Consider the following 72,089-nt stretch of genomic DNA (forward strand, 5'->3'; position numbering starts at 1 on the left):
TGAGCCGAAGGTGGACGCTTTAACCCACTGAGCCACCCAGGCGTCCCTACTCTTTGTATTTTGATAGGCATTGCATTAAATGTGTAGATCGCTTTGGGTAATATAGACATTTTGGCAATATTTGCTTTTCCTATCCTGAGCAGTGGATGTCTTTCCATTTCTTTGTGTCTTCTTCAGTTTCTTTCTTTTTTTAAAAAGATATTATTTATTTATTTGAGAGAGGACATAGAGAGAGAGAGAGAGGGAGAAACACACTCCCTGCTGAGCAGAGAGCCTGATGTAGAGCTCAGTCCCAGGACCCCAGGATCATGACTTGAGTCAAAGGCAGATGCTTAACTGACTGAGCTATCCAGGTGCCCCTCCTCTTCAATTTCTTTCAGTGTTTTACAGTTTTCATAGTACAGGTCTTTCAGGTCTTTGGTTAGGTTTATTTCTAAGTATCTGCTTGTTTTGGTGCAATTGTAAATGGAGTTGATTTCTTAATTTCTGTTTCTACTGCTTCATTATTGATGTATAGAAATGTAACAGATTTCTGTACATTGATTTTTTATCCTGTACTGCTGAATTCTTTTATCAGTTCTAGCAGTTTATTGGTGGAGTCTTTTGGCTTTTCCATATAAAGTATCTTCATCTGCAAATAATGAAAGTTTGGCTTGCAAGTTAAAGACTTCTATTGTCTTGTTGCTTTTAAGATTTTTAGTTTATCATTATATTTTGCAAATTTAATTACAATATGTCTTGGTGTTGGTTTGCTTTTGTTGATTTTGTTGGGAATTCTCTGTGCCTCCTGGATTTTGATGTCTGTTTTCTTTCCCAGATTAGGGAAATTTTCAGCTATTGTTTCTTCAAACAAATTTTCTTCTCCCTTTCTTTCCTCTTCTACTTCTGGGGCTCCTATAATGAAAGTAATTACAGTTGATGGAATCAGTGAGTACTCTATTATTGTTTTGCATAATTTTTCTCTCTTTTGTTCAGTTTCATTGCTTCCCATTGATTTATCTTCTAGATAACGAATTTGTTCCTCTGTTTCTTCTAGCCTGTTGTTCATTGCATCAAACCTGTTTCCAATCTCATTTATTGTACACATCATCTCTGATTTTTTTTTAACTCTTTTTTCTCTGTGGTAAGGATCACTGATGTCTTCTATTCTTTCCTCAAACCCAGTGAGTATCATTATTGTTGCTTTAAATTCCCCTACAAGGAAAGTTTATATGAAATAGGCCAGTGAAAGGAAACAATTTGATGGAGAGCCACTAGCCAGAGCTGAGTGTGTCACTCATGTCAAAGGAAATGCAGGTAAGCGGTCTTCAGCAGTGGAGAGTTCCTAAAAAGCCATTAAAGTACCCTCAAAATAGAGAGATTTAAACACTTCTGGGCCCATAGGTTGCAAGGGGATGTGGAAATAGTGCTTGCTAAAAGTAATTTTTATGCTTCTCCTAACTCTCTTTCTGCAGACCAACCTCAATGTGGTCAGAAACCACACTTGGCAAGCTAACAGAGGAGATTGGGTAAAAAGAAAAGGCTGACCACATCCCTGTCCTTAACCACAGATGATCCAAAAGGAACAGGCTAACACTTGCAAGAGAGTGGGCATTCCAATGATCAAAGTAAACACATTTAATGACTTAAGGTAAATATAGGAAACTTCATTACATAAAAGTGACTGGAAAAGTCATGAAACTCACCTGAATTTTCTTCTGAGAACAGAATAAAATACTTTCTAATGAATACATTTTAAACAAGTTAGGCAAATAAAGTTACTAATAAATGCATGTCATGAGCCTTGTCAGATACAAATACATAGTTTTCATATAGAATAAAAGGAAATAGCTATAAATTATTATAATTAATAAAAATACTTTTTGTCAGGTTACTAACATTATCTAGTCTTATTTTGTTGTCTTCTATTATTTGTCATTGTTTAGAAGTATGAGTTGCCAATTCAAATTTTCTGAGTTTAAATCTTAATCTCTTGTTTTCCTTTCTTTTTTTTTTAAGATTTTATTTATTTATTGACAGAGATCACAAGTAGGCAGAGAGGTGGGCGGAGAGAGAGTGAGAGAGGAAGGGAAGCAGGCTCCCTGCTGAGCAGAGAACCAAATGCAGCTCCATCCCAGAACCCTCGGATCATGACCTGAGCTGAAGGCAGAGTCTTTAACCTACTGAGCCACCCAAGTGCCCCTAATCTCTTTTTTTCTTAGATGTGTGGTTATTAGAAACTTACAAATTGTATAAGTCTTATTTTCATTATATCTAAAATGTATATAAAATAGTACTTATTCCATTACAGAATTTTGGAGGTGATTAAATGACTCAGAACATTTTGTATATAATGATATATACTATATATAATATAATTATATATGGTTAGTATAATAATCTTTCAGTTAATATTGTTACTATTATTTATGTATTACTTATAACCTAAAGGCTCTGTCCTTTGTTAATGCTTTCCTTTGAGCTCTTATCAAGAAAGATTTCAATCACTTCCCCTCAAGTAAATCCATGAGCAATTTGCAATATCATAAAGACATCAGTAGTCTTATATCAAAAAATTATAGTACTGGTTAAATGTGTAGAGTGGCAATTTCTTAGACATTTTAAAGATGTCCAAAGATATAAATAAACACAGTATTTCTGTACTTATCATTTATGTCAGTCCTCTGTCCTTGTTGATAACCTACATAAGGATTTGGTCCATATTCAGTGTTTCAAATTTAAATCTTAAAGTAAAATTCAAGTATAAAGCTCATATATTAAGCTAGAAAGCTAAGGATATTATTATGGGATTGGCTGACCACCTCCTTCAATGCTGCTGAAACTGGGCCTTGCTCTTAAATTTTATTCCCAGGGAGTATCTATGGGGTCTTGACCATAGACAAGATGTCCAAAGGCAGACCTAAAAATATATATTCATCAGACTCCATGATTTTCCCTACTGTGGAGGGGTAAACACGTTTTTGAAATTTTGTCTCTGGGCTTGTGCTTTGTAAGTAGGAAGCAAGTTATACAGTGTTCTGTGTTTTTTCCTCTTAGAACTTCTATTTTAAAGCCTGAGAACAACATAGTGATTAAGTTAATTAACACTATGTAAGTTAAAGAATTTTAAAAATTGAGAAGTTGGATTTGTTGTCTTTTTTCTGTAGCCAGACCTCACCTGAGATATTCAGAAATATATATAAATAAATACACATGATAACACATCCTATAAAATGTATCATTTCAATACTTCCAAAATTTCTTTACAGATGTATTTTCTTTTCCATACTTTACATCTTGTCATATGCTATTTTATAAAATTATTAAGTAAGCTTTTGTAACCATAAACAAAAGTGGGAATAAAAGCTTTGAAATAAAATAATATGAGTAATTTTTTATGAATTGTTAGAAAGCAACTCCTTAAAGCAAATTTTGTCAATGATGATTTCTTATGGAGAGCCAAAAACTATTTTACATACACAACACAGGATCTCCAAAATACTCTATTCTCCACACATCCATATGCTGTAAAGAAACATGCTCTTTATACTCCCTTTTCTGTGAGAGGGTCAATAAAGCTCAAAGGTCACTGCCCTCAATTACATAATTTATTTTTCATATTATCAAAAGTTGAAGATATATGGCAAATATTTTTCTTATTTAATTGAGTGATACAAAATAGAATTTCTTCAGAATAGTAATTTTAGTGAAACAATATTAAATAATTATATATTTTATGTAGTTTTATTTCAACTTAAATTTTTTTTAAAATTTTATTTATTTATTTGACAGACAGAGATCACAGGCAGGCAGAGAGGCAGCCAGGCAGAGAGAAAGGGAAGCAGGCTACCTGCTGAGCAGAGAGCCTGATGCGGGGCTCGATCCTAGGACCCTGGGATGATGACCTGAGCCAAAGGCAGAGGCTTTAACCCACTGAGCCACCCAGGTGCCCCTCAACTTAAATATTTTAAGTATAAGAAGACAAGCAAATTATATTTTAATAAAAGTGGGCTATCTCCATATGTGGCTATTTCCAAAGTGTGACAACAAATTGTGCAGTTCAAAAGCAATTTTAATGAAAATGTATGAAAACAAGTTTACAAATTTATATTAGGACATTATTGAGTACAATAACTATAATTTTATACTAAATAAAATAATCAGCTAAAATTAACACATAAAGTTTATTCTCCAAGAATCAAAAACTACTTGTGCATGAATAAATGTTATACAAAACTATTTTCAAAAAGTACAACCTATTTTTTTAAGATTTTTTTTTTTAATTTGACAGAGAAAACTAAAGAGCACAAGCAGGGAGAGCAGCAGAGGGAGAGGGAGAAACAGGCTTCCTGCCAAGCTGGGAGCTTGACACTGGGCTCAATCCCAGGACCCCAGGATCACGACCTGAGCAGAAAGCAGAGCCACCCAGGCACCCCAAGTATAACCTATTTTAAAAGTATAATATTCACCTAGTTAGCCTAGTTTCAAATTTTAGTGATTCTTAGAAACAAATACATTTTGATTATTCTATTTTCAGGTATATATTATTTCCTAATAATGTGAAGTGGTTATAAATACTTTTCATCATTTCTTTTGAATATAATATATATAAGCCATTTTAATGTGAGCCATCATTTTCATATAAGAAATATTCATGACATACAATACTTTCCATTTTTTAACACTACATAATATATTGCCTTAAAGAAAATGTTACATTATCACTATAAGACTTCATAGAATCTCATTTACTGAAGGAAAAGATAAGCTGTACCAATAAACTGAAGTTAACATAAATAACATAAAATTACTAAGTATATGTAGAATTTAGTAATTAACAAAATCTCACTTTTTGATCCTTTTAAATGCCAACAGATTTTTTTTTCTTTTTTCTATTCATTGCATCTTTCAAGAACATAGGAAACTTTTTTTTTTTCTGTTTGAAATCTGAGTACTCATAAAATGTGCAAATTTAATGTGTTCTTGGGCGACACTGGTACAATAAGCTTTTTGACAAATCTATGTTATAGAGGAAAACTAAGTATCTAATGGTATTAAAATGTGTTATTTATTTAAATAACAGTACACTATATTTTACTTGATAACAAAGTTCAACTGTAAATACTTATGCTATATATGTACTTACACATACATAGAAACTTTAAAACAATAAGCATACTTGTTCTCCATTTGTCTTTTTATATAGATTTTTATATTTCATTTTAATGAAAGTTAAGTGCATCTATGATATAACAGATTTGATATCCTTAGAGCCAGCTGCCTATATCCACTGCCAGAAATGATACCTTCTTGTGCACAGCTAACAGGCACAAGTGATTTACAGGCCACCATCAGGCTGTGAGATAAATGAGAACACTACACAATTAAAAATTCACCAAATACAAAACACATTAAAAGCACAAAATTATTTTTCTAACTGTTTTTAAAATAATTCTAAATGCTATGGAATTTATTATATAAGAAACATTTCCTTACTTTTGTATGACTGAACAACATCTCAAAAAAAATCGTCTTTAGTAAACTAATGTTTTTTGTGTCATATTTGTGTTTATCTTGAATGTTCTGAAACTCAGATTTTACTCACATTCATGCTAAAAGAAAAATATCCAATGATAACTACATGGGAATATCAGAAAAGAATGAATTATCACAATAAAAAATCAACTAATTTTTAAGAGAAATTAAGGAAAAGCTTAAGTATACCTTTGTCTACTTTTAAGGGAAAGCATTCTCTCATCATGAGGATTATGAGTTACAGAGTTAATAATAGTAAAGGTTACTATTTTACTGGCTTTATTTTAACAACAAAAATGCCTTTGAGAAAATGTTTCCTTTTCTGGATCTTAACCTAATTGGACAATTTTATGTGAGCTAATATTTGTGGTCTGATCAGGCTTTCAAGGGAGCCAATTATGTGCTTTCCCACCATCAATACTGCAGTATTATATCTTTTTCTGGGGCCTTTTGTACCTTTTTTGTTGTAAATATTGAGTTAAGTTTTGCTCTTTGGGACAAAACATTGTTTCTATGACTGTTATTGCTGCTGATAGCTAGGGAAGATTACCAGTAGAACCTCTGTTTTAGAGAAAAAGGTAAACCTTTTTCCCAGAAATGATTACATTTTATTTCATAATCCATTAAACTAAGTTTAACTAACACTAGCGAATTGTAGGTAGCTGACTAGAGAAGAAATGGAAAAATCCTTTCTATCACAAATGAAAAACTTCTGCAAATCATTACTATAAGTCTTAACTACAGATCCTAGATGATAAGGGAAGCCATTATTTCTAAAGTTGCTCTGGGTTGTTCATTAGTGTGCCTGATGAAAACAGAACAAATAACCACCTGAGAAAATCCCATCTACAGTATAATCCTTTAGAATATTCAGAGTGCCAGAAAAACTGCAAAGCTGCTGTCTAAGACAAGACAAGAATGAACTTTCTTTGCTCACCTTTCATTCTCAGTAGGATTTAGGGACCTAGGGCTGAAATGTAGACCTGGCCTCCCTCAAAGGTGAAATGTGCAAAATGTTTGCATTCATTCAGATCTTTTGAGAATAATGAGTCAAAGTAATGGGAACTTTTGGTTTGGCAAAAATAAGGGAATTCTTCAAGTTTAGATAATTATGCATTATGCTCAAATTGGAAAAAAACAAAACAAAAAACAAAAAACATAAAACAAAAATTTGTCTTACCAAACATTCTGGGTTGAAACTTTCAGATGTCTTTTTCTAGGGCTTTTTAATACAATACATTTTTAAGTATAATAAAGTGAAATGATTCTCAGAAGGAAAGTGATTTATTTAAAAATTTAAGAATATAATTAGTAATTTAAAAAAAGTAACAATTCCTAACTTACTCCTTTTACATGAAAATGGATGAAATTATCAGTTTCTGGAAAAACAGTACAAACAAATTATTAATAATTTTTGAGTTTCATGAAATAATGTTGGTCTGACAAAAGCATACAAAATATTCTCTACACTCTGGTTTTTCAGTAATTTGTACTACATTATAATTACCATTTATAACAAGATTTATGGTACTTTTTCACAAAAGTACAAAATATTAACTGACATGAATCAAAGGTAGAAGTGGTTTATAGCCCACTGTTTACTACAAGGTAAAAGTGCTCTAGAGTTTTCAAACCTCTAGATTTAACATCTTGTTATTTTTGGTAATTATCTATTAAGAGTTTGTATTTTGAAAAAAAATTTTTAGTTGTTAATATTTTTGATTCATAATAGCTTTGTTCAAACAAAAATCTTTCTTAGAACTCACAAAGCAAACCAAGATGCTGCTATTGAAATTGGGTGAGGGTTCCCCTCTCCAGCTGGTAACACCCTCATTTACCCATCTGTCTTTCACCTACCTAGTTTCCTTCATTAGCATCTCTGGGGTTTGGGAAAGCTCAAGAAACTCTCAAGTACCAAATACTAGCCTATGTTCCTAATCACTAAAATATTTTAGTTCTAAAATTGTGATTTTTGACCTTGGCCCTCATGTTTACCTGAGATACATCTCCATAAGTATGAGATGGAATATAGCCAATTATACAATGTCACTATTATCCATACTGTTATTTTCTAATCTAAAGAACTCCTCAAACTTAATACCCACAAAATAGATAATCATGTCAAAAATGGGCAGAAGACATGAACTGACACTTCTCCAAAGAAAACATACAAACTGCTAACAGACACATGAAAAAATGTTCATCATCACTAGCCATCAGGGAAATTAAAATCAAAACCACATCAAGATACCTCCTTATACCAGTTAAAATGGCCAAAATCAACAGGACAGGAAACCACAAGTGTTGGAGAGGATGTGGAGAAAGGGGAACCCTCTTACACTGTTGGGAATGCAAGTTGGTGCAGCTGCTCTGGAAAACAGTGTGGAGATTCCTTAGGAAATTAAAAATAGAACTATCTTATGGCCCTAGAATTGGGTATTTACCCCAAAGATACAGACGTAATGTATTTATTCCAAAGATGCAGATGTAATGAAAAGACAGGCCATATGTACCCCAATGTTCATAGCAACAATGGTCACAGTCACCAAACTGTGGAAAGAGTTGAGATGCCCTTTAACAGATGAATGGATAAAGAAGATGTGGTCTATATGTACAATGGAATATTGTATAGCCATGAGAAAGGATGAATACCAAACTTTTACATTAACATGGATGGGATTGAAGGAGATTATGCTGAATGAAATAAGTCAAGCAGAGAGAGTCAATTATCATATGATTTCACTTACTTGTGGAGCATAAGGAATAACATGAAGACTTAAAGAGAAGGAAAGGAAAAGTGAGTTGGGGGAAATTGTAGGGGGAGATGAACATGAGATACTGTGGACTCTGAGAAAAAAAACTGAGGATTTTGGAGGTGAGGGGGTTGGGAGTTGGGTGAGCCTGGTGGTGGGTACTAAGAAAGGCACATACTGCATGGAACACTGGATGTGGTGCATAAACAATAAATCTGGGATCATGAAAAAATAAAGTAAACGTAAGATGTTAAAAAAAAGGTAAAAGTGAGAGCATAGTCAATCATTACTCTCTTAATTTTGAATATTCTTCAAAGTATATGAAATTTATTAGGTGAATCAATTTGATTCCTGGGGCACCTGGGTGGCTTGGTTGGTTAAACACCTAACTCTTGGCTTTGGCTCAAGTTATAACCTCACTTTTGTGGGATAGAACCTGAGAGGGGCTTTTCACTTAGCACAGCATCTGCTTGAGAGTCCCTCTCCCTCTCTTTTTCCCCTCCCTCTCTTTTTCTCCTCCTCCCTCTCTCCAAAATAAATAAAAATAACTAAGCAAATAAATAAATAAACTCTTTGAAAAATAAATTTGATTCCTTCCTCAATGATTATCCTTCCTCAATGATTTCTTCCTGGTAATGTGTGCACCCCTATCTCTGAAAGGAGAGTGTCACTTCATTTATTTATCATTTTTCTCTGAATTTAGCTTCTGCTCAAGAGCACACAAAGAGCAATTGGTATGCTTTTGTATAAAATAAAGTTGCTGAGCTCAGACATCTTACTAAAGGCTTCCGGAAACGTAGAAAATTAACAACACAAAACAATGTCCATTTCCTTAGTTAAAGACTAACCCTGTCTTTATTGTACAATGTAGTGGTAAATGTGTTTGGAATTTGGTTGCCTGAGTGCTCTCTGAAATAAACTATATACAGATTCTATATCTTTTGTACAATAAATGAACTTTCCTGAATATCAGTTTCAAACTATTCCTGAAACTGTGAATAATAATGGTATACTTGTTAAAGTGATGCTATAAAAATCAGTAAAATAATCCAAAAATGGGAATTCGCAGAGTGTCTGGAACATTGTAAATGCCAATAATTATCATTAATATTATCATCACTATCTTTATTACTATATGTTCTCCATGCCAGTCATACATTAGAGTCATAATGTAGAATTTTCTAATTAGAATTGATCCATTCAATTTAAATTTTCAATATTCAGTGAAAATCACTCTATGATCATATTTGAAAATATATTCCTCTGTCTGGAAAACTTACGGCCAGAAAACCCTGGATTACACTAATCTGAGCTCTTTTTCATTTTTCAATTAATTAATTAATTAATTGATTTTAGATTTTATTTATTTATTTGACAGAGAGAGACAGTGAGAGAGGGAACACAAGCAGGAGATATGGGAAAGGGAGCAGGAGGCTTCCTGCCAAGCAGGGAGCCCAATGCAGAGCTCAGTCCCAGGGCCCTGGGATCATGACCTGAACCAAAGGCAGACAATTAATAACTGATCCATCCAGGCACAACCAGTATGAGCTCTTGCCTTAAATTAAAAGCTGGAGAAGGGAGGTGAAAATTTTTCAAATGAGTAGAAATAATAATGTATCAACTCAGCATTGATTAGAATCTGCTCTATACTCTGCACTTTTACATGCATTTTGCTTCTGGGTGGGATGGAATATCTGGCCACAGCTGAATGTCCCACCTAGAAAAACTGAAAGTTAGATAAAACATAGAATCCTCCATTCAAACATAACAGAGCTCTGCTTAAAAAGATCTAGAGTGGCTAAAATGCTGGAGAATGAGAAAACCCAGAAAAAAAGGCTGAGACTCTAGAGTTACTTTTACTACCAGAAAAAATTGCCAGTTCTGAACTGGGGCAGGTGACTGGGGATCTTTGTAAAACTTAACACAAAATAGGCAGAGGGGGTTGTTATAGAGGGACAGAAGTATAGAGAGAGCTTTTGATGAAGATTTGAGTGGCCCAAGTACATGATTATTTTTCCTGAGAATGTTTGATATATCCTGGGGCTATATGGGGAAGGTGAGAAAAAATACACAGAAGGTTTCTAAAAAGCAGAGCAGGATTTTCTGTGTCAGGTTGAAATAACAATGAAGAAGACCCATCAGATAAAAGAGTCCTTATGCTGAGTGAAATAAGTCAAGCAGAGAGAGTCAATTATCAAATGGTTTCACTTATTTGTGGAGCATAACAAATAGCATGGAGGACATGGGGAGTTAGAGAGGAGAAGGGAGTTGGGGGAAATTGGAAGGGGAGGTGAATCATGAGACACTATGGACTCTGAAAAACAATCTGAGGGGTTTGAAGTGGCAGGGGGGTGGGAGGTTGGGGGAACCATGTGGTGGGTATTAGGGAGGGCACAGATTGCATGGAGCACTGGGTGTGATGCAAAAATAATGAATACTGTTATGCTGAAAATAAATAAAAATAAATTTAAAAAAAGAGTCCTAATGAATATAACAGAGTCAGTCATTGGGGAAAACTCTGGGGACCAGGGTGAACAGGAGAAAGAGTGAGTTTTAATAGGGTCTTTTTTTTTTTTTTTTTTAATCCAAGATAGCCTGTCTTACTGGATTATGTTAAGCATTTATTACTGTACCCAGGAGCAGAGCATCATGCGTCCCCTGGAGCACCACATTTTTTTACAACATCTAATGCCTGGCAGTGGATAAAATATTTATGTGAACAACAAAATACAGGACAACATATCCAATAATCAAGGAAAAAAAAAAGTAATAGAACAGACCTACAGTTGATCCAGATTTTGGAGTTACCTAAAAAATAATTTCAAAATCTTTGAATATTAAGCTCCCAAACATAAAAGCAAACATAGAAGAAAACAGAATAGATGATGAAAGATTTTAACAGAAGATTGCAATTAAAAAATATGGTTGAATAGCAATACTAAGACTGATTAATAATTATTTTATATATAATTAAAAAGTTAATGTTAGCAGTTTTTTTTTCTTTTTCACATCTTAATTTAAATTCCAATGTTAACTAACGTTAACATACATTGTAAAATTAGTTTCAGGTGTAGAATTTAGTAATTGATCATTTACATACAACACCCACTCTTCATCACAAGTACCCATCTTAACCCATTACCCATTTAACCCACCCTCTCCCACCTCCCCTCCCGCAAACCTGTTTGCTCTCTACAGTTAAAAGTTTCTTTTATGGTTTCTCTCTCTTTTTTATTTCCCGTGTGTTCATTTGTTTTGTTTTTATATATGAGTGAAATAATATGGTATTTGTCTTTCTCTGACTGACTTATTTTACTTAGTATAATATACTCTAGCTCCACCCACATTATTGCAAATGGCAAGATTTCATTCTTTTTGATGGCTGACTAATATTGTTATATATACTAGAAATTATTATTATAAATTATATTATAAATTATAAATACATATGCAATCATATATAATTTTTTATATTTATATATATATGCATGTATAGTGTATATATGTGTATATATATACATATATATTATATAGCACCTCTTCCTTACCCATTCATCAGTCAATGGACACTTGAGCTGTTTCCATAATCTGGCTATTGTTAATAATACTGCTACAAAAACCTGGGTTCATGTGCCCTTTCTATTAGTATTTCTGTATTCTTTGGGCAAATACCTACTTAATGCAATTGCTGGATCATAAGGTAGTTCTATTTTTAACTTTTGAGGAAGCCCATATTGTTTTCCACAGTGGCTCTAATCCCACCAACAGTGTACGAGGTTCATTTTTCTCCAGATCTATACCAACACTTTTTGTTTCTTGTATTTTGTATTTATCTATTTTGACAGGTTTAAGGTGATATCTCATTGTAATTTTGGTTTGCATTTCCCTGATAATGAATGATGTTGAGCATCTTTTCTTTTCTATGTTAGTTATTTGTACTCTCGAGAAAAATGTCTATTCAAGTATTCTGTCCATTTTTTAACCAGATTGTTTTTTTGGCTGTTGAATTTGAGGTTTTTTGTTTCTTTGTTTTGTTTGTTTTTGGTAAAATAAGGTTCTTCTTTTTTTGGAGTAAAAACTTTTTGAAGATTTCATTTATTTATTTGAGAGATTGAGAGCACAGGAGTGTAGAGAGGGAAAACAGGCTCCCTACTGGGCAGGTAGCCCAAAGCAGGGCTTGATGCAGGGCTCCATCCCAGGACCTGAGATCATGACCTGAGCCACACAGGCATCCCTGATAAGTTCTTTATAGATTTTGGATACTAGCCCTTCATCAGGTATATTATTTGCAAATGAAACCTGCCTTTCAGTTTTGTTGATTTTTTCCTTCACTGTGCAGATCCTTTTTATTTCATGAAGTCCCAATTACTCATTTTTGCTTTTGTTTGCCTAACCTCTGGTGACAGTCTAGTAAGAATTTACTATGGTTGAGGTCAAAGAGGTTGCTGCCTGTGTTCTTGTCTAGGATTTTGATAGTTTCCTGTCTCACATTTAGGTATTTTATCCATTTTGAATTTAGTTTTTTTTTTTAACTTTTTTTTTTTTTTAAGATTTTATTTATTTGACAAAGAGAGATCACGAGTAGGCAGAGAGGCAGGCAGAGAGAGAGAGAGAGGAGGAAGCAGGCTCCTGTTGAGCAGAGAGCCCGATGTGGGACTCGATCCCAGGACCCTGAGATCATGACCTGAGCCGAAGGCAGCGGCTTAACCCACTGAGCCACCCAGGCGCCCTGAATTTAGTTTTATGTATGATATAATGTAAGAAATTGGTCCACTTTTATTCTTCTGCATGTTTCTGTCCAGATTTCCAACAACATTTTTTGAAGAGACTCTATTTTCTTCCATTGTATATTCTCTCTTGCTTTTTCCAAGATTAATTGACAAAAGAGTTGAGGTTCCATTTCTGAGTCTTCTATTCTGTTCCATATATATATATATATATATATATATATATGTATATATACACACACACAATATAGCATAAAGTATATACATATATACATATATATATACATAGTATATATATATATATATATATATAGCATAAAGTATATATATATATACTTTATGCTGGTAACATACTGTCTTGATGACTACAGCTTTGTAGTATAGCTTAAAGTCTGGAATTGTGATGCCTCCAGGTTCCCTTTTCTTTATCATGGTTACTTTGGCTGTTCAGTTTCTTTTGTGGTTCCATACAAATTTTAGGATTGTTTGTTCTAGTTCTGCAAAATGAGCTGTTGGTATTTTAATAGGGATTACATTAAATATGTAGACTTATTTGAGAAGTATAAACATTTTAACAATATTTGTTTTTCCAATCCATGAGCATGGAATGTTTTTCCATTTCTTTTCTTCTTCAATTTCTTTCAAAAGTGTTTTATACATTTTGGAGTGTAGATCTCTTACCTCTTTTGTTAGGCTTATTCCTAGGTAACTTATAATTTTTGGTGTGACTGTAAATGGGATCAATTGTTGATATATATATTTTTTTCTGTTGCTTCATTATTGGTGTAGAGAAATGCAACAGATTTCTGTATGTTGATTTTGTATACTACAACTGTATTGAATTCATGTATCAGTTCTAACAGTTTATTGGTGGAATCTTTTGGGTTTTCTTTATAAAGTATCATGTCATCTGCAAATAGTGAAAGTTTGACTCCTTTCTTGTTGATTGGGATGACTTTTATTCCTTTTTGCTCTGTGATTGCTGAGGCTAGGACTTGCAGTAGTATGTTAATTAACAGTGGTGAGAGTGGACATCCTTATCTTATTCCTCATCTTAGTGGAAAAGTTCTCAGTTTTGGTTTTTTTGTTTTGTTTTGTTTTGTTTTTCAATTAAGGATGATATTAGCTGTGGGTTTTTCAGATATGTCCTTTATGATGTAGGTATGTTCCCTCTAACCCTACTTTGTTGAGGGTTTTTATCAAGAATGGTTGTTTTAGTTTGTCAAATGCTTTTTCTCATCTATTGTAAGGATTATTTGGTTCTTTTTAGCAGGTTTTAATAGCAGATGACAAAGAGTACACCACATGAGTAGTAGATTAAAAAGTGTTTTGATAGTAAAGAACCAAATTGAAACAACCAGAAAGAAGAAAATAAGATAAATAATAATAAAAGCATGGTAGACACTAATGGGAAGACCTAAGAGATGTATACTTTGTGCCTTAGGGGGAAAAAAGAGGAGAGAATGTTACTAAAGTAATAAATATGATAATCGTAAAGTTCACCCAATTTAGTTGACATCCCTTCAGATATGCAATAAGTTCCATCAAATCTAAGGAAAACATTTTAAGAAATTAAAGAAATTAAAAGAAAAAAACATGGGGCATATCTTAAAAAAGCCTTTGACTTGTTGAAAAAAAAAAATACAAAGATAAAGGGAGAATCTTAAAACCAAAGTGGAAGGCAGTGGGTAGAATGAGTAAGAATGAAGATACACCAACTTAAAAGGACTCACAGACTGAGGTCTGATCTTTAAGTGAAAAGAAAGGAAATTAAATAAGTGAAGTGACAAATACAAAGCTGAAAACCAAGTACAAATATCAAAAAAATTGGTTACATACTATTTACAACAGACATATCATTAAACATACAAACCCATATGAAACTCTATAAAAACATACCATAAAAGTGTAATTAAAAGAAAGTTGATGTTTCTAATACAAAACAAAACAATATAAAGCAATGAGACACAAAGTACTATATGGGATAGTTCACAATGGTGTGGGGTTTACTACACTAGAAAAAATTATTTGGTGTGTACACATTTTAAATTTCAATATCTTTTCAGTGTTCAATGGGTATATTAGGAAAACTGAGAAAAGCTAAAAATAAATGATCTATTACTCAATCAATAGAGCAAGGAAAGGGCAATAAAACCCAAGGAAATGAGAAGTAAGAGAAGACAGAACATGCACAATAAAGAAAACCAGAAAGACCAATTCTTTAAAAATGTGAATAAAAATAATATTCTCATAGCAAGGCTGATCTAATTTAAAAACTAATTCCCAAAGTATGTAAAGAAAGTGGTCACCACTATAGGTCCTACAATATTAAACAGACATAAAATATTAAAAACATTATATGAATAATTTGACAATAATAAGAATAGAGACAAGTTCTTTGGGAAGATTATTAAAGCAAAAAGGAAAAAAAAAACAGATGAAGAGACCATTGTACTTAAAATCCATGCATAATATAAAATACTCTTACAAAGTAAACTAAAAAACTCACATAGATTCACTATTGAATGCTTTTACACTTAAAAAATGCAACATGGAGGCTTAAGTGGGTAGAAGAATAAATGAAACAAGATGGGATTGGGAGGGAGACAAACCATAAGTGACTCTTAATCTCACAACAAACTGAGGGTTGCCGGGGGGAGGGGGTTTGGGAGAAGGGGGTGGGATTATGGACATTGGGGAGGGTATGTGATTTGGTGAGTGCTGTGAAGTGTGTAAACCTGGTGATTCACAGACCTGTACCCCTGGGGATAAAAATATATGTTTATAAAAAATAAAAAATTAAAAAAAAAAAAAAATGCATAAGTAAACATAAACTCATATAAACAAACAGGATGGTTTGCAATTTATTTTGTGAAGTCAATATAAACTTGTTTTCAACACTAGACAAGAATGTTGAAGAAAACAGCATCTGAACATTTTTTTTTTCTAAGACTTATTTATTTATTTATTTATTTATTTGAGAGAGCACATGAGAGTGGAGAAGGTCAGAGGGACAAGTTGACTCCCCATGGAGCAGAGTACCTAATGCGGGACTAGATCCCAGGACTCTGAGATCATGACCTGAGCCGAAGGCAGTTGCTTAACCAACTGAGCCACCCAGGCACCCCCATGTGAAATTCCTATGAAAATAAATGACAGTTTTAAAAGTATTAGCAAATGAATTGCAGTGGTGTATAAAATAATGTATCATAACAAATATGATCTGTTCCACGAATGCACATGTAATTCATTGCAGGAAAAAGTTTTCTGAAAAAATGGAGTAGTTCCTGATAGCTAGAATCTGTTCTGGCACTGTCAGTTAGTTCTCATTGTGAGAAGATGGCCTGCTAGACATACCTATACTTTGGTATTCTCCTGTTTAGCACAAACATTTTCACAGAAAGCTAACATCAGACAAGTCTTCTCTGTGGCCATGAAGATGAAGAAAAATATCAGATTATTTCTCACTCAGTGCTAAACACAGACAACATCATGAATGTTGTCCAAATCACAATATGACCAACTCTTCCTATATGCTTGTTAGTATGAATGACAGCTGCTCCCTTTTCCAATCACAAGCAGTAGCCTTGCTTCATAACTCTTAAACGTTCTGCCATCTTAATCCTCCAATTGCTAGAAATTCTAATTCATTGCCATAGAAGGGTTGTTCTTATGTTTATAAGGATCTATAATTATCTGTCATATAGGATAATGTGTCAAAACCATCTTGTAATGTTTCATTATTCAAAAATAAAGCTATTCTTCTACGGACACTTTATGATGCATTTTAATATCTCTAAGTAAAATTATTTTCTTGTAAGGCAGAATGACTTAGTTCATGGCATTCTCTGCTGCTTAAGAAGTTGTTCTATCTGGTTCTGCTAGAGATGCTGATAAACTTAATCTTTTTGACATAGATTCTCCAGCTTAAATACAACTCGAATAACACTTGTTCCTTACAAGGTTGCCAAGGATAATATGAAGGATAATTAAATTTAAAAATGTGGTTTTCTTGCCTGAAAGTCACTTCAGTCGCATATTTGGCATCATTGACATTTTTGTGCTAGTGAGTATTAGTCTTAGCCGCAGTTACTTTAAATGATTTATCTCTATGTGCCCATTTGCAATTCTGGTATAACTTGGACAGCAGGACTGATAATATAAGACATTAAAGCATTTGGAAGTAGACCAAACTGTGAGGAAAGGAAATTGTCTATTCTTATGGATGGTATTTTATGCATTTTTTTAACATAAGTAAAGCACTCAAGAAGCACTGACACAGTCCTAAAATATTTTTAAAGTATAGATTAATCTATAAAATACCACTTCTGGGTTAAAAATCCTAGGACAAACAAAACTATACTTTAGGTTTCCATTTTTAACCTGTAATAGAAAAAGAAGAGAGACTTTTAAAATAATGGACACAAATAAAACTGTACTTTTAAGTACTTATCTCTTAAGCCTGCAACACATATCATCATTCCCAGGAAAAAGGCCATTTTAAACCAAGAATGAGTCACTCACTCAACACTCCTTCCACTCTTTTGAGCCTGGAGATATAAAGCAATATCCATTTGTCCTAAAGATCTGTGTTAACCACAGGATATTGTACATTCTTTTCATAACCAAGAAGAAGGAAAACAGATACTATCATAAATAGACTAAATCAAAGAGCACTTTGGAATTCTAATTATTTTCTGTTGAAAGCATCTTCTTCTGATATTGCATTGATCAGTGAGTATGAGTTTATTTTTTGTGAGCACTAAATACAAGAAACATAAAGTACAGTTGGTTCCATAATTCTGCTTTTGTCCTTCAATTGTATCTTCTAAGTTTTTATTTAAATTCCAGTTAGTTAACATACAATGTAAGAGTCTCCCAAATAGGATTTAGTGATTCATCACTTATGTACAACACCCACTGCTCATCCCCAGATCTCTCCTGAATACCAATCACCCATTTGGCCCATCCCCTGCCTTCCACCTCTCTGGTAACCATCAGTGTGTTATCTACAGTTGAGCTGACTTTATGGTTTGCCTCTTTCTTTTTCCTCTATGCTCATGTTTTGTTTATTAAATTCTACATATGAGTGAAATCATGTAGCATTTGTCTTTTTCTAACTTATATCACTTAGCATGATACTATCTGGCTTTATCTATGTCATTGTAAATGGCAAGATTTCATTCTTTTGTTATAGTTGAGTAATATTTCATTGTATATATTTACCACCACTTTATCCATTCATTAGTCGATGGACATTTGCGCTCTTTCCATCTCTTGGCTATTGAAGATAATGTTGCTATAAACATCGGGGTGCTTGTATCAGTTCAAATCAGTATTTTTCTTTTTATCCTTTGGATATATACTTAGTGTGATTGCACGATCATAAAGTAGTTCTATTTTTTAAAAAAGATTTTATTTATTTATTTGACAGAGAGAGATCACAAGTAGGCAGAGGCAGGCAGAGAGAGAGAGAGGAGGAAGCAGGCTCCCTGCTGAGCAGAAAGCCCCATGTTGGGCTCTATCCCAGGACTCTGGAATCATGACCTGAGCTGAAAGCAGAGGCTTTAACCCACTGAGTCACCCAGGTGCCCCAAAGTAGTTCTATTTTTGAGAAACCACCTTACACTTTCCACAGTGGCTGCACCAGTTTTCATTCCCACCAACAATGTAAAAGTTGTCCCCTTTCCTCATATTCCTGACAATGTCTGTTGTTTCCTGTGTTGTTAATTTTAGCCAGTCTAACAGATGTGATGTGATATGATATCTAACTGTAGTTTTGATTTGTATTTCCCTAATGATGAGTAATGTTGAACATCTTTTCATGTATCTGTTAGTCATTTGTATGTCTTTTTTGGAAAAATGTATATTTATGTATCCTTGTCTTTTTTTTTTTTAATAGATTTTGGATACTAACCCTTGATCAGATATATCATTTGCAGATATCTTCACCCATTCTTAAGTCTGCCTTTTAATTTTGTTCATTGCTTCTTCTCTGTGCAGAAACTTTTTATTTTGATAAAGTCCTAGCACTTCATTTTTATTTTTGTTTCCTTTGCCTCTGGAGACATATCTAGTAAGACGTTACTACCGTTGATCAAAGAGTTGACTGCCTCTGTTCTTCTCTAGGATTTTGATGGATTCTTATCTCACCTTTAGGTCTTTCATCCATTTTGAATTTATTTTAGTGTATAGTGTAAGAAAGTGGTCCAGTTTCATTCTTCTGCATGTGGCTGTCCAATTTCTCCAACACCATTTGTTGAAGAGACTGTCTTTTCCCTACTGAATATTCTTTCCTGTTCTGTCCAAGATTAGTCAACCATATAGTTGTAGGTCCATTTCTGAGTTTTCCATTCTGTTCTTATCTATGTGTCCATTTTTATGAAAGTACAGTATTGTACAAAGTCTTCCAGCTTTGTAATGTGAGTTGAAGTCCAGCTTTGCTTTTCTTTTTCAAGATTCCTTTGGCTACTTAAGGTCTTTTTTGATTTCATACAAATTTCAAGTTTATTTGATCTAGCTCTGTAAAAATGCTATTAATATTTTGATAAGGACTGCATTAAGTGTGTAGGTTGCTTTAGGTAGTATAGATGTTTTAACAATATTTGTTCTTCCAATCCATGAGCATAGAATGTTTGCCCATTTCAATTCCTTTCATAAATCTTTTATACTTTTTGGAGTACAGAGCTTTTATCTCTTTGGTTAGGTTTATTCCTAGGTATTGTACAGCTTTTAGTGCAATTGTAAATGGGATCAATTCTTTATTTTAAAATATTTGATAATAGTCATTGGGAGTGAGGGATTTTAATTTGTGTGTGTATGCATGTGCATGTATGTATGTGTCTGTGTGTTTGTGTGTGTGCACGTGCTCATGGCTGTATACACACATATACATGCACAAATCTGAATGTTTAATCAAAAGCTTAATATCTCAATTAAAACCATCACTAAAAAGACTATAGCAACTTATATTTACTTCAGTTGTGCTATTCTTTTGCTTTTTCTGACAGCTTTCCTCTCACATTTTTTTGCTAGCTTTAATTAAGTTTTCTCCTTAGACCTGAAAGAAAACAAAAAATCGCAGGCTCAGTAAATTTTCTGAATGTACACAATTTGATCAGTTACTGCCTGGTGTCTATGCTGATAATAAATGATTTGATGCGTTTAAGGTTATTTTACCTGATTAGTAATTAGCAAGTCAAAAATATGGATTAAATGCTCTGATGCAATGATCCCAGAACTTCTGGGGACTATAAGAATTTCCTGACACCCTAATAAAATTGCAGGCTCAGTGTTTTCACAAAGTTAAAGAAATAGACATTAAAGGTCAAAGCCTGGTAATCTGTATTTTAAACATAATTCTCTGCTTGAGCCAGGAGTTTGATGGAAATGCATACTCTCAGAGCCACAGTCCATACTTACTAACACAAATCTGGCATAGTAACAATATATCAAGACAAACTATACACATATTTATTAAAGTTAGAAAAATGTTCTTTATCACATCCCTTCACTAATATCAAATGAATGAAAATTTTTAATCATTTACATACTTAAAGTTCCTTTATTATCTTTCTACTTTATATGAAATGGCATCATACAGAACATCTACTTCCATCTCAGTTTACAAATCAAAAAACTGAGATCCAGACATGCAATTTTGATAATTAAATGAGTCTTGATTACTAGTCTTCTACCCTCATTGTGCTTTTAGTACTCTCTATCCATATAGTCTTAATTGCCATTTTCAGGATATTTCTATTATTTCCTGACTAAATGCCTATATGTCCATTCATTCATGCACTAATTCACTCAAGTAACACAATGAACTCCCACTGATAGCTAATTTACATCACTTATAATTCAAAACAAGTAGCTCACATATCAGTTTTGATTATTAAGGTCCTCAGAACAGAAGGACACAACTTCATCAACATCCATCAAGTGAAATCCTATAAACCATTCAAAGTACTACTCAGTTATAATTTTCTTTCCAGTGCATTCTTCAATCATTGAGCCAAAAAGGGATTTCTGTCCCTGAATCTCCTTTGGCAATACATGTAATCATTTTCTATTGCTGCTCTGACAAATAACCTTCAGTTCTGAGACTCCACATTTTGTCTCTCACTCTACTGGAGATCAAAACCTAAAAGCAGGGTGTCAGCAGGACTGTGAATCTTCTGGAAGCTTTAGAAGACATGTTTCTTTTCCTTCCCAGCTTCTAGAGGCTGTTTACATTTGGTGACTCAGCCATTTTCTCACACGTCTCCAACCAACTTCTTGTGTTGTCTCATCTCTATTGATTGATACTTCTGTTTCTTTCTCACCCTTGTGGTTACATTGGGTCCATCTGGATAACCTCCCCATTTCAACATCCTTAATTTAAGCACATTTGCAAGATTAATTTTTCCATCTGAGGTAACATATTTAGGGTCTTGGATATTAGGATGTGTACATCTTGGGGGAGGGGGTCATTATTCAGCCTGCCACAGTACTCTGAATCTATCCTGACACTTATCACTAATGACATATTTGAAATGATCGTTGTCTACTAAGAAGAAGGGAAATAAAACTAGATAGAGAAGCACACAAAGAGAGACAGAGCTCAAAAATCAAATTCAGTTTTGGTGAAGAGAATACTGCTTTAAGTGGTTAGATTTTGATAGTTAAGTGTTTGAGAATTCTGTTTCTGAAGTGTGGATTTCCTATTAGGTTAACATGCCTCTAATGGGGATGAATTATTTTTATACCCAAAACCTTTTTATTCTTCTGGAAATTAAAAAGCAGTAACACCAACCCCAACTTTGTTGTTATCGTTGTTGTTGTTGTTGTTGTTGTTGCTATTCAAATTGCTCCAATCTGATCCAATATTTCATTTCAAAATGAAGCTGTGTTGTTGATAGCCCCTTAATCACAGTAATTTGTTGAAAATAGGATCTATGATCCACACTGAAGTCATAATTTTCTTGAGCAGTAGCTGAGAGAAAGAGACAGTTCATTTCTGGTGGCTAAGCTCAAAGTTTATATTCAACCTGTTGGAATCTTTTAATCCAGTGTCATGGGAAAAGTCAGACCCTGTGGCCTTATTCTATGCTTCCCTTTTCTGGCTCAGATTAAAGAAACACACAGATGTCTGTCTGTCTCTCTGTATCTGTCTATCTACCATTTATCATCTATTCAACTATCATTTAGTCTACCATTCATACACAGATGCATATACAAGTAGCAGTATATGTACAGGAATTCTGCACCTAGACATCCCTCTTAAACTTCTTTTTGAAAATATTTCCTTCTCTATTTGATATTCATTCATATATAAAGGATGGCCCAAATATATTATTTCTTTTCTTATATTCTAAATTAAGCAAATAAACTAAGCATTAAACATTCAAACTGGAATACTAATCCTGATTATACCATTGTTAAAAACTTCAAACTATATATAACATGTAAATAGGAGTACACAATAGTTGGAAGTCTTAATGTCCATTCATCTATTATATGTAAAATTACATAAGCCTATTCATCCATTTATATAAATGCGGATATATTTGTGTTATATATGTCACATATAATATATTTATATTATATATGTTATATATATAAAATATATTTTTTTTCTTTTTTTTTCTGAACACATTTCTGCAATGGAACATTCTGGTTCTTGGTGAAAAGAATGGTAAAGCATTATTCCATTATCCATCAAATTGTTTAATTTCTGTTTATTCATGCAGTCCAGCTTGCCTCTCTTATTCCCAATAGTCTACTTACAATGACTTTATTTTTTTTAAGATTTTATTTATTTATTTGACAGAAAGAGATCACAAGTAAGCTGAGAGGCAGGCAGAGAGAGAGGAAGGGAAAGCAGGCTCCCTGCTGAGCAGAGAGCCAGATGCAGGGCTCAATCCCAGGACCGGGGAATCATGATCTGAGCTGAAGGCAGCTGAGCTGAGCCACTGAGGTGCCCCTACAATGACTTTAAACCAATCACATAGTTACTGTTTCATAATTATGTTTGTGTTTGGTAGTATGCATGGGCTAGAAAGAAATGAGAAGTTGGCTGTTTGTATTGATCTTTTGGAGGGTGCTGCTATCTTGAATACTTTGCTTTGGGACAGCATCAGGGCAGGTCCACCCTTGAAGAAGAGCTGGTATTTCAAATATAAGTCTGAAGCCTTGTATGGAGTTTGCTTTCTTCTATGTTTAATTCTTATTTTTGTGCAAAATAGTACTTGAATATAAAAAAAAGGTGGGTGAAAGCATAAAAATCATAAATATTTAAAAACTAACAGAGGAGGAAAAAAGCTAATTACTAACATTGCCTTCGTGAACTACTTAGCCAGGTTACAAATAAAATTAATGTAGCAATTTAAATCTTAAGGAGAATAATCTGGTTTTGTTTTGTTTTTTGTTTTTTGTTTTGTTTTGTTTTGTTTTTTACCACAGTAAATAAGATGTTGTAAGTAAAGTGTCTGGCATGTTGGAAAAAAACTTGCTTTAGCTCATTTCAGAGAAATGGTATTTTCAATATGGTGAAATAGGGGTGGGTATAGAATGGAACCGTTGTTAAGGGAAAAATGAAACCTAAGTCTCCACTGAACAACAGAATGCAAAATGCCTGACACACAATTGCTTAGGAACTTCTTTCTTTATGGCAAGAAATAGTTTTCTTTTCTTTTTAAAAAATTTCTTTTATTTTATTTTTGTTTGTTTGTTTGTTTGTTTTTAATTTTTTTATTTTTTATAAACATATATTTTTATCCCCAGGGGTACAGGTCTGTGACTCACCAGGTTTATACACTTCACAGCACTCACCATAGCACATACTCTCACCAATATCCATAAACCCGCCACCCTCTCCCAAAACCCTACCCCCAGCAACCCTCAGTTTGTTTTGTGAGATTAAGATTCTCTTATGGTTTGTCTCCCTCCTGATCTCATCTTGTTTCATTAATTCTTTTCAGACCCCCCAAACCCCCCACATTGCATCTATTCTTCCTCATATCAGGGAGATCATATGATAGTTGTCTTACTCCTATTGACTTATTTTGTTAAAAATAATACCCTCTTGTTCCATCCACATCATCGCAAATGGCAAGATTTCATTTCTTTGGATGGCTGCATAATATTCCTCTATGTGTATATATATGTGTGTATATATATATATATATATATATATATATATATATACATATACATCTCACATCTCACATTTCTCACATCTCACATCTTCCTTATCCATTCATCTGTTGATGGACATCTTGGTTCTCTCCATAGTTTGACTATTGTGGACATTGCAGCTATAAACATTTGGGTGCACGTGCCCCTTTGGATTACTACGTTTGTATCTTTAGGGTAAATTACCCAGTAGTCCAATTGCTGCATCATATGGTAGCTCTATTTTCAACTTTTTGAGTAATCTCCATACTGTTTTCCAGAGTGGCTGCACCAGCTTGCATTCCCACCAACAGTGTAGGAGGGTTCCCCTTTCTCCACATCCTTGCCAGCATCTGCCCTGTCCTGACTTGTTAATTTTAGCCATTCTGACTGGTGTGAGGTGGTATCTCATTGTGATTTTGATTTTTATTTCCCTGATGCCGAGTGATGTGAACATTTTTCCATGTCTCGGTTGGCCATCTGGATGTCTTCTTTGCAGAAATGTCTATTCACGTCCTCTGCCCAATTCTTGCCTGGATTATTTGTTCTTTGGGTGTTGAGTTTGCTAAGCTTTTTAGATTTTGGATACTAGCCCTTTATCTGATATGTCGTTTGTAAATATCTTCTCCCATTGGCAAGAAATTGTTTGTTTGTTTTTAAGATTTTATTTATTTATTTGACATACAGAGATCACAAGTAGGCAGAGAGGCAGGCAGAGAGAGGGGAAAGGAGCTTTCTGCTGGGCAGAAAGCCTGATGTGGGGCTTGATCTGAGGACCCTGGACCCATGACCTGAGCTGAAGGCAGAGGCTTTAACCCACTGAGGCACCCAGGAACCCCAAGAAATAGTTTTCTAAAAGTAGATTTTGCCACCCAGATTTTGTCATCCTTCTATGAGAAGGAAGACCTGAGTCTTCCTTCTCATAGACCTGGAAATGCTTTATTTTTTTATAGTTTACCTAAAATTCCCAGATTCAATGAAAAATTTGTTTTTTTTTTAAATAAAGGGACAAAAGGTCTAATTTATTTTCTTTTTTTTTTTTTAATTTTTTATTTTTTATAAACATATATTTTTATCCCCAGGGGTACAGGTCTGTGAATCACCAGGTTTACACACTTCACAGCACTCACCAAATCACATACCCTCCCCAATGTCCATAATCCCACCCCCTTCTCCCAAACCCCCTCCCCCCGGCAACCTCAGTTTGTTTTGTGAGATTAAGAGTCACTTATGGTTTGTCTCCCTCCCAATCCCATCTTGTTTCATTTATTCTTCTTCTACCCACTTAAGCCTCCATGTTGCATCACCACTTCCTCATATCAGGGAGATCATATGATAGTTGTCTTTCTCTGCTTGACTTATTTCGCTAAGCATGATACGCTCTAGTTCCATCCATGTTGTTGCAAATGGCAAGATTTCATTTCTTTTGATGGCTGCATAGTATTCCATTGTGTATATATACCACATCTTCTTGATCCATTCATCTGTTGATGGACATCTAGGTTCTTTCCATAGTTTGGCTATTGTGGACATTGCTGCTATAAACATTTGGGTGCATGTGTCCCTTTGGATCACTACATTTGTATCTTTAGGGTAAATACCCAATAGTGCAATTGCTGGGTCATAGGGCAGTTCTATTTTCAACATTTTGAGGAACCTCCATGCTGTTTTCCAGAGTGGCTGCACCAGCTTGCATTCCCACCAACAGTGTAGGAGGGTTCCCCTTTCTCCGCATCCTCGCCAGCATCTGTCATTTCCTGACTTGTTGATTTTAGCCATTCTGACTGGTGTGAGGTGATATCTCATTGTGGTTTTGATTTGTATTTCCCTGATGCCGAGTGATATGGAGCACTTTTTCATGTGTCTGTTCGCCATCTGGATGTCTTCTTTGCAGAAATGTCTGTTCATGTCTTCTGCCCATTTCTTGATTGGATTATTTGTTCTTTGGGTGTTGAGTTTGCTAAGTTCTTTATAGATTCTGGACACTAGTCCTTTATCTGATATGTCGTTTGCAAATATCTTCTCCCATTCTGTCAGTTGTCTCAATGTACGAAAGGAATCCATCAAAATCCTTGAGGAGAACACGGGCAGCAACCTCTTCGACCTCTGCCGCAGCAACATCTTCCTAGGAACAACGCAAAAGGCAAGGGAAGCAAGGGAAAAAATGAACTACTGGGATTTCATCAAGATCAAAAGCTTTTGCACAGCAAAGGAAACAGTTAACAAAATCAAAAGGTCTAATTTTTAACAGTAGTTTGTAATACCCAGAAAGCCCACAAAACAAAACTAAAAGTATAGTGAGTGTAAATATCCCTTATATATACACTGGGTATCTCCATACCCAAAATTACCTCCATTATTATATTCACAATTATTTTCCCTGACCCATTAGTTGAGATCACTTATAATTATTAAAAACAAAGCAAAACAAACAAAAAAATCTTGAGTGTCTAGTGGAAAGAGAAATTAGATCTGACATAGAAATTGTCTAGCAGCCTCCAAATATTAATTTGTACTTTCACTGACAATAAATATATGCATTTTTCACTTAGTAGTGTTTTGGCATAAGCTTTCTTTCTTTGACTCTACTTTTTTAGTAGGTCTCTGAAATTCTCTTTCAGTGTCAGTCTTGAATGGCCCTTTCACCAGCTTTTACAGAATGTGAATAAAGAAACTATGAAGTTTTCCAGATAAGAATGCTCTGTGTGTCGTTCTAATATACTTGTTTTCCCAGAACTTAAAAGACATACTAATTACTCTAATTTCCATTGACTCTCACAAATTCAAGGCCACATAATCTTTCCCACTTCAATAGTATTACTAAACTATTCTGCATAACACTAACTAAAAAATACACCTTTGATTCTTTACTTCTTTCAAGAATCAATAAATGTTCCTTATAGCCAAATAATCATGTGTTTGGGAAATTTATTTACTAAATATCCATTGCATATTAATATCCTCTCAGACTCATCTATGTATTTTGTGTCTATAGAGTAATGTAATTATAATTATAGTTTAAGTTAAATTCTAACTATGTAACTAAATTTTATCTTTCACTCACAAAATGCACATTAACTAATGTAGTTATATAGTTACCTTGTATTATATATGCAATTTGTTCTCCCTTTTCAATATAAGCATCTTGATGTCAGAGACCATGTCATATAAATTATCTTCTATTTTTTTTTTTTTTAAGATTTGTTTGTTTATTTGAGAAAGAGACAGAGAGAGAACATGCAGTTGTTAGGAGTGGCAGATAGAGAGAATCTTTAAGCAGATTCCCCTTTGAGTGTGGAGCTTGAGGAGGGGCTTGATCTCATGATCCTGAGACCACCACCCAACCTGAAACCAAGAGTTGGACACTTAACTGACTGAGCCACCCAGATATCCCAATTATTCTTTATTTCTTAATCTAAAGAGCACAATGAATGTAAGCATGACAAAATTAGCAGTATAAATATTCAATTTGATTAACAAATATTTAAAATTTAAAAACACATTCTAAGACAAATTCTCAAGATTGAAATGATAGATATTTATATTTTAATACATTAAATATTCCTATAAAGTATTTTTCACTCACGGTTAATTTTCCTTGTGTAGTCTTGTGGTGTCAAGCTTCACATAGAAGTTGAGAACTCCATTTCAGCTCTGGAATTTTCTTAAATTTCTCTTGTATCAAGAATCAATCCATAAACAGTAGTCTACTTTTGATTTTGTTTAATTTCAGAATTAGATCTTTCTTATTTGTGTAGGTTGAGAATCCTAAAGCCTGGATTATAGCACATTTATAGCACATTTTACTGCAAAGTTCAGAATTCAGATTTCAAACTCAAATATATTACCTTTCCAAACTCTTTAGATAGACATTTTTCATACTCCTCCTGCTCTAATCATTTTATCTTATTTAGATGGTTCCAAATTTTAATATTACATATTAGTTTATGCTCCACACCTATTTTCTTTTCCATATCTTGTGTTATCAAGACCACTCCCAAATTGAAGGATGTCATTATAAAGTCTGAAATTAGGTCTAAAACAAGCAATGCTTTTAAGTTTCCTAAACATTGTCATTGTGCATAATAATGTAAATCATGTTAAAAGTCATGCAACAAGCAGAGAACATTTTTTTTTCTAGCAGAATGTTTAACCCAACAGTACACAAATGATGCAAACTTATGATGGCAATGGTCTTTGATAAAGGTTTCAAATATTACTTTACATTACTTTGGTTAGCCTTGAACCCAGTTATTCAGTGATATTTCATTCCTCTTTTTTTATAGAAAGCTAGCCTCAGGGAAAATAGATTGCATAATGTTTCCTGGGAAACTTAAGCTCAAAAAACATATTTTACATTTTTCTCTGATGAAAACAGTTATTTTCTTTCATTAGTAGACAAGTGGACAAGCAGTAATAAATTCATGGCCCTAATCTCTGTGTTCTGTGCTTGTTAATGATTTCATTTTTCATGTTATTTAACAGCATTTTTATAGAAACACTGAGATGTGAACTGAAATATAACTGGTATAGGCACTAACAAATAGTAAAATTTATAATTCAGCCAGAATATATACAATAAGTAACATATCACTGGACTTAGTGCAATGTGCAAATATATTATATACATTTTACACTCATTTTTCTTTCTCTTTCATCCTTCTGTTAGGTGAGTGTGTCGTACAAGATGAACTTGACACACACTTGACACATTGAACTGTAGTACATTTCACCATTTTTTTCCCCCTTCCTCACAGAGAGGAAATCTTGAATGGAAACACTTATTTCCACTTGGGTACCTTCTCTAGTGAAGTTAAAATAAAACAAACAAACAAAACAAACAAACAAACAAACAAAATGCCTCTCATTGTGTTTTTATATCCAGTGTAAAATCTGGATTTAAGTGGCATTTAAAAAATTATGATTCTTTTCATACAATGAAGTTTATAAAAACAGGAAGTGTTGGCTTGTGGAAAAGAGATGAATGAAAACAATAAGACTTCTGTTGAAGGGATTTATGATATATATTTAGCATCTTAGACAACATCATAAATCACTGCCACAGTCAATGTGAAAAGTACATTAGATGCCATTTGTTTTTCATCAGCCTATTTGGGTTCTTTTCAGATGTCATTTTCAAGATTTATACATCAGTTTTATTTCATATTATAAAATGTCTATTACTGATTACAAAGGAACTCTCAAACATGATGAGTTTTTTTTTTAAACTTTGGGACTGCTCACATGCATTAACTACCAACTTCATTGTGATACACTAAAAAAAAAAAAAAAAAAAAAAAGAGAGAGAGAGAGAGAAAAAGAAAAAGGAAAGAATACGATGCCAAAAAATCCAAAAAGAACACAAGTAACAATGAATGCAAGTCATCAAACATCCCTCTGTAGCCAAATATCATATATTGAATTTTTCTCTTTACATAGCACTGGCAGATCAAGCTCAACATTTCATTTAAATCTATATAGATCCTTGTCTATTATATGTTATGTATATTGTGAAATCCACTAATAGATAGTTTTCTATGTCCTGCCAGCTCTGTCTGCCTCAGTGTTGCATCTGATGATAAACTCAACTGTTTTATTCTGTCAACATAATATTAATCTATATGTAACAATAAGTATCAAAGCATCGTAAAATTCATTTTGATGAAAGAGATGATGGAAAAGAAGACCACAAATAAGGAAACATTTTATAGCTTAAAACTGTTCAGGCCAGGGGGTAACTAGATGGCTCAGGAGGTTAAACATCTGCCTTCAAGCATCTGCCAGGTCCTGGGATCAAGACCCACATTGGGCTCCCTCTCCCCCTGCTTGTGCTCTCTCTCTCTCTCTCTCTCTGTCAAATAAATAAATGAAATCCCTTAAAGTAAATAAATAGTTAAATACATACATACATACATAAAATTATTTAGGCCAGGAAAATCTCCCAATATCTTATGTGCAAACCAAAATATCTAAAGGTTTTCTTGTTTTATAACTCTACAAAATCAAAATGTTTGGGCCAAAATTAGCCAGAGGGAATAGAGTTAAAAGAAACAGATATAATATAAGTGCATTCATACATTTTTATATATTAAAAAATTACTATGTTACTAACTTCTTGCTTGCTTTATTTATTGCAGAGGCAGAGAGTTGTCACTAAATCAATCTAAGGATTTGAGATAATTTTCCAAATCCAAGCTTTTATTCATTCTTACTACAATTGAGTTGCTTTTAATGTTTTGCCAATTTAAATAATTTAGAAAAAGGCATTGTAAGGTTAGTCATATTAATCTTGTTTAATAATGTATTTAATAATACATTTCAGATAAGCCAATATCAAATTTATTTAAAATTGGGTTGTTTATCTACTGTGTTGATTACTAAAATAATGACATATTTTATTATGCTTTACTTATAGCACAGTTATTGTTTAAAATGTTTTAAGGTGCACTTTTTAAAACCTATACTAAATAAGGTTTTTTCCCCATGGGTAATCAAAGAGGTATTTAGAACCTGAATCTTGCCCATTCAAATTGATTTAAAATGTATATCAGCCCTTGATCCTCTGGGTGCATTTCCATTAACAAAAAAATTACATTTAAAAATGTTGTGTCCTCTTCTACCAAGTTAAATCAATGTGTTTGCATTTTCCCTGAAGGCCAATATAAATGCAAGAATGCAATTTTAGGAGTGAAAGACCTCTATAAACAATATTCTATTTCCAATTTCAGGAAGGTGAAACCAAAAGATTGAACATAGTAACCTTCTGAGCATCTTAATTACTTTTATGTAAAAGAAGGTACCATTTCTATAGTGACCATTATATAACCCATGAAGTTTAATACATAAAATGAAACAATAACCCCAAATTTGTGCATAAGTACTGATGCACATATTATATTTGTGTCTCTCTCTATATATGTATGCTTATATGTGTATATATATGTTTATATATATGTAAAATATGGATATTCACATTTGTATTTTACCAAGTGTCTCACTGTATGACCTGTTAAAACTCCATGTGTTTTTCTAAAGATGAAATATACTCTATTCCAGTAGGAAAGTCCCTCCTGAGAGATAAGTCTTGCCAAAAGCATCACTACAATATTTAATTGTTGCACTCACAAAATGTTTGCTAACTGTATGGAAACTGAATAGGTACAATCAGTTTGAACTTGGGAGTGATCTAGCACTTACTGTGGGCCAAGACAATGGCTTGCTTTCCACACATTTAGCTTAATTTCTTCTTAGAACTTTCATCTCGTGGGTTAGTTGGCTAATTTAAAGATGAAGAAAGTGGGAATGGGGAATTCAAGAAGCTTCAAGAAGTTTCTAGGAAGGGCAGTTGAAAAGACTGGTGGTGGGAGGAGGAGAGTGGAGGGTGTGGAATGAAGGATGCTGCAGAGAAAGTCATTGTGTTTCACAGTTCTACCTGACACATGTGATCAAGATGAAATATTATGGATATTTATACCCCCTATCCTATAATAAGGGACAGATGGTATGGAGGGTTATTTGAGGATGCTGCCATTCCATAATTGGTGGGCACAGATAATACATGACAATGCAATTGGAGAGCCTGAGTGTTGTTTCAGGATGTAAGCAGTTGTAATCCCTTTAAGAAGTACAGTGGTACCCAGGACCCTGACATTTGTACACAACGATCATGTCTTGCAAAACTCCAGGAAGTGCTTTTCCATGAAGACCAGGAATTATGCAACTACGACTTCCCTGGGAATTGACAAAGGAGAGCACAGTGTCACTGTGATTTACAAGTCACCTACATTATTCTGGAATGACAGGAGGAAAATAAAGCAGAGTAAATATTATGTGGATTTTTTAATAACCTACTTTTATGAAAATGTAAGTAATAATATGCTCGATTATTACATTTAAAGATATTACGATGCTTGGTCACTCTAACAAATAGTATATGGAACATGTGCATTAAATTATTACTAACATGAATTATATAAATTTTATTCTGTACATTGTAAAAATTAAAGTAAAAATAAAGGCTTTGGTATTTCCCAAATTGGGAAAAAATAAAACAAAACAAAACAATAATGAAAACCTTAAGGGTATTGGGCACTAGACATTAGCAAAATTTTCCTATATCATTTTGTATTCCTGATGAGCAGCTGAAGTTCTAAACAACTGGAAGGCAATATTACTAAAATTAAGTGAATCATTTTTATTACATATTTTATAGGAAAAACTCAGTTTGAACTTACTTAAAAATATAGCTTTCAAAATTTTTATTTATTTATTTGAAAAAGAGAGAGGGAGAGAGAAAGAGTATGAGCAGTAGGGACAGAGGAAGTGGGAGAAGCGGACTCTCTCCGAGCAGGGAACCTGATAATGGGGCTCCACCTCAGGACACTGAGATCATGACCTGAGCCAAAGGCAGATGCTTAATGAACTGAGCCACTCAGGTGCCCACAAAACATACAGCTTTTTGATCACAATTATACTTAATATATTCTGTGTTATAATCTTTCTTTTTTTTAATCTTAATTCTACTGTACTAAGTATTTCATTCCAAATATCTGCAATAATTCTATTGGCTTTGGCTTTGAAAACATTTCTCCACTTCAACATCCTTTATGCTTTATTTGCATGTTCTTTTAAATACTTTGTTGAAATGATTCAGCTGCAAAAATGTTAGCTTTTATGTTCAATTTGTTATGGCATTTATATAACCTCTAATAACACAGGATGCAATATTTTACACTTTCAGATCATAAAGTTTGATTCTTTAGAGTTCTGTAGCTCAGTCCTTAAGAAATTTTAATGTTCATACAAATCACTGTAGATCTCCTTAAAAATGCAGTATTGGTGTATATGCTGTGCAAATTTTGACGCTGATCTTTAGATAATGATTTGAATTGAAGAATTTAGAACATGGTGAGGTAGTTATAACTTAAGCTTTCTCTGTGAAACTTATATGAGATTAGTATTACTGTAGGCCAATGATTTGAGGTGAAAAGATCAGTTTCAATCAGTTCATTCTAAATTGCTTTAGCCAAGTCATAGGTGAGGAACTCTAAAGAAGTCATTTTCATATATAAATGTTTTAAAATCACCTCTTTCTTACTGTGCCCATCACATAAAGATTTATTAGATTCTTTGTAGGGTACCAACTCAATAAACTTATCATTATTACCCCAATTTTACAAGTGAGAACAAAATATAAAAGGTTATCCCTAATATCATAAAAAATAATTTACATTTAGTTTGTTTTTGCCCTATCTTCTCACTTTTACTGAAAATAAGTTGTAAAATGTAATATTACTACATTAGTTTCAGAAAGTAAATATACCTCCTGTATAACAAAGAATACAGTCAAAGGGGGAGCAACGCATTTTGATAATAAGAGAAAAAGTTAAAGAAAATTTATATTTAAAGATTTTTTATGTGAAATAGAAAAATGGAAAAAATGTACAGTATAGAAATGTCAAAATTACAATAACATAAACCCATGCAATGACTGCCCTTATCAACAAATGGAACATGGCTGGCATTTCCAGTAGACCCTTCTTGCAACTTCCTGATCCAAACTCTCCTATCTTCTAAAGGTTAACATTACCCTGAAATTTACAGAAATTCATTTCTTAATTTTTGCTTCAGCTTAGCACCCATGTATCCCATGTATACAGTCCTTAATAATATAGCTTATTTTATCTGTTATAAAAGTTATATAAATGGTTTATTATTTGATGTCTCTTTCTGTGACACCTTTCCTTTAGTAATATGGTTCTAAGATTCTTCAAGGTCTTTATTAGTAGCTCTACTTCATTAATGTTTTTATTCTGTACTGTTCTCTTGGATGCATACAATTGTAATGTATTTACTTACATATTGGTTGCTTAATCTGTGTTGTTATCAAATTGTGGCCAAAGCAAGTAATCTTTCAATAAATATTTTAAATATATAATCTGGTATGAATGTGTGTCTGTGCATGTGGCAATTATATAACATAAGAGTAGAATCTCTAGTTTATAGAGTACTACATATTTTTTAAAAGATTTTGTTTATATATTTGACACAGAGAGAGAGAGAGAGAGATCACAAGTAGGCAGAGAGGCAGACAGAGAGGGAGGAAACAGGTTCCCTGCTGAGCAGAGCGCCCAACATGGGGCTTGATCCCATGACCCTGAGACTGTGACCTGAGCCGAAGGCAGAGGCTTAACCCACTGAGCCACCCAGGTGTCCCTACATATATATTTTTTAATGTAATAAAATAAATACAGAAAGTCAAAGTAGTCATTCAAGTTTACCTTCTCACCAAGAATATATGAGAGTTCTAGTTTGGGATTAAAAGATGCAAAGTAAGTGAAAAGTAGAACATAGGAGATACATAGTCTATTTATATATATGATATATATATAACTTTTCCAAAGTAAATTATAACTTCCAATCTTAGGATAAGTACAGCTTGGTTAATTCTCTTTGGCCAATAATATCTTTGTCTAGTTGCCACTTGGCTATAAAGTTGGATTAGTTTGTAATAATTTATATAGGGAATTTTGTTTTTATATCTATGTTTATGAATGGCACTAAAATTGTCCTTTCTTACATCATGCTTGTTGGGTATCAATATGAAGAATAAGAGAGATTCTTTGACCTAGGTTAGGCAGATTGCAGAACCTGAGGCAAATGCTTGGATTTTATTTTGTGAGAGAATGTGAGTGAAAGCAAGCATGAGGAACAAATTGGGCCAAATGTGGAAAAGGCAAGCCAATAAAAAATAAGCATTTCAGCACCAAAATGGCTACTGCCAGGAATTGGTTGTTAAATTGGGCAAGTCTTTTTGGGAATCCGTAAGAAATTTCTCTCAGAAATATCTAGCCATTAGTAGAGAAGTGAAAACATTTTCCACTTGACTCTAATTAGGCAGCCAAAAAAAAAGTCCTTCATCCCAAAGGGAGAGTCTTCTCTCCTGAAGTCTGACATTCAGCTTTGCCATATTTCTTGGATGTGCCTCAGAGTAGAAAGTTGGCAGGCGACCCATACACTTTTAGTGATCTGGTTATGTGATTCTTTTTTCAGTAAAAAGTCTTTATCATATATGGTACTGTTTGGCAATTCACCCTTATTTGCATGACAACATCTATCTTAAAAAGTTATGAAAAGAGGAGCAAGATAAATACTATGAAATTAAAAGGAAAAAAATTGGTGATAAGCAGAGTAAGAGAGAAGAAAGATTAAAAGAACAATAGATAAAATTATACAATAAAGAATATCAACAAAGAAAAAAATTTTTGCAAGAGAATGTATATATTATTTATAATTTTTATAAATTTAGAAATTATAATTTTTAAAAGATAAACAATAACAGTATAGATAACTAGTAAGGGTTAAGAAGACTTAGTTTTTGTGCACAAAAATATGAGGATCATTGCATGATCAAAATGGTGATGATCATTTCCATAGTATTTGACAAAAATTCAATGGAGAATTATGCTTAAATTTATAATCAATTTCTTTTCTAATTGGCAGTCTTGTTTTCTCTATATTTTTTTTAATTCTCTGAAAGAATAGCACAGTGTCTTGGCTTTTAGTTACCATCATTTTTCATGTCAAAAGAGGAAACTCTATTCTATTGTGCAGTTTTGAAAAGCAAGTCCATAAAATTCAGAAACTATTTACTGGAAATCTGAGAAATTGAGAAATACTTTATTTTTAAAAATATATCTCCATTCAGATTCCCTTGATCAGCTAGAGAGGAGAGATAGTAAAAGGGCCATTGCATAGATTTGTAAGAAAGACAATATTTAGTACTAAATATATCTCATTGAAATGATCAGTATTAAAATATTCAAGCAGTTGTCCTTAAAAATAGTCTGTCTATAAATTTATATTGTCTTTACACTTGGTAAGGATATAGAAATTACAAATGTAGTTAGTGTCAAGAATGTCACTTATAAACAAAATGAGCAGTTTTCATTACATACAATTAATATGAAAGCCAATATTAATATTTATCAATATTTATTTTAAAATTATCTCAATATATGGGGCGCCTGGGTGGCTCAGAGGGTTAAGGCCTCTGCCTTCGGCTCAGGTCATGATCTCAGGGTCCTGAGATCGAGCCCCGCATCGGGCTCTCTGCTCAGCAGGGAGCCTGCTTCCCTTCCTCTCTCTCTGCCTGCCTCTCTGCCTACTTGTGATCTCTGTCTGTCAAATAAATAAATAAAATCTTTAAAAAAAAAAAATAAAAATAAAATTATCTCAATATAATTATTGATTATTAATAATTAACAAAGAATATTAATTAAATAATTATTAAAGAATATAAGCTAGTTTCCCAGTTCTTTTTATTTACATTATTTTAATCTTTATTTTTGTATAGTATTACCACTTTGACCTAAGAAATTAGAAAAATAACATTCAAAGGGATGCTTTGGTGTGATCAGGGTCACTTAACTCATAAGTAGGAAGAATGAGGTTCAAACAGAGTTTATCCATTCTAATTTCTAATGTTTTTATTGTAGTATCAGGCAAATGGCTCATTTATTTTTTTTTTATTTTTTATGGACCTTACCACAAATGTCCCAGAAACAAATGGCAATTTCAAGTCAAATTTATGCAAGTCAAATTACCCACCCATTCTTTGCTTTATCTCCAAATCTTTCCATGTGCAATTCCCATACATATGTTATTGTATTCATTGCATGAGGATATCTGTATTGTCTTACACACAAATGCAAGTGTATCCTGCTTAAAACTGTTCCCTTAGGGAAATTATATATATATATGTATATATATATATAGTTTTTAATTCAATGAACTCACTTACCAGTTTTTTCCTTTATCCATTTTCATTTCTTCTGATATTGAAGCTTTCTTTTTTTTTTTTTTTTAAATATTTTATTTATTTATTTGACAGAGAGAAATCACAAGTAGATGGAGAGGCAGGCAGAGAGAGAGAGAGAGGGAAGCGGGCTCTCTGCTCAGCAGGGAGCCCGATGCGGGACTCGATCCCAGGACCCTGAGATCATGACCTGAGCCGAAGGCAGCGGCTTAACCCACTGAGCCACCCAGGTGCCCTGATATTGAAGCTTTCTTAAAAGTCCTGTTTCATGTATCTGTTTTATGATATATCTGATATATCATGAAGTATCTGTTTCATGATATATGAAAGACTTTCATGACACATATGTTTGGGGAGAGAATGACTGAAAGTCTAAAATACGAGTTTTTGCACAGTTAGGGTTTGCATATTTCTGGAATGCAGTGGTCAATGATTTTAGTTTTAAATAAAAAGTAATTATACTTACAGAATTTGTGGTTTTATTCAAATTCTATTACATTTAGATGTAATGGTAGAAAATACTCCAGGTTGTCCAGTGATCTCAATAAGTTTTAGGTACTCTTGCAGTTGTAATTCGGTCCTTCACATGCATTTATTGCTTTGAAATAACAAATATATAATGTAAACTAAAATCATATTGCAAAATATTAAGTAAATATAAAATAGACTATAAGTCTACAAAAGTTGACCTATATTCTAAGATTGTATGTATCTTACTGATTAAACAAAAACATGTAGAGGGTTATTAAGAGCAAAATAATAAACTAAAAATCTCTTATTTTGTTATTAATTGTTGTTAATATTAATGTGCAGAGGAAAATACATCTGGGGTAAGTCAAATATAATCTTTTTAAATATGGATATTCTAGCTAATTAAACAAGAAGATTAAAATATTATATTTTTATAAATAAATACTAGAAAATTATTAGGTTTGTTTACACTAACATTATAAGTGTAAACATATGCATATATGTATATGTTTACAGATAGAGGTACATGCCAACTGCAAATGTATGCTATAAAACTATCAAATAATATAAAACAACATAAAAACTTTTCACAGAAGACTAACAAATGTGAAGTTTTCTAATACTCACCATACTCTTAATTTAATAATCCCTTGAAATTTCTTTTTCAGCAAAATAGACATGTCAGTGGTAGTGTTTTTTATAAATAAGATGTGTATATATGTGATATTAATTAATAATACACATTTTACATGAAATTTGTCTTGCTTCTTTATCAATTTTCTCTTCTAAGAATGAAATAAAAGTTTATTTGAGCCTGGAGAAAATCAGAACCAATATATTCTGGTGCAAGAATTCAGGATATAAAGGATCCGTCATTGGACCTCCTCCAAACCTCATAGATTTGCAAGAATGCTAACTCTATAGACAGGGATGATTTCATGGGTATACAACCAAGACACATAGAGCCTGCCCTCAGAAAGGTATCATGTTCAATTTAGTGTTTGTCTGTTGCCATCTCAAAATCCTTAACTATTTTTGGACAGGAAGTCCTACATTTTCAATTTTCACTGAATTCCACAAAGGTTGTGGCTGGTTGTCTGTTGCTATCTCACAATTCTTAACTATTTTTGGACAGAAAGTCCTACATTTTCAATTTTCAATGAATTCCACAAAAGTTGTGGCTGGTCTTGTTTATACTGCCCCACGAGAGTGAGATTTCAACTAGTACTTCAGGATAAACTCTGACACTCATTGAACATAGCTGTATGCCCCCAAGGGGTCAAGCTGGAAGTGTTTATCCTTCACGATTAAACCTCAAATCGTAATCCCAGAAATCACAGCATTTATAGATTATGCTCAGTTATTAAAAGCCAAAATATCTATCATATTGCATTTTTTTAAAAAATATTTATTTGTATATATCTTACTACTTTTAAATAGCACCAAAACACTAAAATTAAAATGATTCTGGGGTATCTGGGTAGTTCAGTCTATAAAGCTTTTGACTCTTGGTTTTAGCTCAGGTCACGATCTAAAGGTGGTGAGATCAAGCCGTGAATAAGGCTCCAGGCTCAGCACAGAATCTGTTTGACTCTCTCTCCCTCTCCCTTCCTCCCTGCTCTCTACCTCTCAAATAGATAAATCTTTTAAAAGATAAACATTTAAAAATGATTCATAAGGTATAATAGGCAAAATACTACCAAGGGAAGAATCTGTTACAAAATATGAATATTGGTTTTAAAAATTGAGAGAAAAACTTTTTTAAGTGAACAAAAAGAAAACATAACTGTAACTATTTTGTCTTAAGTGAGATGCATATTGACAAATATTTGGGAATAATTTATTAACTCCACTGGATTAGGATATTTAATATAAGTGGCCTACAAACCAATATATCAATAAGAAAAAGTAATTGCAAGAATTTGGAAGATGTGATGAAAACAATTTAGTAAACCCTGTCTAATGTAGGTATAGTAGTCTACTATCAAAAGTGAAAGAATATAAACTACTTTCAAGACAATCTGAAATAATTACAAAAAATGTGCAATGTACTTGGTCAAAAAAAAAAAAAGGTTTTAAGTGAAGTCCAAATAACTGAAATTATATAGACCTTATTCTCAGATAACAAGACAATGAAATGAAAACCCTTCAGTCATCACCAAGAGAACACCGGAGTAATACTTGCTGGAAAAATTGATGAATGCTCAAAATACTGAATAAAACATTTATGGAAAAACAGTATATTTGCATAACTTTAACCTCTTTCCCCAAATTTATACATTACAGTGATAATTTTAACACATGACTATTCCTGTGCTCGCTTCGGCAGCACATATACTAAAACACATGACTATTCCTTTTTTTCAGGAAATGAGGTTCAACACCCTTAATGTAATACCTTCTAGTTCCATCCATATCATTGCAAATGCCAAGATTTCATTTTTTGATGGCTGCATAATATCCCATTATAATGTATATAACATCTTCTTTATCCATTCATCTGTTGAAGGACATCTGGGCTTTTCCCATAGTTTGGCTATTGTGGACATTGCTGCTAATAAATATGGGGGTGCACGTGCCCCTTCAGATCACTACATTTGTATCTTTTGGATAAATACCTAGTGGTACAGTTGCTGGGTCATAGGGTAGCTCTATTTTCAACTTTTTGAGGAATCTCCATTCTGTTTTCCAAAGTGGCTGCACTGGCTTGCATTTCTGCCAACAGTGTAGGAGGGTTCCCTTTTCTCTGCATCCTCACCAACAAGTTTTAATTTTAACCATTCTGACTCATGTGAGATGGCATTTCATTGTGGGTTTGATTTGTATTTCCCTGATGCCGAGTGATGTTGAGAAGTTTTTCATGGGTCTGTTGGCCATTTGGATGTCTTCTTTGGAAAAACATCTGTTTCTCTGGACCTGCACAGTGACTTTTACATTCCACCTGTATATATGGCTGCTTTTCACCCACAAAAGTGGAGAAAAATAAAAATGAAGACGAAATAAAAGACATTGGCCCTTTAAATACCCTGGAAGTCATTTTGGCCAGATGGAGAGGAACTCTAATAATGTGGATGGATGCAAAAACAATGGCTTCCCAATAATGGAGGACCTGAAATAGACCTCCAATATTTGAAATATAAAGTTCTAATTGCCTACACCAACACTCAACATTTTTCAGGTTCCTCTTAATTCTGAGTCTTCTGGATTTAAATTCCTTAAAGACTCCAAATAAGCTTTTGGTTTGCTTTGCCTTCTCAGTTTCTAGTTTCACACTTTTACATACACATTTTACATTTACATTTATATTACATACATTCAAAAAAACCTGTTTTACAGATTGATAAATTATCATTTGCATTAAATCAGAGGTGTGTGATTGGCATACATAAACTTTGGATTTTGCTCTTTTCTGGGTAGATCACTAATTTGATGAATGAAAAGTGAAAGCACCACTGATTTTGAAGAAATCTAGAAAGCATGATGGAAAGATTACTTTATGTAATCTTGCCTATATAATCACAAAAGCATGGGTCAAAGAATGCATGAAAGTATAAAAGATGAAAGACCAAACCCTGATTTAAAATATGGATGTCAAGAACAATTTTTGTAAGGGGACTGCAAAAACAATCTTCAGAGATATTATTCCCAGATCTTTGATAAAATACCAATGATTGGATAAAAAAAGACTTGAAATTCATGTTAAATGTAGTGCTAAACTTTAACAGTTTTTATTTACAACAGTGTAAACTTGGCTTATAATTCTGAATTTACTGTTTACTCTGTAACCTTGATGAAATTACCTAACCTGTCTCATATAGCTCATATATTAAATGGGAATAAAATAACTTATCTCAGAATTATAGGTTTTACGATAAAACATATCATGTGTTTTACACAGTACTCAGTCCATTGTAAGAGTACATAAGTGCTAATTTATTATGGTCATATACGGCTATTATCAGTTTCCTATATAATTTAAATATTGTAATTTTTAACCAATGTTTCTGAAATCATTACCCATTTTTTTACATTTTAATTTGAAATCTAGGGAAAATAGTTAGAGAAAAATAAAGATATTTTGCTTTATTAAATTATAGCATTAAGTAACCAATTTTAACTTTTACCAAATTCTCCCCAAATCTTCATGTTACAAAGATATAAAATACAAATTGGTAAAAGAATACAGCTATATTGAGATCATGGCTTCTTAGTTTACTACTTCTTTCCCTCATGACATTTTTTATGCATTGCAACAAATTCATCTCACTTTTTGTAATCTAATTAGAAAATGAGACATGGATTTTGATGCGAATGTGTCAGTTTTAGAATTATACTGCACATTGCAATTTTCTGTTCCTATTCTCCTCAACCAAATCCTATATGTTTTGGATCATTCACAATAACAAGTCTGAGGAATAAACTTTTACTATATAATTACAAGAGTTTAATTATCATACCTTCTCATTTAATAAATAATGGAAATTTCTTTATGTTTTTAGCATTGGATATAATCTTTAATGACTAACTATTCTTTCCTTTTATGGCTAAAAAAAATTCATGCAACTAAAACACTGTTGCAACTTTTTCTTTTTTTAAGATTTAATTTATTTGTTTGACAGAGAGAGAGATCACAAGTAGTCAGAGAGGCAGGCAGAGAGAGAGGGGGGAGCAGGTTCCCTGCTGAGCAGAGTGCCCAATGAGGGGCTTGACCCCAGGACCCTGAGATTATGACCTGAGCTAAAAGCAGAGGCTTTAAACCACTGAGCCATCCAGATGCCCCTCAAGGGTAATTTTTTATAAATCTCCCATGAAAGAAAAATTTTATTGCCAATAATGTTTAAATTTTAAATTATATTTTTAACATATTTAATTTTTATTTATTACTTTATATGTGATTAAATTTTCTGAATGCCCCATAGCACATGAAAATATGTTTTCATTTTTGTGGTTTTAAGGTTTCATATGTATTTAATAATTAAGTTTTTCAAGTCTACTCTAATTTTACTAAATTTTGATCACTTTTTATGTGACAGGTATGTGAATTTTGGCTATCTATACCCCTTATAATATTTTCTATTCATGTTTAGTGTTTTCCATTGAGAATATTTTGAAATATTAATCTATTGTTTCCATTTTGTGTTTTCTCATTTTCTGATACATTCTCATCTTCTATTGCAAGCATATATCACTTGTTTTTGTCTTTTTAAACTACTCATTTGATGAGGGTTCCTGTCTATTTTCTGTTTCCCACAGATAAATGTGGAGGATGTTTTGGGCCTGTTGATAGAGACTTTTACAGTGGAGTATGTGCTATTACATCTGCTGGCTTAACAGCTCTCCTCAATATGTTTACTTAAAAAGACTCAAAATACGGAATCTGTACATAACCACTGTCCCTCATGGTCAAGTCTGACCTAGCACATTTGGTATTTTCAAGATGGAATCTAAGTCCTTCAGACCTCTCTGCACTGGCTATCTGAAACTCTTCTATTATGCTATGCCCTTCTGTGTAGTGCAATTTGCCTTCTGTGACAATATTCATCCATGAAGGTGAAACTCTAGAAAGAAGCATTTGCTAGATAATTTTGAGATTTGTAAGGCCCAGTAGTCTCATTTCTTCTCATAATCTTATATCTACACAGTTTTCCACATTTACCCAAAGTTCAGAAACACTGAAAAAAGTCTTAATTTCTTTATCCTCACATATGTATCCCTATATTCCATCAATGAACACAGCCCTCTCCTTTTAAGGGTGTGTGGTTGGTAGCAAGGTTGTATTTGTTGTAGAGTCAATTGACTTTAACTAATAAATTTATTTAATTTATATTCATCCAGAATTTTGTTGTCTATGGCTTCAATAGAAAGACAGAGGATCCAAGGTACTAATCATCATAAGAGGCCTGGGTTAGATTTACAGCTATTCTATTGTAATATTTCCTTAGTGTTAATACCAAAGTAGTTATTGCAAAATAGAATAAAGTCACTGTAAATAGCCTAGGCTCAGTGAGTTCAAGCTTTTTATACTTTGAAAAGTGTATAAATCTAAATCTGTTTTGTGATATGTGGTAAAGTTGTCAAAACTGGATTATACTGATGATTTTCCTTTTCTACAACATTTTAATAAATGTAAACATGCATAACTAAATCTGTTTATCCTTTAGAATAAGGAAGACAAGTATTTCATGTCTAAAAAATTGACACTAAGAAATGACTGGCATCGAAAACACTATTTATCTATTATTGAATAGTCTAACAGCAGTTTGAAGCCAAAACATGACAAAAAATTAAATATCAACCCATTAGAGAAATTTCTGTGTCTAAATTTAAAAAGAATTATGATATATGTAGGTTCCAAGTGAATTATGATGAAAGTTGTTGAGATATTAGTCATTTTATCTTCTATTGAATGAAAATAAAGGAAGCTAATATATCATACACATAAAAAAACACAAAATTTTATCTTCAAATTTGTAGTTAAATCAAAGAGCATAATGTTGGATAATTAACAATATAATACATTAAAAATATGTCATAATTATTTGTTCTCTGTTCCTACACACCAATAATTTAACTTAGGTGATTGTTTTAATCCCCTCAGAACATACTAACTTTGTTTATTATGATAAAATATTTAGTTAAAAATCAATAAGTGTGCATGTTTCTTTTTCAGAGTATCCTATGAAAAGAAAAGTATAATTTGGGAAACTCATTTTGACAAGATGGATTTCCTCTATCCAGTCACTCAGTAAGCATCTCTAGAGAGATAAAAGTCTGTGTATGGTCCCATGAAGAATGAAAACCCACTGGCCACCTATTTCTTTAATGTAACTTAAGTGAAAGAAGAATTTAAAAATCTCAAAAATAGGGATGCCTGTGGGTTCAGTCAGTTAAGCATCTGCCTTCAGCCCAGTTCATGATCCCAGGGTCCTGGTTTCAAGTCCCTCATCAGGCTCCTTGGTCAGCAGTAGTCCGCTTGTCCCTCTTTCTGTCCCTCACCCTGCTTGAGCTCTCTTTCTCTCTCATTCTTTCTGACAAATAAAGAAAATATTTTTAAAAATCTCAAAAATAACTTTAAAAAAAAAAAAAAAGTATGCCTGGGTGGCTCAGTCGGTTAGGTGGCTGCCTTCGGCTCAGGTCATGATCCCAAGGTCCTGGGATTGAGTCCTGCATGGGGCTCCTTTTTAGCAGGGAATCTGCTTCTCTCTCTCCCTCTGCCTGCCACTCTGCCTGTGTGCTCTCTCTCTCTGACAAATAAATAAGTAAAATCTTTATATTGGGGAGGGTATGTGCTTTGGTGAGTGCTGTGAAGTGTGTAAACCTGGTAATTCACAGACCTGTACCCCTGGGGATAAAAATATATGTTTATAAAAAATAAAAAATTTAAAAAAATAAATAAATAAATAAAAAATAAATAAATAAATTAAAATCTCAAAAATAATTAGAATAAAGGACTAGCTTTTTAACAAATAAACAAATGATAACACAATGTTAATTCATGAAAACAAGAAAGTGAAAGCAAAATGAAACAAAATATTCTTTTTTGCATGAATTAATGGCTCTTTGTTGTTTCTTTGTTTTAACAGCATTAACTACAATAAAGAAATAAATTTCCCAAAACATTTCAAAAGAATTTATAGCTGCTATAATTTTAGAAACTTGCTATTTTGAAGCAAGAAGCTAGGGCACTAAAGCAAATATTTTCTCAATAGTGAAAATACATTTAATTCCACAAAATTATCAGGACCATGAATCAATTTTGTCATTGAATTATTAACTTTTTGATCTGAGCAAAGTAATATAAACTGAGTTAGTGATAAATACCACCCATATAAAAATATTTGTCTAGATATTGTGAACTGATATTGCTCTTATTTGGAACAGATGTCATCACTATAGAGGGAAAGATTGCAGAATATGAGATTAGGACAAAAGATGATTGTCTTAGTCTGCTTGTATTATCGTGATAAAATACCATAAACTTAAGTAACTTAAATGATAGAAATTTCCCTGATGCCGAGTGATATGGAGCACTTTTTCATGTGTCTGTTGGCCATCTGGATGTCTTCTTTGCAGAAATGTCTGCTCATGTCCTCTGCCCATTTCTTGATTGGATTATTTGTTCTTTGGGTGTTGAGTTTGCTAAGTTCTTTATAGATTCTGGACACTAGTCCTTTATCTGATATGTTGTTTGCAAATATCTTCTCCCATTCTGTCAGCTGGGGGAAGGGGGTTTGGGAGAAGGGGGTGGTATTATGGACATTGGGGAGGGTATGTGTTTTGGTGAGTGCTGTGAAGTGTGTAAACCTGGTGATTCACAGACCTGTACCCCTGGGGATAAAAATATATGTTTATAAAAAATAAAAAATTATATTAAAAAAAAAAGAAAACTCAAAAAAAAAAATGATAGAAATTTATTTCTCACCATTCTAGAAGCTGGAAGTCCAAGGTCAAGAAGATAGTAAGGTAGATTTCATTCAGAGATCTCTTCTTTTGGCTTATAGGCAGCGGTCATTTTATTTTATTTATTTATTTTTTACAAACTCTTTGTGCCTATATGAAGAGAGAGAAAGATTGGGTCTCTCTTCCTCTTTTAACCCCACAATGAGGCCAAGCTATCACAGTGGGGGTTAAGGCTTCAATATATAAATGTGGGGAGGACACAAACATTCATTCCTTAACAATGATGACTAAAAACAATGGCAGGCCAATTACATATTGACAGGAACAACTTTGTTGAATAGGAGAATAGAATAGAAAGAAAGAAAACAAGAAAATCATTTATACACACACACACACACACACACACATATATATATATTAATGAAGGTGATGCTATTAAGGGAGTTTGTTAAGATGCACTCATATTTTTTTTCTTTCATTATCAAATTAGATCATGTAGAATTCAATCAATATAATCTCTCTCCCTTAATTTTGACTCTGTGACTTTAGATAATGTTACTAAGTCTAGTAACTAAAAGACTTAATGTTGCTAGTATTGACTAATAATTTTTATTTATCAGTTTATGACTGTCAGTTTACAAACCAGCTGCCACTACTAAAGAGCTCATTGTCATTACTTTATTGAATGTTTTCAGAAAGTAGCCCAAGATAAACCAAACTGTAAAGTATCTATAAATAAAATACATTTTCATCTCACATAAGTACACTGAAGTCAGAATTAAACATCAAAAACTAATTTAGAAGTAAAAAAAAGTTAAGATAAGAATCCATTGAAATTATACATATTTTTCATTATCTTAAAATCACCAATAAAATTTGTCTTTTTAAAAACTATATGACATCATGATACCAAGGATATTTTTAAAAATCATGTTCAGATATAGTTTATGATGATGCTTTGGAGATCTTAATTCAGGAAGACATATAAATAAAAATTATTTATGCCCATAAAATGCAAAATTTTTTGGAAAGATTTTACTCATTTATTTGTCAGAGAGAGAGAGATCGAGCACAAGCATGGGTGCTGCTGGCAAAGGGAGAAGCAGGTGGCCTGATGAGCAAGGAGCCAGATGTGGGACTAGATCTCAGGACTCTGGTATCATGACCTGAGCTGAAGGCCAGTGCTTAACTGATTGAGCCACCCAAGCATGCCTAAAGAACAAAATTTAATAAAAAGATAAAAAAATTATTAAAATAAATTATTGTAATGAGATTTTTATTTAAGGGCCATTTAAAAGGTGTAAACCTCCTTGTGTTTCCCTATATTGATTAACTTTGATTATTTTAAAATCTAGCTGCATCAAGAACTTCCAAAACTTGGACTAGAATTATCATATTTCAACTTGTAGTAATGGACAAGACACAGTTAAAAAAAAAAAGAATGTGTGAAATTTTTAAAATGCTGCTGATTTTCAAAATTATTCAACTGGCTTTCAGTTAGACTTATTCAATTTGAAACTGTCAAAAGTCTAAGATAACAGCCTATGTGACAGATAGTGTGTGTGTGCACATGTGTGTCTGCGTGTCTAAATGTGATATATAAAAAAAAGATCATACATCATATAAGTGTGATTTTTCCAGAGTTGCGAGGGTGGCTCAGTATTCACAAATCAATCAGTATGACACATCACATTAACAAGAGGAAGGATGAACACCATATGATCATCTTATTAGTTGCAGGAAAAGCATTTGACAAAATACAATATCCATTCACGATAAAAACTTTACGCAAAATGGGTTTAGAGGAAGCATACATAAACATAATAAAGGTCATATACAAAAAAACCCAATGCACATCATACTCAATGGTGAAAAACTAAAAAATTTTTCTCTAAGATAAAGAACGAGATTAAATATTTCCACTGTCACCACTTTTATTCAGCATAATAGTGGGAGTCTTAGCTACAGCAATCATACAAGAGGGGGAAAAAAAAGCATCCAAATTGTTAAGGACAAAGTAAAACTGTCACTATTTGCAGATAAGATGATGTTATAATAGTAAACCCAAAAGACTCCACCAAAAATCTATTAGAAATAATAAGTGAATTCAGGACAATTTCAAAATACAAAATTAATATATAGAAATTTGTTGTGATTCTATACACTAATAACATAGTAGTAGAAAGAGAAATTAAGAAAACAAACCTATTTGTAATTGTTTCTGAAGTAATCAAATACATAGGAATGAATTTAACCAAGGAGATGAAAGACATGTATTCTGAAAACCGTAAGATACTGATTTAAAAAATCAAAGTCAACACAAACAAATGGAAAGTTAAATCATTCTAATGGACTGAAGAATTAATATTGCTAAAATGCCTGTACTATTCAAAGCAATCTACAGATGCAATGTAACCCTTATTAATATACCAATAGTATTTTTCACAGAGCTAGAACAAACAATCCTAAACTGTGTATGGAACCACAAACAACCCCAAGAAACCAAAGCAATCTAGAGAAAGAAAAACAAATCTGGAGGTCACTGTGTCAGATTTCAAGATATACTGCAAAGCTATAACCAAAACAGTATGGTATTGCCACAAAAATAAATGCATAGATCAATAGAACAGAATAGACACACCAGTGGTGTACCTTGCTGGTTCAGTCAGACACTTAACTGACTCTTAATTTCAGCTCAGATCATAATCTTATAGTTGTGTGATCAAGCCCCATATTCAGCTCCATTTTGGCTTTGGAGTCTGCTTAATATTTTCCCTCCCTCTGTCCACTCCCCCTTAAAAAAAAAAAAAAAAGAGAGAAACCAGACGTAAATATAGTTAATTAATCTACAACAGATGCAAGAATATACAATGGAGAAAAGACAATTCCTTCAATAAACAGTTCCAGAAAACTGGATGGTTATGTGCAAAAGGATGAAATTAAACCACTTTCTTTCACCATACAGAAAAATAAAACCCCAAAATGGATTAAAGACTTATGTATACACCTGGCTCAGTTGGTGGACCAAGCAACTCTTGATCTTAAGGTTGTAGGTTAGAATGCCATGTTGGGTGAAGAGATTACTTAAAAATAAAATCTTAAAAAAATGTATTAAAAACCTAAATATGAGACCTGAAAACATAAAAATCTTAAGTTAAAACATAGGCAGTTATCTCTTGAACATTAGCCTTAGCAACATATTTATGGGTATGCCTCCTCAGGCAAGGGAAACTAAAAAACTAGTAAACAATTGAGATTACCACGAAAATTAAAAGCTTAATCATGGCAAAGGAAAACATCAACAAAACAAAAAGACAACATATCAAATGGGAGAAGATATTTTCAAATGATATATCTGATAAAGGATTAATATCCAAAATACATAAATAACTTATACAACTCAACACACACACGCGCGCGCACACACACACACACACACACACACCCATACACAATCCAATTAAAAATGGGTGGACAGCCTGAATAGGCATTTTTCCAAACAAGACATCCAGATGGCCAACAAACATATGAAAAGATGCTCAACATCACTCATGATCAAGGAAATGTAACTCACTATCATCTTACCACAGTCATCATACAACAGTCAGAATGGCTAGTATCAAAAAAAAAAAAAAAGGCAAAAAACAAACAAGAAATAACAAATAACAAAAGCATAGGAAAGAGAACATTCATGTACTGTTGGTGGGAACATTAACTGGTACAACCACTGTGGAAAACAGTATGGAGTTTCCCCCCAAAATTGAATATATAAATATCATATGATTCATTAATTCCTCCCTGAGCATTTACCCAAAGCATTTGCCCATTTTATTAAATAAAAATGCTAATACAAAGAGATATATGCACCCTGTGTTTGTTGCAGCATTATTTAGCCAAAATATAGAAGTCACCTAATTGTCCATTGATAGATCAATGGGTAAAGAAAATGTGAATATATTCACATTCTCTACCATATTCTCATTACCATACCATATTACCATTTATTCATATATATATGAGTGTGTGTATATATATATATATATATGAGAATGATAGAATATTATGCAGTCATAAAAATAATGAGATCTTGCCATTTGCAACAACATGTATGGACCTAGAGGGTATTATGCTGAGTGAAATCAAAGTCTGAAATACAAATGCCATATTTATTAGTAGAATTTAAGTAGAATAAGTTGAATTTTTAAAAAAAGGAAAATGTTCACACACACACACACACACACACACACAAAACAAAAACAGACTCATAAATACAGAAAAAAACAACAATACAAAAACAAACTAGTAGTTAGTTGCCATAGCAAAGGGAGGAACCATCAAAATATGTAATGGGGATGAAGAGATATAAACTTCTAGTTACAAAATAAATAAGCCATGGAGATGAATAGCAGCATAAGGAGTATAGTAAATAATATTGTAATAGCATTGTATGGTGATGGATTGTGACTATATTATTGTGGTAAGAACTGAGCAATATCTAGAATTGTCAAATCACTGTAATGTATACCCAAAACTAATATAACACTGTATGTCAACTATATTTCAATAATAATACATTTAAAAATAAATAAAAAATGAAATGCAATCGTGAAGCAAATGTGGTACCTTGGAAACAACCATTGAGGTCTCCCAAATAGGACATACATTAGTCAGAAGATGCAAGTTGCCACCAAGTCCCATTATGCCTTCTGGTAAGATACAGGTGCCCACGTTTAGTGTGAATAAGAGTCTAGTTTGGGGATACAAAGGGACTGCTTGAGGGTAGCCAGCACAATCTGTTTTTTATTTTTTTTTTCAATCATTTCTTACTCTTATCCAAACTTTGTCCAGAAGCACCTGATGCAAGAAGACAAAAGGTTTTTTGTTTTCTTTTGTTTTGCTTTTCACATAATTTAACTAGAAATAAGTTTGAATTCTCTAGGTCCACATTTGTGTAGGCAGCCACCCTGAGAATGTGCCAACCAGGATGACCTGGGGTTGCTGTTGAGAGAAAGAATGATATCATGCTCAGGGATGATCAGAGTATAGTTCTGAAGTTTCAAGATACAACTCCTTAATGTCTCCTACTACCCTGATTATTACCTATGCATTAGACATGGGAACATATCCCTTTCTGGGGACAGTTACATTTTAGAAAACATCAAACAACAACAAACTGGTTTACTAAGGCAGACAAGGAGAAAAAAGGAGGAGTAAAGTCAGCCTATCAGTTCATTTTTCGATAACATCTGCCATAAAAATCACTATTAAACTATGATTCATCCAAAAAGCCAAACACAAGACACTAATCGGAGTTTATTTATTCATTTGTTTATTTATTTGTTTGTTTATTTATTTTTAAGATTTTGCTTATTATTTGACAGAGAAAGAGAGAAAGCGCAAGCAGGGGGAGTAGCAGACTCCCTCTGAGTAGGGAGCCTGATGAAGGGCTTGATCCTTGGTCCCTGGGATCATGACCTGAGCTGAAGGCAGATGCTTAACAACCTGAACTACCCAGGAACCACAGGCATTAACTAGCTTTAAGCAAAACATAAGAATGGCCAAGTCAGCCAATTAGTAGACCAGAGAGTAGGTTGAAGTCTGAAGTTGTCAATGTGCCAAAGAGGTCAGGGGCACCCTCCATGCAGGTTCACCTCCCAATCTAGAGACAAAGAGAGCAACTATTACAAAAGTCATAAACTTGACTTGTAGTTATTTCCTCTCTCTCAGAAACAGAGACACACTCAGTAGCTCAATCTCAGTTGGTCTCGTCTAAGAACAGATGCTACCCAAGTATAACTACATGAATTGTCCCAGAAACAACATGATTTATTTCCACAGCCATGACTCCCAAAAATGGTATGGTATCCTTAATCTGCCTCAGTTCCAGAGTCTGAGTTCTGTCCATGGAGCAGAATGACCATGCCAGCTTTCAGTCTGGAATACCCAATACTGAGCTAAAACAGCTATAGCAGACATCATGGAGTTAAGTTAGCTAAAAATATCAGTCAGCCAGGCTCTGGAATTTAGGGGGAATTCTGTGAGTCAAGGATCCCCCAAAAGCCAACATCTCTGGCTTTACTTTAAACAGTGAAGTTGAAGATAAGTCCCAACTTACAGCCATACTACCTCCTTCCCTCAAAAAGACACTCCCACTTTCTCATGTAGAGCTGAGATGCTAATGGGGATAGGCTGGCTACAGTCTTCACTGTACTACATCTATTCAACAAGCATGATGACTTTTGGGGTCTTTTCTGCCTTCCTAACCACAGACTTTAACTTGACCCACAAAAAAATCGACATCAAAAAAAAAAAAAAAATGACATCAGGTAAGAGAGCCACCGGGTTTTATGATTTAGACATCCAGTTTAACAAGAGCTCTTCAGAAAGCTGCATTTAATACAAGAGTATATCTAATAAACCCGGATTGTGTGTGGTCTTCCATCATCCCGGGATGTAGACCTTGATCTCACCCCTAATCCTTAAAGTTGCTGAGATTAGTAAATAAATTATTGAAGAATAGAAGGGGGTGCTGGGTGGCTTAACATCTGCCTTCAGCTCAGGTCATGGCCCCAGGTCCTGGGATAGAGCTCCACATCTGGCTTTCTCCTCAGCAAGGAGCCTACTTCTCCCTCTCCCTCTTCTGCTACCCCTACTTGTGTTCTCCTTTCTCTCACATAAAAAAAAAAAAAAAAACACAAAAAAACAAAACAAAGCAAAAACAAAAAAAAACTTTAAAAAAAATAAATAACGTTGCTGAGATTAGGATAGCAGAACGCAAAGAATAAGGGGCCACAGAGAAAATGTCTCTGCTCTTAAAAGAATCATTGAACATTATACCAAAAACTAATGATGTATGAATTTAAATAAAAAATAAATAAAAATAATTTAAATATAAAAAATAAATTAAAATATAGAAATTCAATATACATGATGAGTTACAGAGCTGTGAGCTAATAATGGAGTATTGCTTAAAAAAAAGAAAAAGTGAATTTGGTTCACCAAAGCCCCACTCACTCTTAGAACACTTGGATCCTTTTCCTAATATTTGGAGGAAAGAAAGAGTAAAAAATGAAATCACTATTTAGGTTTCTTGCTTCAACCTTACCTTCTGATACTTGGACTTCACTTGCCTCCCAAGTTCTTCCTCAGTGGGCAGCAGAGTGGAAAAAAATAACACATATTTCTTAATCAATCAAATAATTTTCAACATATCTGCTATCTATTAACATTGATGCACAAACTCCTCACTTTTCCTTTTGAAGGTCATGTTTGTTCATGTGTATCTCATTCTTGTCACCAAAATTAAGTTGCTAAGGAGACTTCTATTGCATTCATATGTGAGGCCCTCACCCTTTTTATGTGCTGTTCATGAACAGTGAAAAATTATAGTCTATTTCATTATTGATAACAGTATAATAATGACAAAACCCTGTTATAGCATCTAGGTGTCATTGTGGTCAGTAGAGAGGAGAGAAAGCAAGAATCAAGAGTTCTTGATGACATATTGAGTTACTGTCTTCCACCTTCTGATAGATACAAATATCCTTATTATTTAATCCAAGGAAATATATTTTTTGTATTTGTAATGGATGTGACACTACATTAATACAAAACTTGGTACAAGGATTTGGGATACTAAAATATTAAATATACTGAGTGAAGAAAGTAGGATGATGAGTCTCTGAAACAATAGTATAGTATGCAATTCAAGAAAGCATGACCTTTTTAGAATAATATGTAAATGGTGCACCTAGAGTTGTGTACTGAGGTGAACATTTTAACTACTATTGATTGTATCAGCAAAATCATTACTTTTAATACTACTTAGCATTAATTGGTAATATAAAGCTGTCAGAAATATTTCACATGTATTTTCCAAGACATTGCTTTTGGAGACAAATGTGTTGCTGTTTGCAAATTACCAAATGGATTTAAAATTCTATCTATTTTCTAGATTAGTTCTCTATTGCTTCTGTAACCAGTTACACCCAAAATTTAGTGGTTTAAAACAACCCAATGATTTATATTATAGTTCTGGAGGTTAGAACCCCAAAATGAGTATAAGGTGCTAAACTCAAGATGTCGACAGGTTTGGTTCCTTCTGGGGGTTTCAGGGGAGGATTTATCCCTTGACTCTTCCAGATTTTAGAAACTACCGCTCTTCCTTGACTCCTGCTCACCTGACTCTATCTCTATTCCCATTGGCACATTGCCTTCTCTTTCATTGGCCCTCCTAGTGTCCTATTATAAGGCCACTGTTGCTAACATTTAGGACACAGTGGGTGGATAGTCTCCCATCTGAAGACCTTTAGCTTAGTCATCTGAAGACCTTTAGCTTAGTCACATCTGCAAAGTCCCTCTGCCATATTATGTAACATATTGTGTGACATTCACAGGTTCTGGAGATAGGACAGGGACAACTTTGGAGGACTATTATACAGCCTGCCACAATTACCATATGATATTTTACCAATGACATAAGCTACTTTATTTCTTAATGAAATACAGTTTAAAAAGGATAAGTTAGTTGCTAAATAAAGCAATATTTAATGTCTTTTTTTAATTTTTTTTAATTTTTTATAAACATATATTATATTTCTATCCCCAGGGGTACAGGTCTGTGAATCGCCAGGTTTACACACTTCACAGCACTCACTGAAGCCCATACCCTCCCCAATGTCCATAGCCCCACCCCTCTTCTCCCAACCCCCCTCCCCCCAGCAACCCTGTTTGTTTTGTGAGATTAAGAGTCACTTATGGTTTGTCTCCCTCCCAATCCCATCTTGTTTCATTGATTCTTCTCCTACCCACTTAAGCCCCCATGTTGCATCACCACTTCCTCATATCAGAGAGATCATATGATAGTTGTCTTTCTCCGCTTGACTTATTTCACTAAGCATGATAAGCTCTAGTTCCATCCACGTTGTCACAAATGGCAAGATTCCATTTCTTTTGATGGCTGCACAGTATTCCATTGTGTATATATACCACTTCTTCTTTATACATTCATCTGTTGATGGACATCTATGTTCTTTCCATAGTTTGGCTATTGTGGACATTGCTGCTATAAACATTCAGGTGCACGTGCCCCTTTGGATCACTACGTTTGTATCGTTAGGGTAAATATCCAGTAGTGCAATTGCTGGGTCATAGGGCAGTTCTATTTTCAACATTTTGAGGAACCTCCATGCTGTTTTCCAGAGTGGTTGCACCAGCTTGCATTCCCACCAACAGTGTAGGAGGGTTCCCCTTTCTCCGCATCCTCGCCAGCATCTGTCATTTCCTGACTTGTTTATTTTAGCCATTCTGACTGGTGTGAGGTGGTATCTCATTGTGGTTTTGATTTGTATTTCCCTGATGCCGAGTGATATGGAGCACTTTTTCATGTGTCTGATGGCCATCTGGATTTCTTCTTTGCAGAAATGTATTTTCATGTCCTCTGCCCATTTCTTGATTGGATTATTTGGTCTTTGGGTGTTGAGTTTGCTAAGTTCCTTATAGATTTTGGACACTAGCCCTTTATCTGATATGTCATTTGCAAATATCTTCTCCATTCTGTCGGTTGTCTTTTGGTTTTGTTAACTGTTTCCTTTGCTGTGCAAAAGCTTTTGATCTTGATAAAATCCCAATAGTTCATTTTTGTCCTTACTTCCCTTGCCTTTGGCGATGTTCCTAGGAAGATGTTGCTGCACCTGAGGTTGAAGAGGTTGCTGCCTGTGTTCTCCTCAAGGATTTTGATGGATTCCTTTCGCACATTGAGGTCCTTCATCCATTTTGAGTCTATTTTTGTGTGTGGTGTAAAGGAATGGTCCAATTTCATTTTTCTGCATGTGGCTGTCCAATTTTCCCAACACCATTTATTGAAGAGGCTGTCTTTTTTCCACTGGACATTCTTTCCTGCTTTGTCGAAGATTAGTTGACCATAGGTTTGAGGGTCTATTTCTGGGCTCTCTATTCTGTTCTGTTTTTGTGCCAGTACCATGCTGTCTTGATGATGACAGCTTTGTAATAGAGCTTAAAATCCGGAATTGTGATGCCACCAACTTTGCCTTTCTTTTTAATATCCCTTTGGCTATTCAAGGTCTTTTCTGGTTCCATATAAATTTTAGAATTATTTGTTTCATTTCTTTGAAAAAAATGGATGGTACTTTGATAGGAATTGCATTAAATGTGTAGATTGCTTTAGGTAGCATAGACATTTTCACAATATTTATTCTTCCAATCCAGGAGCATGGAATATTTTTCCATTTCTTTGTGTCTTCCTCAATTTCTTTCATGAGTACTTTATAGTTTTCTGAGTATATATTCTTTAATGCCTATTTATCATACCAGAATGATCACTGCTCACTTCTCACTTGAGAATGAACTCTGACAATAAAACCGACATTTTTTATGCCTTTTATATTTTTAGTACATAGTGGCATTTTAGTTACAGGTGTACAATATAGTGACTCAATAATTCTATATATTACTCAGTGCTCATCACAATAAGGATACTCTTAATGTCCTTCACCTATTTCATCCATCCAGTAACCATCAGTTTGTTCTCTATCGTTAAGAGTCTATTTTTCAGGGGTGCTTGCGTGGCTCAGTGAGTTAAACATCTACCTTAGGCTCAGGTCATGATCCCTGGGTCCTTGGATAGAGCCCCACTTTAGAGTCCCTGCTCAGTGGGGATTCTGTTTCTCCTTCTCCCGCTACTCTCTCCCTGCTTGTGCCCTCTCTCAGTTAAATAAATAATTAAAATCTTAAAGAGTCTATTTTTCAGTTTGTCTCTTATTTTCTTTGGTTTGTTTCTTAAACTCCACATATGAGTTAAATATATATTTGTCTGACTTACGTCATTTGGCATTATTCTTTCTAGACCCTTCCATGCTGTAGCAGATGACAAGATTTTTTTTTTCTATGACTGAATAACATTCCATTATGTGTGTATACATCTTCTTTATCTGTTCATCCAAGTATGGATCCTAGGGCTGGTTCCATAATTTGGCTGTTATAAATAATTCCATAATAAACATAGGGCAACATGTTTCTTTTCAAATTAGTGTTTTTGTGTTGTTTGAGTAAATACCCAGCAGTGGAATTACTGGATCATATGGAAATTCTATTTTTAATTTTTTTGAGGAACCTCCATACTTTTTTTCACAGTGGCTGCACCAATCTGCCTTCCCACCAACAGTGTACAATGTCCTTTTTCTCCACATCCTTGTCAAAATTTGTTGTTTCTTGTGGGCTTTTTTTAAATTCTTTTTTTTTTAAGATTTTATTTATTTATTTGACAGAGAGAAATCACAAGTAGATGGAGAGGCAGGCAGAGAGAGAGGAGGAAGCAGGCTCCCTGCTGAGCAGAGAGCCCGATGCGGGACTCGATCCCAGGACCCTGAGATCATGACCCGAGCCGAAGGCAGCGGCTTAACCCACTGAGCCACCCAGGCGCCCCTTTAAATTCTTTTTTATTTTAGACATCTGATAGCTGTGAAGTGATATCACATTGTGCTTTTTATTTACATTTCCCTGATGAGTAATTTTGAGCAGATTTTCATGTGTCTCTTGACCATCTGGATATCTTCTTTGAAGAAATGTCTGTTCTTGTCCTCTGCCTATTTAAAATGGATTATTTGGGGGTTTTTAGGTGTGGAGTAGCATAAGTTCTTTGTATATTTGGATATTAATCCTTTATCAGACATGCTATTCACAAATATCGTCTCTCATTCAGCATGTTGTCTTCTAGGTTGGTTGATTATTTCCTTTGCTGTGCAGAAGTTTTTTATTTTCATGTAGTCCCAATAGTTATTTTTGCTTTTGTTTCCCATGCTTTGGGAGTCATATCTAGAAAAATGTTTCTGTGACCAATGTCAGAGAAATTACTGCTTATACTCTCCTAGGATTTTTACAGCTATATGTCTCACATTAGGTCTTATTTTAATCCATTTTTACCTTATTCTTGTGTGTGTTGTGAAAAAATGACCTAGTTTCATTCTTTTGAATTTAGCTGTCCAGTTTTCCATTTATTGAAGAGACTTTTTCCCATTGTTTATTCCCGCTTCCTTTGTCAAAGATTAGTTGACCATATAATTGTGGGCTTGTTTCTGTGCTACTTTGTTCTATTGTTTTATAAGGGCTTTGTGTGTGTGTGTGTTTGTATTAGCACCATACTGTTTTGATTACCACAGCTTTATAGTATATCTTGAAATCTGGGATTGTGACACCTCCAGTTTTGTTATTCTTTTTCAAGATTGCTTTGTCTACTCAGGTCTTTTGTGATTATGTACAAATTTTAGGATTACTTCTTCTAGTTCCATGAAAAGCGTTGTTAGCATTTTGATAGAGATTGTATTAAATCTGTGGATTGCTTTGGGAAGCATGTACATTTTAACTCTATTTGTTCTTCCTACCCATGAGTATGAAATATCTTTCCATCTGTGTCATTTTTAATGTCTTTTATCAATATTTTATAGTTTTCAGAGTTCAGGTCATTCATGGATTTGTTTTAGTTTATTCTTAGATGATATCTTTTTTTGGTGCAATTGGAAATGAAATTGTTTTCTTAATTTCTCTTTCTGCTATTAGTATTAGTATATAGAAATGCAACAGACTTCTATACATTGATTTTGTATCCTGTGACCTTACTGAATTCATTTATCAATTTTGTAGTTTTTTTGGTAGTTTTTAGGGTTTTCTATATATAGTATCATATCATGTATCATATATGTGTGTCATATCACCCACAAATAGTGAAAGTTTTACTTCTTTCTTTACTTCATCTAATTTGGATGTCTTTTACTTCCTTTGGTAGTCTCATTCCTATAGCTAGAAATTCCAGGACTGTGGTGAATTAAACTGGTGAGAGTGGATTTTACTATATTTTTCCTGTCTTAAGGAAAAAGCTATCAGTTTTTAACTATTGAATATAATATTAGTTGTGAGTTTTCATATATGGCCTGTTTTATATGTTATGGTATGTTCCCTCTAAATCTGTATTAAGGGTTTTTATCAGGAATGAATGTTTCACTTTGTCAAATACTTTTTTCTGTATGTATTGAAAGGATCATATGTTTTTTTTTTAACCATTCTTTTCTTTTTTTCTTTCTTTAAATTTAGTTTTATTATTTTTTATCCTTTCTCTTCTTGATGTGATGTATTATGTTAATGAATTTCTGAATATTGAGCCACCTTGCATTCCAGGAATAAATTCCACTTGATAATGGTTAACGGTTTTTTTAATGTATTGTGTGTTTCAATTTGCTACAATTTTATTGAGGATTTTGTTCATCTTTTTTCATTAGAGGTATTAGCCTGTATTTCTCTCTCTCTCTTTTAATAGTGTCTTTATTTGGTTTTTTGATTCAGGGTAATGTTAGCCTCATAGAATAAATTGGAAGCTTTCCTTCCTTTTCTGTTTTTTGGAATAATTTCAGAAGAATAATTAACTATTCTTTAAATGTTTGGTAGCATTCACCTGTGAAGCTGTCAGGTCCTGGCCTTTAGTTTGTTGGGAGATTTTAATTACTGATTCAATTCATTGCTGATAATCATCAACTCAAATACTTCTATTTCTTCCTGTTTCAGTTTTGGAAAGTTATATGTTTCTAGGAATTTACTCATTTCTTCTAGGTTGTCCAATTTGTTGTCATATAATTTTTCATAATATTCTCTTATAATTCTTTGTATTTTTATGGTGTCAGTTGTTATTTCTCCTCTTTCTGATTTTGTATGAGTCCCCTCTCTTTCCCTCTCTCTTTTTCTCTCCCTCTCTTCATGTTGGGTCTAAGAAAAAGTTTATCAATTTTGTTGATCTTTTTAAAGAACAAGCTGCTGGTTTCATCACTCTGTTGGCTTTGTTTGCTTGTTTTCAATTGCTTTTTTCTTTCTATTTAATTTCTTTTTAAAAAATACTTTATTTATTTATTTGACAGAGAGAGAGAGAGAGTACAAACAGGGGGAGCAGCAGGCAAAGGGAGTGGGAGAAGCAGGCTCCCAATAAAGGGCTCAATCCCTGAACCCTGGGATTATGACCTGAATTGAAGGCAGTTACTTAACTGACTGAGCCACCCAGTCCCCCTATTTTGTGTATTTCTGCTCTAATATTTATAATTTTCTTTTTAATGCTGGTTTGGTTTTTTGTTGTTGTTGTTGTTCTTTCTTAGTTCCTGTAAGTATAAAGTGAAGTTGTTTATGTGATATATCTCTTGGTTATTGAGACAGGCCTCTATTATTCTAAATTTTACTCTTAGAACAACTTTTGCTACCACCTAAATATTGGACCATTGTGTTTTCATTTTCATTTATCTCTGTCTATTTTTTTTTTTTAATTTCATCTTCAATTTCTTGGATGACCCAGTCATTGCTATTTAACCTCTGTGTCTTTGTGTTCTTGCCAGATTTTTTTCTTGTGGTTAATTTCTAGTTTTCATTGTATTGTAGTTGGAAAAGATGCATGGAATGATTTCAATCTTTTCGAGTTTGTTGAAACTTGCTTGTTTCAATCACACTCATTGGGTGTGATCTATTCTGGAGAATGTTTTATGTGCACGTGAAAAGAATCTGTACTCTGCTTTTAGGATGGAATGTTCTGAAAATATCTGTTAGATCAATCTGGTACAATTGTCATTAAAAGACAATTTCCTTGTTGATTTTCTTAGTGGATGTTATATTCATTGATGTCAATGGTGTGTTAAAGTCCCCTACTATTATTGTATTATTATCAATTAGTTCCTTTATGTATGTTAATAGAACCTTTATGGCTTTGGGTGCATAAATATTTATAATTGTTATCTTCTTGTTGGATCGTTCACTTTATGATTATATAGTGTACTTCTTTATCCTTTGTTACTACAGTATTTGTTTCAAAGTCTATTTTATCTAATTATTACTACCCTGGTTTTCTTTTCACTTCAATTTGTGGGTCTTGTTTTTTTTTTTTTTTTTTTAATAGCAATATCTTTTTAAATAGATAGGTCTTGCTTTTTTTTTTTTAATCAATTTTGTCCCCCTATGTCTTTTGACAGCAGTTCTTAGTCCATTTACATTCAAAGTAATTATTGATATGTACGTACTCCTTGTCATTTTGTTGCTTATTTTATGGTTGTTTTTGAGTCCTTTTCTGTTCCTTTCTTCTCTTGTTCTCTTTTTTCATGGCTTGCTGGCTTGCTTTAGTGATATACGTGGGTTCCTTTCTCTTTATTTATTGTATATCTATTTCTCATTTTTACTTTATGGTTACATTAACTTTGTATATAACATCTTCTATACACACCCCCCCCCACACACACATATATATATACACTCTATATTTTATATTTATATAAACTATATTTTTAAAGATTTTATTTATTTATTTGAGAGAGAGAAAATCTGAAACAGTTTCCATGCTGAGTACAGAGTCCAAAGTGGGACTTGACCCCATAACTGTGAGATCATGACCTAAGCCAAAACCAAGAGTTGTATGATTAACCAACTTAGCCACCCAGGCATCCATATAGTAATGTACATTAAGTTGATAATCATTTATGGTTGAACTCATTCTTTACTTCCCTCCCCTCCACATGTTAGGTATACAGTATCACACTTCACATCCTTAACTTTGTGAATCCCTTGACTATTTGTTTTTCTCTTTTCTCAATTCCAGGGAGTATCTGTGATCATTTTTTAAAATTCTCTGTCAAGCGTATTACTCTTCTCGATTTTGCTTAGGTCTCTTGCCCTTACTTTGTCCTTTTCTTTCCTTTGTGACATATTCCTTTGTCTCCTCATTTTGTTAACATTCTTTGTTTCTATGTGTTAGGACAGTCACCTTTGTCTCCTGCTGCTGAAAGTAGTAGTCATATGAAGAAGAGTTCCTGGAGTGCCCTGCAGTCCAGTGTCCCTTGTTCACCACAACCTCGTGCTTCAGGGGTGTCTTCTATATGTGTTGCTGGTACTCTACTATTGTGACTGAGCCATTTTTGCATTCTCTCCAATCATCTGCAATGGCTCTCTTTGCATTTTGTGGGTAGAGTTTGGTCTCAGTTTGTTAGTGGGCCAGTCTGGGGGCTGCCATGAGCTTAAGTTGAGTCAGACCAGTCATTTATCTGAGATGCAGTGGAAATAAATTGCCAGGTGATGTCCATGTTTTGTCCCCTAGAGGCTTTCATTGATGGGTGGGGCCTGTATTCAGACCAGAGGTCTGCCCCAGCACACTACTGGGGCTGCAATCAGACTGTCTGTGTGGTTATCTTCTGCCTCTCCCTGAGGCAGAAGTCACTATGGAGTGGTGCTGGCTTCTGTCAGGATTGCTTGCACACTACCAGGTTGTGACACCACTTTGGGTGGGTTGACTGAGGGCATATTGGAGAGGACAAGTCTGCAGGAGAACATGGGGTTGGGCCATAGGTGCCAAGAAGGTCTGTGGTGATTCACTGCAGAAGGAAGCTGGCAGTCATCTAGGAAAAACTCCTGCTTAGGCCAGGATGGAAGGGGCATATATACAGAAGAATGCAGGGACAGGCTTATGCTGCTAGCAAGGTCTGTGACACTGGTCCAGGAGGGTACTTGCAAGATCAAGGGGGCATATCCATAGAAGTACACAGGGGTGAGATAAACAGTATTAGCAATGTTTGAGCAGTTCTGCTGTGGGAAGAGACCTGGAACCAAGACCTGGTTGTAGAGGGCATGTCTGGAGAAGAATGCCTAGGTAGAGTGCACTGTTAGAAAGTTAGGTAACCAGTATTTGTGCAGTGCTAGTCCTGTAGGTGTCCCTGTATCCAGGCTAGGAGGTAGGGGGAGGGAAATGGCACATGTAGGCTCCCCTGTTCCTAGAGACGTTTCCCAAGGATCCCTGTGCCTCCAGCACATGTTCTGAGATTAGTAAACAAATATCTGCCCTTTCTACTCCAGGTGTTTTTCAAACTGCTGCTTCTATGCAGTATCTTCATGGGGCTGTTTATTGTCTGTATATTTAAGGGTGAGCGACTCAGTTTCCTATCACCCTCTTGGATTTCCCAGAGCCAAGCTCACTGATTTCTAAAATTTCAGGTATTAAGCCCTACTGATTGTAAGAACTCATGAAATTCAGCCCTTTTAGTTTTCAAAGCCAAGTGTTATGGGGTTCTTCTTCCTCATATGGTCTCCCATTCCTAGAATGCCTGACATGGGGATCTGCTTCTTTCTTCTCTCTGTGCTTCTACCATCCCTCCCTCCTGCAGAGTCTTGCAGGTACATTCTGCATCTCTGCTTTTCCTACCTTCTTTGATGTTTACCACTTCTCCACATTTAACTGTGAGGAATATTCTGTTAGTCTTTGGGTCATATTTGGGTTATTTACACTGAAATGGGTGTTATCTAGTTGTATTGATGGATTGAGGTGAGCTTAGAGTCTTCCTTCCCCACCATTTTCCGCTTAGGTCTAACAATGGCATTTGTATTATAGAATCATATCTTTCTTAAAAGTTAATAATTAATGTTCATATATTTTCCTGAAAATTCAGCATCTAAATTTCAAGCCAAAAAAAAAGTGATATAAGTTTTATTCAGACAGAATATGTACTTCTTTTTTTTTTTTTAAGTTTCAAATATACCATAAAACTGCCCAAGAAAATTCAAATATGCTGAATATTTTAGAAAGTTTGTGGGCTGCCTTGATGGCTCAGTTGGTTAAATGTCCAGCTCTTGATTTCAGCTCAGGTCATGATCTCAGGATCATGAGATCGAGTCCTGCATTGGGGTCTGCAGTTGGTGGGAAGTCTTCTTGAGATTCTTTTTCACCCTTTCCTTTTGCTCCTTCCCTCTATGCTCGCTCCTTCTATAATATATTAAAAAATCTTTTAAGAAACTTTTTATCTACTTTCTGTTCTTTTTAAATTTATACTATTATTTTTACTTCAGTTTCTAAAAATATTATTTTAATAGCCCATGAACTGGTCAGACAGGTACAAGTAAAATATGACCTAATTACTACTATAGTCTGTCTCTAATGTCTCTTAATTGGTATGAAAATTCAAAAAACATGATTTCTATGAATGTTGAAATTCTCATGTCACATGAATTATATTAAACATATAAAAGTTCAATAAATTATTTTTGGTATTCTATTAGAAAATCATCATAGTAGGAATATATAAGATTTCTGGACATAAGAGATTTCATTTTCCTTTCTAACCAATGAACTCTTCAACTAAGCCAGGAGTGATAATTGTTTTACAAGCAGTTGATCATAAAATTCAACAGAATAATTGACATTAGGACCATAAAACTGTTGATATAAACTTCGTAAAGACAGAAGAGTTAACAAATTAATACCAGGAATAGTTTGATAGCAACAGTAAAATAACAAATTAGATAGAAACCAAAAGCAGTTCAACTGGTTAGCACCAAATTAACAGTTAATTTCTCTTCATTTCTTATCTCAGTCATATAATTATCCCCCCCCCCTTTTTTTTTCTTACAAAAACCCTTACTTCTCTACATGTGAACAGTAGCCCTTTCTACTACTCTGGAATCTATGCCCCTGAATTGTAATTCAAAGACCCTGAAATAAATATCTTTGTTCTTTTTCAATTCTACCTCCTTTTCTCAGTTGACAATAAATAAAAGAAATGGTTTAGTAGTTCTTTTCTGGCTGACTGGAGTTGTCCATGCTGATTCAAATTGTAAAATAGATCATATTTTAAGAAGTTCATTTCTCTACATAATAGTTTTAATTTTCATATTATAATACTTTCCTTCCCCTTAACCCACATGCCTTGCTTGCTGAATATCAGTGAATAATTTGAATCCATTATTGATTGGTAAGTTTTGTTATTGTCAATATTGTGGCTTCCACTCAACTTCTCTTATGCAACTTTAATTTGTGTGCAAAAAAATCATAATGCCAGGGAACCTGGGTGACTCAGTTGGTTAACTGTCTGCCTTTGGCTCAGGTCATGATCCCAGGACACTGGTATCAAGCCCTGCCATGTTGGGCTCCTTGCTCGGTCGGATGCCCGCTTCTCCCTCTCCCTCTGCCTGCACTCCTCCTGCTTGCACTCTTTCTTTCTTTGTGAAATAAATAAAAAAAAATATGTTTTAAAAGTACAAAAAAAAAGTAATTATGCCATTTCATTCATTTCATTCCTAATCAGCATGTTATATTATAGGTAATTTTCTACTATATATGATATTCACAATAAAAAATCATTCTTTGTTTCCTAATTTGTTTTCATAGTAAGGAAAAGAGCACCTTAAATTACAGGTGAGGGCACATTTTCCCTCTACTGGCATTAAGAGGGTGTGAACATCACTACTTATGGAATAAATTCTCAACCACAGAGCAATACAGTGTTAAGTCTGGTTGCAAATTTTCAAAGTCTAACAATATGTTCACTTTCTATTCAGTCAGACTTAAATAATTAATTCTTTTTCCTTTGAGATTGAGTAAAATTAAAAATATCACAGTGAACAACCCTGCTGTTTGTAAATCTAGTAGTCACAGTTCATTGTGTAAGCATTGCAGAGTACCAATTTGAACTTAAACAGTTGTATAATAATAATGCATTGCATAGTTAGTTTCAGAAAGATTTACAAAAATAAATGGTCCCAGTTTTATATTGTGTTTACTTAATTATTTACTTCTATACCTTGTCCTCTGGCTATAGTTTCATGCCAACTTAGCTTCCCAGGCCTAAAGGATATTGCTTTTTTCTCTTATTTAGAAACATACTGAAGAGGTGGCATACTTTGTGCATTACAACAGTGATTACTACTTTCTTTAAATGTAAAACCAAAACCTAAAATGAGCAATTCAAATGTCCATATACTGAAAGGAAAAATAAATCAATGGGTTGATAACCACTGCCTATATTTAAACTTCAGAAGAACAGTAGTGAATTATATATCCTTTAAAAGCACTATGAACATGACAAAGACACACTGAATTCAAAGAAGAAAAATCTCTGAAATGTAGATCTTCATTGGCAAGGTGGGCTTTTTAATCTATCTGTTCAATAGGCCTGGTTATTAAGCATTGTCCACAAGTTAGTGAATAAAACTCAAAAAGGAGGGTTTTTTTTTTTTTAATGGTTTCCAAGACCCACTTAAAAAGAACAAAAATGATAGAAATACCACAAGGTATTCTTCTGATAGGAAATGGCATCATATGTCCTAAATAAATCACCTTAATTATTTTAATGCAACACATATGGATAATTCTACCATTTTTATTTTATAATTATGGTCATTTTATCTGTAAAATAAGTAAGTTTAATTTTATTTAAAATCTTTATGGAAATTATTATTATTTTTATTATTTTAATTTTTAGTTAACACATAATGTATTATTAGCCCCAGGGGTACAGGTCTGTGAATCATCAGGCTTACACACTTCACAGCACTCACAATAGCACATATACTCCCCAATGTCCATAACCCAACCACCCTCTCCCTACCCTATTCCCCCTGGCAACCCTGTTTGTTTTGTAAGATTAAGAGTGCCTTATGGTTTGCCTCCCTCCCAATCCCATCTTGTTTCTGTGCATCCTCACCAACATCTGTCATTCCCTGACTTGTTAATTTTAGCCATTCTGACTGGTATGAGGTGGTATCTCATTGTGGGTTTGATTTGTATTTCCCTGATGCTGAGTGATATGGAACACTTTCCATATGTCTGTTTGCCATCTGGATGTCTTCTTTTCAGAAATGTCTGTTCATATCCCCTGCCCATTTCTTGAGGATTGTTTGTTCTTTAGGTGTTGAGTTTGATTAAGTTCTTTATAGATTTGGGATACTACCCTTTTATCTGATATGTCATTTGCAAATATCTTCTCCCATTCTGTCAGTTGTCTTTTTTTTTTTTTTTGACTGTTTCCTTTGCTGTCCAAAAGCTTTTGATCTTGATGAAGTCCCAATAGTTCATTTTTGCCCTTGTTTCCCTTGCCTTGGTGATGTTCCTAGGAAAAAGTTGCTGTGGCTGAGGTTGTAGAGGTTGCTGCCTGTATTCTCCTCAAGGATTTTGATGTATTCCTTTCTCACATTGAAGTATTTCATCCATTTGGAGTCTATTTTCATGTGTGGTGTAAGGAAATGGTCCAATTTCATTTTTCTGCATATGGCTGTCCAATTTTCCCAACATCATTTGTTGAAGAGACTATCTTTTTTTCCATTGGACATTCTTTCCTGCTTTGTTGAAGATTAGTTTACCATAGACTTGAGGGTCTATTTCTTTCCTCTCTATTCTGTTCCATTGATCTATGTGTCTGTTTTTGTGCCAGCACCATACTGTCTTGATGATTACAGCTTTGAAATAGAGCTTAAAGTCTGGAATTTGGATGCCACCAACTTTGGCTTTCTTTTTCAACATTCCTCTGGCTATGCAGGGTCTTTGCTGTTTCCATATAAATTTTAAGATTATTTGTTCCATTTTTTGAAAAAATGGATGGTATTTTGATAGGGATTGCATTAAATGTGTAGATTGCCTTAGGTAGCATAGACATTTTCACAATATTTGTTCTTCCAATCCATGAGCATGGAAAATTTTTCCATTTATTTGTGTCCTCCTCAATTTCTTTCATGAGTACTTCATAGTTTTCTGAGTATAGATTCTTTGCCTCTTTGGTTAGGTTTATTCTTAGGTATCTTATGGTTTTGGGTGCAGTTAAAAATGAGATTGACTCCTTAATGCTTCTTTCTTCTGTCTTGTTGGTGTATAGAAATGCAACTGATTTCTGTGCTTGGATTTTATATCCTGACACTTTACTAAATTCTTCTACAAGTTCTAGCAGATTTGGAGTGGAGTCTTTTGGGTTTTCCACTTAAAGTATCATATCATCTGCAAAGAGTGAGAGTTTGACTTCTTCTTTGCAGATTTAGATGTCTTTAATTTCTTTTTGTTTTCTGATTGCTGAGGCTGGGATCTTTAGTACTATGTTGGATAGCAATGGTGATAATGGACATCCCTGCCATGTTCCTGAATTTAGTGGGAAAGCTCTCAGTTATTCTCCATTGAGAATGATATTTGCTGCAGGTTTTTCATGGATGGCTTTGATGATATTGAGGTATGTAACCTCTATCCCTACACTTTGAAGAGTTTTGATCAAGAAAGGGTGTTGTACTTTGTCAAATGCTTTTTCAGCATCTATTGAGAGTATCATATGGTTCTTGCTCCTTGTTCCTTTTATTTCTTTATCCTCTTGTTTTTATCCTCTTGTTCCTTTTTTTATCCTCTTTTATCCTCTTTTTCCTTTTATTAATGTATTGTATCACATTGATTGATTTGTGGATATTGAACCAACCTTGCAGCTCTGGAATAAATCCCACTTGGTTGTAGTGAATAATCCTTTTAACGTACTGTTGGATCCTATTGGCTAGTAATTTGGTGAAAATTTTCATTTATGTGTTTATCAAGGATATTGGTCTGTAATTCTTTTTTTTGATAGGGTCTTTGTCTGCTTTGGGGATCATAAATTATTATTATATTTTAATTATTATATTTTTAATAATTCTTCACTTGAAATATTATATTTCTGTAAAATTGACATATTGTATTGATGTTTGAATGAACCATAAATCCTAACATGGAGTATGAGCAAATTTTCAGAACAGATTTTGATTGAAATAATATTAGGTATTTTTTTTTTAATTTTCAGAATATATTTTGAAAATCTGGGGCATATTCTTATGCACTCAGTTGTAATGCCCCCACCTCAATTCATATGTTGAAACCTCGCCCCTCAATGGAAGATATAACATGGAGATATAATTTCTAAGCAAAGTAATTAAAAAATAAAAAAGGTTATAAGTATGGGTGCCTGATTCTGTATGAATGATGTCTTTATAAAAAAGGAGAGATACCAGAATTTTTTCTTTGTGCAATCAGAGAAGAGCCTTGTGTGGACATAGCAAAAAGGTGATCATCAACAAGCCAGACACCAGAAACTACATATGTACCATATATCATTTATTTAATAACATTACAGTTTAACTGAAAATGTGACTCTTTTTACTACAACACAATAGATCCTCTTATAATCATGTAGATTAAAGCCCAAAGAGTAATCTCTCTTTAGTTCAAGTTTCAACCCAAAGGAAATATTGACATTTTTGTTTAAAAATTTAATATTGAAAAGGTAATCAAAACCTGAAGAAAATTGTTTTTAAAAGGCAATTATAAAAATATTATTAAATAAATAGAAAAAATATTGTAATATTTCATACTCTTCAAAAGATTGCTCAATAGGAAAAACTATGCTTCACTTTATATGTGCAGGAAGCTTAAATACTATTGAAATGGGATGAATTGTGTCCAACACTAAATTTATATGTTGACTTCTAATCCTTAATAATTCAAAATGTGACTTGTTTGGAGATAAGTTCTTTAAGTAATAAGTTAAAATGAGGTTATTATGGTGGGTTTTAATTCAATATCACTGGTGTCCTTTAAGAAGAAGAGATTAGGACACAGACTCACACAGAGATAAAACCATGGGAAGTCAAAAGAAAACACTGCTGTCAGCAAGTCAAGAAGAGAAACCTCAATAGAAACCAACTGTACTCCCACCTTGATCTCAGAATTCTAACTTCCAGAATTATGAGAAAGTAAATTTTTGTTGTTTTAGCTACCCAGTGTTTGGCACTTTATTATGGCAGTCCTAGCAAAGGTTACTTTTAAAACTTGCTAAGCTCAGGAAGCATTAAGATGGTGGAGGAGTAGGGAAAAACCAAAATTTGTCTAGTCCATCAAATATAGATAGTTATCAAATCATTCTGAATACTTGAGAAATCAGTCAGATATCCAAAAGAACAAAACCTGCAAGTCTACAAGTCGAAAAGTGACCACCTTTGGTTGGTAGAAGGTGAGGAGATTTGAATCAGTGATATAGCTAAGAATACAGTGGAGGGGAGGGACCCTGCTTAAAGAGGTTATCAGAAAGTATTATAAGCAGTGGAGTGCAACATCAGAACTTTAGAAGCTTTCAGAATTGGGGACAAGCCTTGCTTAAAGGTGCTCAGGTGGTGAAGTAGGATGGAATCCCAGGTATGATACTGTTTTGAAGATCCCCTGAATCATAAGAAGAACAGATGGTGCCTCAGTGCTGCACTGTTCCCAGGTACCGGGACCTGGATGGCAACAGAACAGTGAGCCTAGGTGCCTTGTTTCTGCTCTGTATTGCCATAAACTGTGAAGGACTGTGCAGTTGTGAGACCAGTTTCCTGGAGCAGTCTGACAAAAGAAGGAATTGTAGGGAGACCCTCCCCAGGAGGAACAATGTGGTTCTGCACTGCAGGAATCCCTAAAAGTTGGAGTGCCTGAAATAAAACTCAGGTGCATGCATGAAATAAAAAAGTTCAGAGAGGGGGAACCTGGGTGGCTCAGTTAGTTAATCAACTGGCTTTGGCTCAGGTCATGATCCTGGTGTCCTGGGATCTAGTCTCACATCGGGCTCCCAGCTCCATGGGGAGTCTGCTTCTCCCTCTGACCCCCTTCCCTCTCATGCTTTCGTTCTCTCTCTCTCTTTCAAATGAATAAATAAATTATATAAAAAAATTCAGAGATAGGCAGGATGAACACAAGATTCTGGTGGAAACTAGGGAGAAGAGAGTGATTGGTTGCTCTTCTGTGAGGGCTCTTCTGTGAGTGTGAATTTTCAGCTCCAGGCCTAAAGAACAGAGCACCATCATGTCCATCCTGTGCATCAGAGCTGAAAACTGCCAGGGAGCAAAACACCACCATCTAGTGGAGTCTGGAGCAGATTAGGCCAAGCCTTACCTCCCTGCACACTAGAGGAGCATTTCTACTAGAGCAAGTCCACCAGAGAATCAATCATCCAGTGTCCATAGGCCCCTCCCCTAGAAGACCAGCACAAGAAACTTACTTTCACGAAGTTAACTGGTAATAGAGGGCTGCAAGTCTTCAGCTTTATGGAAAGATAGAATCTATCTTCCTCTGTACTTTATTCTTTGGTTTTCTTTCCTTTTTTCATTTATTTTCTTTTTTTAAAATTCTTTTTTATTCTTTTTCATTTTATATAGTTTTTAATTTTTTTCCTTTGATTGTATTTTAATTAATTAATTATTTTTCTTTCTTATTTTGGGATCTGGTTCCTTTTAACAAGCAGATCAAAACACCTCATTGTTGTTGTTGTTGGGAAGTTGTTATTGTTTTCTGTTCATTTTGTCTTTTCTTTTTGAGACAAAATGACAAGACAGAGGAATTCATCCTAAAATGGATGGGAATTCATTTAGGAATTCATTCTAAAAATAAATTCTTTTGGGAATTCATCTCAAAAGAAGGAACAAGAGTACTTCAGTACCACAGTACTCACAGCCAGGGTTTTAATCAATACAGATATTAAGTAATATGTCTGTCTAGAATTTAAAACAATGACTATAAGGGTACCATCTGAGTTTTAATAAAGTATAAAAGAACCTAGAGAATTCCTTACTGTAGAGGTAAAGAACTAAAATTAAGTCAGGCCAAAATTAAAAATGCCATAACTGAGATGCAGTCCCAAGTGGAGGCCATAAAAATGAGGATGGACAAAGGAGAATGGTGAATCAGTAATACAGAAGATAAAATTATGTAAAACAATGAAGCTGAATGCAGAGAGAAAGAAAAATATTAGATCATGTGGGTAGACTTAGAGAACTTAGTGATTCCATAAAGCAAAATAAAATCCATATCGAGTCCCAGAAGAAAGGGAAAAGAGGGGCAGTTTTATTTGAACAAATTATGGCTTGAACTTTCCTAATCTGTACAAGGAAATAGGCATACAAGCCCAAGAAGCACAGAGAATTCTCCTCAGAATCAAGAAAAACAGGTCAACACCATGTCATATCATAGTGAAACTTGCAAAATACAAAGGTAAAGATAATTCTGAAAGCAGTGTGGGAGAATAATTCCTTAACCTACAAAGGTAGACACATAAGGCTGGCAGCAGACCTGTCCAGAGACTTGGCAGAATTTAAAGGACTGGCATAATATATTCAACATGTTAAATAGGGAAAAAAAAAAATGCAGTCAAGAATACTTTATCCAGGATGGCTGTCATTCAGAACAAAAGGAAAGATAAAAATTTTCCAAGACAAACAAAAGCTTAAGGAATTCATAAACACTAAACCAGCCATGCAAGAAATATTAAAGGGGACCCTTGGAGTGGAAAAAGAGACCAAATGTAACAATGAATAGAAAGGACCAGACACAGTATAGGAAAAGCAAATTTACAGGTAATATAATGGCACAAAATTAATATTTTTCAATAACTACTTTGAAAGTAAATGGAATAAATGCTCTAATCAGAA

This window comes from Mustela putorius, unplaced genomic scaffold (assembly GCF_011764305.1).
Source record: "Mustela putorius furo isolate JIRA1106 unplaced genomic scaffold, ASM1176430v1.1 tig00003866_pilon_pilon_pilon, whole genome shotgun sequence".
Lineage (NCBI taxonomy): Eukaryota > Metazoa > Chordata > Mammalia > Carnivora > Mustelidae > Mustela > Mustela putorius.